Source organism: Anopheles ziemanni, chromosome 2 (assembly GCF_943734765.1).
Source record: "Anopheles ziemanni chromosome 2, idAnoZiCoDA_A2_x.2, whole genome shotgun sequence".
Taxonomy (NCBI): domain Eukaryota; kingdom Metazoa; phylum Arthropoda; class Insecta; order Diptera; family Culicidae; genus Anopheles; species Anopheles ziemanni.
In genome coordinates, this window is record NC_080705.1 from 61,272,294 (window position 1) to 61,344,382 (window position 72,089).

A 72,089-nucleotide genomic window follows, 5' to 3' on the forward strand; every position below is an offset into this window, starting at 1 on the left:
TTGCTCTTCCTGCTTTCTTTCCTTCGGTGTGTTGGGCCCGTGGCGCGGGAATGCTCTGCGCTGCGGAGTCTTTCGCGTTGCCCTTTCCCGAACACACAAGATGGCAAGAGCAAGCTCGCTTCACTTTGCCTCTTCTTTCACTCTTGGGCTTGGTTTCCCCCGTTCGCCGGTACTTTCTTTTCACTTCCTTTCGGCGGCCCCGGGAATCAACCACCTCCCGTGCTTTTCCTCCCCGCGAAGATGTTTCACTCTCGAACTTGTTTTTCCCTCACCACCACCTTCTCCTGCCTCGGCTGTGCTCGATTGCTTCAGCGCCGGACACGTCTCCAGCTTTCCTGCTGCTGGCTGCTGGCGGTGTCTACTGCGATTCTCACGAACACCAATGTTTGCCTACCTAGTGCCGTTTTTCCTTGCGACAAATTTCCTGCACTTTTCCGCGAGTGTTATGGCACGGCATCATCAAAATCGATGGGTTTATTGGCGCTGAAATGAGGGAAACGGGAGTGATCATTTTGTTTGAAATAAGTTACTGCAGTTTACGGAAGCTGCCGGGATGTCATTTTACTAAGAGGGTTTTGTAAATAAATAAAATATTGTTCATCTAGACCTATCGAAAGCTATTTAGTATCTCAGGCAATCTATGTTATGGCATCTGCAAACGAATTAAATTTACGAATATTTTCAATAAATATGATCGAGATAACATAATACATTTGTTTATTCTTTGAGGGCATAGCATCCTAGCTTGAATGCTTTCATTCAACAAAATCCATTAATATATCTTGTTTGAAAAATGTATGTAAACAAAATGTATGTTTCTTCTAAGGAACGCGAGTTGGCAGAATCTCTATTCACGAAAAGGTAATACAAATTAAGTGGGAGGATAACTTTAATTGTCATTTGTAACTTTCACACAAGAATCAAATACATGGACTTTGAAATGCAGGCAGGAATATTGTGAAACAAAATAACAGGTTTCTGGTGTTCAAATATTGTTAAACAGTTTTTGGATCATGAATGTTTCTCTTGTTTTTTAGACTCTCGCGTACTCAACGCCATTTATGTACATCAGCGTACGCTCTGTTGTGTTCGTGAAAACGGTCACAGTGCGCTTGCTGGTGTGCGTGTAGCAAACTTCCTCCTCGACGTTCAACACGATTGTCTCCAAAACGAGAACAGACTTCGATGGGCTTCCTTAGTTTCGGGGAAAAGAAAACCGTGGCACGAACCTTGGATTCGCTTTGCTGACTTTTCATATCTTTTGTGCGAATTAACACTTGCGGCAAACGTGCAGGCACTAACTGACCATCGACGAACTAATAAATCGAACGCAGGCCGTTCACGCATACACAAACTGGATACTTGATGATGGACGAACGGAAAACAAGAAAGAAAAAAACGCAATTCGCTACTGCACTTTCCTATTTCACACGCGTACTGGGACACAGAATAACGGGAATATCGTAATCTCGGGAGCGCTACGTTACGGGAACGATTTCGCGTACATCACGGATGATGTCCAACGACGACGACGACGAGGGCACGGGTTCTCATCTTGAAAGTTCACAATCGACTGAACAGTTAAGATAGATAGCACTTTAAGGTTTACCTTTTACGTAAAGAAACCTTGATTTGCATTTGACGGAATATGTCGGATTCGAATTTGATCCAATTCGATTCGTTGAAGATTCGTTCTGATCCGGACTTGATCCACATCTATTTAATATTCAATCAAGGAAAGGTAAAAAACAATAAACACAGCTTTAATAGAGAACTTCAGTATTGTTTTTGATGGTCCAGGATCCTCATTTGGGAATCTGAGGCCCATACCAGTTTTGATTCGAAAGCTTCGCATTCCTGCGAAAAAACGATTTTCCCACCAAGATCTAGTTTTTCCATCACTAGACACCGACAAACTGACAGCACTGCAAGCCAAAATATTTACCAAAACATAATGTTTGAAACACCTTGGTTACATTATGAAATGTTTGCTGAAATACACAGTTGCTTGATAACTGAAACTTCCTTTGAAGACAAACAACTTTATGCCACAAAGGTGTTTTTCTTAATTCGTAGTTTTTGCAAGAAAAGTGTGTAGGGGAAAGTGGATCAGAAACGTTGGTTGGTATTTAAAGTTGAAAAAGCAAATTTATCAATAACTTGATGATCGCTGAACCGATTTGCATGTGTGTCCCCTCATATAAAAGGTGTTTTCAAGGCACTTCAAGGCAGAGTTGGTAAAGATATCTCTATTGTTTCTAGTTTTTGAGGAAATTAAATCTGCTATTTATCCGATGGATTCACAATGGCGGCTCCAGCATTGACATTTGTGACATTCACACGAACCGGTACCGGTAAATTACTGATTCACTGACCTTTGCGGGAAAAACGCAACTGCTGTTTGAAAAATCAGTTAAACCTGTTTACTTCACAAACTAAACATTTTTTTTAAAAAAGAGGTGAGAATCATCTGCATTATAGCACAAAATAAAATTTTTATGACGTGAAAATAAGGAATTTTTGCAATAAAATTCTTATTAACAATTTCCAATACGTAATTTTGAATACAGTGGATATCCGACTTACGCGGATAATGGGAACCAGAGAAATCCGCGTATCTCGAATTTCCACGTATCTCGAGTATTGCTTGACACATAGCCTATAGTAGGAGTTAAGAGATCGAGTTCTTGTGTACAAGAGTATTCAAACAACATAAATTGCAACGAACGAAATAAAAAGCGTAAGTTATGCAAATGTGTAATTTACATATTTATTCGTGTGGTTGTGGAATTTAAATCGATGTAATAAACCCAATCTACTGTCAAATTTTGAATACCGCGTATCTCCGAATCCGCGTATGTCGAGTACCGCGTATGTGGGATATCTATTGTATATGTATTTAATATTTTTAGCATAAATAGCAGATCATAAACGTAAATCGCAAAGCCAATCGATAAGCCAAAGAAACAGAAAACAGCGCAACGTTGCATGAATAAATATTAATATTTTGTTTTGAAAGTTCATCAATTCACGTAATATTGTTGTTATTTATAATTGATTGAGAATTTTGTAGTGTTTAATTGAATAACAATAAGGTTTAACATATACCCAAATGTGTTTCTTTCCTATGGTTGTCATCATTATTCAAAGGAAAAATGAAATGCAGATTACTTTTTCATATGTACGGCGTTTTAATTAGTGCGAAATTATTTTTATATTTTGTTAAAAGTGTTGTGAAATTTTCAATAAACATAATAATTCACAACTAAAAATAAACTGCCCGGGAATGTGAAGCATTACGAGGATGCGCACGTGCTCGTCAGAGGTTTCGGGCTACCACCTTGACTGCAGAAAAATAACGCAATAACAAACGGGTACGTTTTAAGCTTTTCTTCCTCTCTTTATTGGCAAAAACACATTTTCGAAATGTTTGTGTCACATAAACATATGATTACCGTGGGTGAATTATCAAACGAATCGATCTCCTGCGGTATCCTGGTAGCTTGCTGACTTACGTTCGTTGTCACTTTACTCATTAGTTGATTTTTGTTTCTTTCTTTCTTCCTTTTGTAACCTCGCGGCCGTTTTCACTAATCATTTTCGTCTGCTTAGTCGTGCTTACAATCAACTGATATGTAACTAGTCGTTATAAATAAATTAGCGTTTCCTTTTGCGCAACATGGCGCAACCTAGTACCCTAATGCCATGTGTGTGTGTGTGTGGCTTGCAACGTTTCAGCTCACGTTGGATCCGCTCGCTGCACTTCCTTCCGCTGCTTATATAAATTATACACACGAGTTTAATTAGCTTTTTCCTTTAATCGTTTCATTTAAAATCACGTGACCAGATAGAAGGAGTTGGAGCTGGCTGATTGAGTGAGGGAGATGAAAACAAGCATAAGGTATGCAGACTGGGAAAAAGGGCAACGGGTTTCCATTTCAATTGTGTAAAAAGTTTCCAAAAAAGCTTGGTCAGCTTGGTTTGTGGTGTAAAAGGAAGGCGCCTCGGCGGTAGTCTCTCTTGTTTCATGATCTTCGGATAAAGTGGTTGACGATGGCGTGGACAGAAGGAAGAAGTATCAGCAGGTTAGATTGTTGCAAATTTAAGTTATCTTAACTACGCAATTACGAGCTACAGGGAGGGGAAGAGGGATGGAGCCTTTTGTTTGTTGTCACTTATCCTACATAGAGTGTGTATCCTTACGACTAACGCTGAAATGGAAAAGCGATACGGAAAGGACGATAGTGATGGTGAAGTCCACAGTTGGTAGATTTTGCTCATTGTCCGGATGTCACCAAATGATCGATTCAGGGCATGCGTGGCAGTGACAGAAAGCTGAAGGGCACATTTTGGGGGGTGAGGGGGTTTAGTAGAGATAGTTGTGTGACGGTTCCTCGGGTCGTCCGCAGGGGCCAACGTGCTTCTTCTGCACCAGCGCCCTCGACCGGCAGTTCTCGATGCTGAGGAAGCACTCGTTCGAGTACGTTTTGCCGTCGGTGCCGCACACCGGTTCGAACTCTTGCGGGCAGATTTTGGAGCAACCCTTGAAGCTGAACGCGGCCAGGCAGCGCTTCATCGGCACCAGGAACATGTGGCGGCCGCAGTTCTCCCGCCGCATGTGGCACTCGTTCGGGTAGAGCTTGTTGTCCGAGCCGCACACGTAGTTGGTCGGCTGCTGCTCGCAGTTCGCCTCGCACAGGGCCGTGGTGGCGCAGTTCTTCAGCGACACCGGCACCACCCGAAGGCCGCAGGTCTTCTGCTTCAGCTCGCAGCGCGACTTGTACGTGTTGCCATCCGAGCCGCAGATCGGACCGGTCTGCTCCTCCTCCGGCGTGCAGCTGCTGCAGTCGGTGACGTCCACCTTCGACTTGAGCTGCGTGCAGGGTCCAATGTGTGCCAGCTGTACGCCTCGTCTACAAGTAGAAAACAACAACACCAACATGACGACAAATCGCCACAGAAACACCCACGCAAGATACGATCACGAACGACGGCAACTTTGTTGCCCTTGCGCAGCGGTACACTTACAGGCAGGTCGCTCGGGCCAGCTCGCACTCGTTGTTGTACGTCTTCGAGTCGGTACCGCAGAGCATGTCCTTCTGGTCGCCGAAGAAGCTGGCCCCGTTCTTCGAGTGCTGCTTGCAGACCGGCAGCGACTTGCAGCGGTTCATCTTCTGCTTGCAGCGATCGAGCGATAGTGCCTGGATCTTTTTCTTCTGCCTAGCGATGGCGAAGGCACAAGGAATCCATGCAAAGGAAGATGACAGGGTGACGATTAACATGCGATCGAAAGCATCCCCGCTGCCCCGACGACTCCCCGACCTACCCGCAGTTGAGCATCTTCAGTTCGCAGGTCGACGTGTAGATGTTGCCGTCGCTGCCGCAGATCATCTGCTGGGCGTCCTTCGGGCACTCGGTCGGGCAGTCCTCGATCTTGTTGCTGGCGCTGTGCGAGCTGCCGCCCGCCCGCTCTTGCGACATGCAGTACGAGATGGGCACCTCGAACACGTGCTTGCCGCAGTTGGACGCACGCATCTTGCAGGCGCTGGCGTAAAGCCGACCGTCGGAGCCGCAGGTTGGGCGGGCCACACGCCAGCAGGACTCCCGGCAGTTGCGTGTGCTCTGGCAGTGTTTGCGGCTCGTTCGTACCTGTTCCGGGAGGGCCCGAGAGAGAGATAGAGAGTGTGTGGAATGTGAAGTGGGGACTCCGATGTGAAGGTAATCGCATACTTACCACACCCTGGCCGCACGTGATCAGTTTCATCTGGCACGTCGAGTTGTACACGTTTCCGTCCGAAGCGCACACCGGACCGTCCTGTGGAGCACTATGGATGAAGGGAGAAGGAGAACGAACAAAATTGCACATCAACTTAGACTTAAAATGGTATTGGGATTATTAAGCAAATATTTAGTAATAAATCCTAATATAAGATATTGACAACAATGTACTCGGACTTTAGGGGAAAACAAGAAAAATTGTTAGTTGAATGTTTTTGAAGTGCATTTGAATTCTAATGCTCCCTCTATTTATCTCTCTATTCTCCATTATCCTATCTTGCACGAATGATTTTTACCAGTCTCTTTGACTTCTCTTTTTAACTCGCTAGCTATAACAATAAAAAAAATCAAATAAATTCGTGGTTTGGTATGCTCGTTTACCATCTTTTGGCTTTTTATTTCATTTTTTATGTACCTCTTCATTATGTAGTCAACAAATGTACTAATAACTTGCTGTTTATGAATTAGAAAGATTTTCAAAAACTACGAAGCTATAGTGTGCTAAAAAGAGCGGTCAAAATGACTGCCAAAAGACTTGGGCCCTGGTTAATTTCGTCTAATTTGATTCTCGGAACTGGTTGAACAGAAAAATCAATTTCTGCATTTTCTGTTTTAGATGTAGTGTTGAATTTAAAGAAAAATTCTTTTTGTTAAAGAATATTAATTTGTAATTTAAAAATTAAAATCATATTAAAATCAAAAATTGCGTGACGGTAAAAATAAATGCTGTTTGGATTCTTGTGTTAAAAACAAAACAGTGTGTGCTTCAAAACATTGTATCTGTGAAAAAACTATTTTCCTATAGACCGGAATTTAAATGCTACTCTAGTTTGTTTCTAGATCTAGAGAATAGTTCATGGTTTGAATAGTAAAAAAAACCGAAAATCCATGACATTTTCTATTATCCTCGATTTTACGGTACTGATGTTTGATAAAAAAAATATTTGATGTAATTTTCATGGACCGAGTGTTGGTGTTCTTTTTATATCCAAGTACATGCTTCAATAAACGAAGTTAAACACGGGAATGAGTATCATAGTATTTTTTAAAACCAATTTCACTCTAAATCTCATAAATTAATTTTTTATTTTTTGGTACAGTGTCATTATTGTAAATTGCTAAAATTAAATTTGTTCGGCATGAAAATTGGTATCATTTAAGGCGAAATGTCAAAATAATAAAAAATAATGCAGAATCCGATAAAACTATAGTAGATTTTACAATTAGAATTATTGAATGGAAAGACTACTTAGAATGTGTCTATGGATCACATATATTTGGTAAACTAATCTGTGCACTGTACATTGGAAAATACAGTTAATGGATTCATTTATTGGACAGCTAATAAGATAACGTGTTAGGGTTCGAGATAAAAGGTTTTATAAAACCGAACTTGTTTAAGTAGATGGAAACCATTCTGCTACACTAGTTTAGTAAAATGCCTCGAACAGATGAACCCTTACCTATTGCAATCGACCGGACAGGACTCACGGATGACGCTGCCGTTCGCGCAAGGACCAACGTGGGCGAGTGACACGGCCGCCGTACCGACGCGGCACGCTTGGACACGCAGCATGCACCGGTTCAGGTACGTGCGCCCATCAGTGCCACAGACCAGGTCCTTCTCGGTGGGGCAGCGATGATTGCAGGGCGATCCCTTCGACCGCTCGCAGCCAACCTTATCCTCCGTAACCGCATTCGGGCTCGCCTTGGTGCAGGTCTTCTTCTTCATCTCGCACTGGTTGGCGTAGATGAGTCCGTCGCTGCCGCAGACCGGCTCCTGTGGGGTGCTCTGAAGCGGGCAGGACCGTGGGCAGTGCGTCGAGACGGCCTTACTCTGGCGACTCGTGCCGTCCGCCCCGAGGTGGTCTGTGTCGATCAGCGAGGGCACAGATTCTGCGAAGGGGAGAGAAAAATAACGTAAAAGACATCAGAAAGGATCCATCACGCGGGTTTACTTCTTTTCGTTCGCTATATTGCCAGTGGTCTGGTGTGGGTTACAAAGTTTGCAAAACCCTTGTTGCTGCATTGAGCTGTCAGTCAGGGAAGTGTATCGGCGTGACTTTATTATCCAAGCTCCAAGCTTGGTATGCAAACGATCGGTGTTATATTAAAACCGATTACGATGCATATCTTACGCCATTGAAGATATGTGTCGGATGTCGGACAGTATTGTTCGCGGTAAACGATAAGATACCTTTAAGTACAGAATATCTTCAGACTCAGAATTAAATAGAAGCTTTTTATTAGTTTATGTTCTACAATGTATTTGAGATTTGAATTAGCTTCAATAATTTCATAACACTTAGTCGAATTTTCTTGGACTTTTCTTTAATTGAAAGCTGTTTTAAAACATTAATTACTGGATATATATCAGCCATCTTATTACCCTTCCGCTACATTTTCCCTATGTTTGTCTTTACGACATGCTGCAAAAACACCCGTTATGGAATGTAAGCGTTGACCTTGCGGATCTTTCGATAAAAACAAGCGGTATTTAGGTCATTTTTCAATATATTCCCTGAACCATGCTGGGGCAGAGTTTCGGAAACAAAAAGGTTTCCTATAAATATCCGACATATCGTTGGACCTATAAGACCACAATTTATTATTTAAAAGATCCCTAGACAAATGTGCCCAGGACAAATAGATTTAATCGGAAAACACAAACACTCTGCCAGCGTAAGGCGATAGCAGGAGAGTTGCTTTTTCAAGCTTTATTAAATGATCGATTGTAGAATTCCGTCCAATCCGACGTTTCTTAACGAGTTGGCATTCCCGGTCTTATATTAGTAACATATTACCATGCAGTTTCGGAGACATTAACACTAGAATCCAAATTGGGGATTCTTCCCAACGCAGTTTTCGATTTTAATATCTCGAAAACGGCTGAGTATTTTTACAAAAAAAGGCTTTTCTTAAAATCCAAAGCTATATCTAAAACAAAAATTTCAGATTTTTGTGTTCGACCAGTTCCGAGAACCAACTTGACTATCCCCAGAATGCTTTTTAGGCGTAATTTTGACCCCGACTTGTAAAACGCTATAACTTAACTAATTTGTTAACAAATTTTCAATTCCGTAAACTGTTACTTTTTAGTATATTTATTTTGTTCGAGTTCGTTTCCTGACCGCTTTATTCGCTAGTTCAGAGTTAACTGAACTGTCTTTGGCTGGATCTTTGTTGATCTATAAATCAGAAAATCCTACTTTACCCCCTAAATGTTCGATGAAAAAATCATTTTAAGTTATCAGAGTCTAAAAAATCTGAAACATAGTTTTTGGGGATGCTCCTTCTAAGATATTTTTTTTATATCAACTCGAAACTTTTTCATTTTTTATTATAGATGGACATTGAACAGTTAAACAAAATTACATGTGTAAGTAAAGCAGAATGTTAAAAAAATATGGCTAAAGTATAGACACTGTAGCGTCTGAACTTCAAATGAAAAAAGTGTATGAGAATATATTGGACACCGTGCAAACCTTCAACGGACCTTATAGTAGAAGATAACTGCTTTTTCCATGTGGTTCCTTACTCTTTCTCGGTCTTGACAATCAAAAACTATAAGAAAAAGATTATATCCTCTCCAGCAATATTTGCTTTAACAGATTTTTAGTTTTTCTTTTTCATAGCGTATGCTTAACGAAAAAAAACGAAAAAAAACTGTAGATTTTATCGCAAACCAAAATCCTATCTATTATTGGCGTAGGATCATCATTTGATTGCCTTTAATTTCCTCGATCAGTTCGATAACATCTTATAGGGCAGTTGAAACTTCTGGGCACGAGAGGGACGCTTTGCATTCCATTTTCGGTCCATCCTAGTGACACTTTTCGTAATCTGCAGTATTATTGGTTCTTTATCGTTTGATCTTCATTAGAAAGATTGGTAGGTCGATTTGGTTTTTTCTTCTTTCTTTCAATTTTTTTTCTCAAGGCGCCATTAAGAAGATCGCTGCCAGCAGATACGATCAGGAGCGATAAAAAATTAACAATTTTTTACGAGTTTCTAATCTTCTCCCGAAACCCATTGGGCTTTCCTATTCGACGGGCTAGCGGGGTTGGTTTCTGGAGGAATTATCGTAACCTGCTCTATCCACACATTAGTTTGCAAGGCCGCGACTTTTTACGGTCCAGGACCACCCCGGGGGTAGCAATTATGCAACCGTGAACCCCCGGGGGGCACCTCCACACTCTGTTGGTTGCCCTAGATAACGTTTTTTTCATAAAGCTAGAATTTGTTTCCCGGCGTTCGACAAAGGCAAGAGTCGATTGAAGTTGATCTTAGGGTGAAATGAAAAAAAAAACCCGAGCAACAGTGATCGTCTCCACAGGCAAGAATGCCACCGGTGCTGCCGTAACCCACTTCCATCCGTAATTGGGCTAATTTGGAGTCCGAGCGCACCCATACCCCATGGTATTCCAGCGGTATCAACCGAGAACCACTGGAGCAACCGTTCGTTTGGCCATCAGTGCACGCATTCCGTTTACCAACAGGACTGGCCGATGTTCCTCGCAAAGGTCTGTGTGTTTTTTGGGGATTCATTTTTTCATCCATACTACTTCCGCTCCAACGAAGGTTGCACGACTTCACTGAGTTCAGTATCTATAAGACCCCCTGGATTTTGTTAGTTTTAGGTAAAAAACTAATAAAATTGCCTTTAATAATAATCCAAAAATATGGAATGTACCATGACGTTGCAAAAATCGTGTGATAAAACGTTGAAAAGATAGGCAATTATTGTCCAGTTGCTAATAGACTAGTTGTGGAGTTGCGATCATTGAAAAAAAAAACTCACTGAAAACAATGTTCTTGGCCACGATTATGGGATAAGTATAAATTACGCCGACAAAAGCAACAATTTTGTTATTTTCCCCTGAAAATGATAATATAAAAACAGAAATCAAAGTTTTCCATGTGAAACTCTTCATTTAATTAATTAAGAAAAATGAGAAATTAAGAAGAATTAAGAAGAATCTTAGAATCGAAATGTTATTCAACTCGGGGGTTTCCATTATATTTTTCCCTCATACTACACACAACTTATCAAGATGTTTGGCTTTCATCTAGAGAAAATAATAAAATTCGTAGAATGTAGAAAATTACAGAGCATTGGCGGATCTGAGATCCGACAAAATATCGTACCATAAAGCAATGTCACTAGCCTAACTAATCTAATAATAAAAATAACTCTTACGAACTGATTTACATTTGCTGGCTAATAGCATAGATATGATGATTTAGGGACTGAAGCTTTTTTTTATCATTTGATGGGTGCTATTGTTGAAAGTAGTTTTGAGATTTGTTAAGATTTGGTATAAGGTGATTATATTACATTCTTGGTACAGTAAAGACCAAGGAAAATCAAGGAGAAACTCTTAGTGTAGTCTTAAGGAATTTGATTTGTACTTTTGGTAATTTGATTTTGTAAAGCTGCGCTCAATTAGACCATATTAGACAGCCGAAAATTATATGAAAAAGCTTCTGACCTTTGTATAACAATAATACTTGGCTGGAGTACTGTGTAACCCATCTTGACTAATAATTTATGACATCGACGTAAGACCCTAATCTAATCTAATTGAAGTACTCTTGTACTAATTGCATGCAGTGTGTAGTCATTTAATTGATCATGCGCCAGAAGATAAACTGACGCGGGAAGGGGAAAAAATTCCTCTAAAGATGGTACTATCGGTCTTGGTTGCGCTCCTCGTTTGATGAAAAGTCTTCTCTAGAGGAAGGGGAATGAGTGTGTTTGATTGTTTCATTTCTCATGGTACGTACCTTGTGTACATAAAGCTAAACCATCCACCCGAATGGCAATGGGACGCTATGGGGCGTGTCGTCGCGTGCGAAACAATCGACACGACACCCGATTCCGGGAGGTAGGTTCTAAGTATGCTAATTAGGAGAGAGGCTCGAAGAGTTCGCAACGAGTCCGGAAGGAAATTGGTTGCTGTACGATAACGAGTTCTCAGTACTTCGGAGGCGAAAAGGGGGAAAAGAAGGCTTAACATCTGAAGCATGCCTAGTTTCTCGATTAATTCGAACGATCGTTCGGCGGCTCATGTAAGGCATGGATGGCCTCAAGTACCGACACGCTGCACGTGGGGGTGCTTTCGGTTGCGAACTAGATCCCATTGCACCAGTGATCCCGATTCCATTGCACCCGCCCTCTCTTCCCGCGGCCGTACCCTTCAGGATGCAATCGCGTGCGAAACGCGATCATTATTGTTCACGGCGATCCCTACCCCAAGCGACGATGAAAAAAGCGCGCGCGCGCGCGCCCCATTTTCCATCACCCGCGCGAATTCCGGGATAAAACATTATCCCGCCTACCTGCAGTTGTGCACGGGAACGCTGATGCATTCGACCGTGGTGTCCAAAGGTGGGATATGAGGGGTGGATCGGGTGACCGAACACAACCGGGTAACCGCTAAATTATATTCCTCTACCCATTCCGCGCGAACTGCAAGGTCTCCGGCAACTAGAATGCTGCTGCACGGGAGGTGGTCTTCTCCTTTCGTTTGGAGCACGGCACAGGGAGACGGAATGCCCCCGAAGAGTGTTCCGCTTCGAAGGGCGTTGGCGGGTCGCAATCAAGTCGCAGCCAATCATCCCGACCGATGGGCTGACCCATATTCTTGGGCCCCTTGGTTGTCTAGGACGTTATAGGTTACACTCGACGCCGAAGGTTCGAAATGTGGAGCAAAAACGACCATTGAGCGTCGGATTTTGCAGAGCTGCACGGAAAATGGCACACATCATTTATTGCTATTATATCGCGCGCCAACCTCGCCACGGAGGTTCAGGCAACATGCCGAACCGTGGTACGGCCTTAAGCCACTGGGAATGTGTGATGTATCCAGTATGCCTTTTGTTCCACGTGCTCTAGTTTAGTGTGCACGGATATAGGTATCGATTGCAGAACCGTCAGCTTCCTCTACCGTAAATTATGGTCTCGGATGTTTTTGTGCCCGGTAAAGTATGTCATTTGCGCAACAGACACTCCTCGAGGGTTTGAATGTGGATTAATTCTCGCTTTCGGTGATTGAACATCGTACGATATGTGGGACTGGAATAGTGTTGTAAGTGATGGACCTTCAGGAGCAAGAGGAAATGTGCGTCAGGCAATTTCGGATGAGTGAAGGTGACGATACCTCAATGCCATGTTCGCTGTAGTATGTCTACTAGTAACAGATTGTGGTTATCAAAAGAAATACCGTAATCAATAAAGTCCATGCACTCCGAACTGGAAGATATAAACTCCTCGGGTTGATACCGATCATACATCCACTCGTCGAACACAAATCGCCCTATCGAGCCACTTAGAGCTACTCCCTGGAGTTGCCCCCAAAGGTACTCGTGGACCTTCCTCCATTAGCATACTACATTGTAGCGTCGCGAATAAGGAATCTCTTCGTTAGGCAAACAGCGCCAACGCCTAATGTCTCCATTTGCAGGCGAAGGAATGTTACGGGCTTGGTCGACGATCCCGGGAAGGCGGCACCTGAAGTGCCAAACATGGACCGCAAAGATGCCTGCCGACAAAAACGTGGTAAACGTGGTAACTAGCTGCCGAGCAGTGGGGGAGGGTGTGCATTTGAATGGATCTCCCCGCCATCGTCGGCGAGCGATAGGGACTAACACAATCAATTCAGTGAAACCGTCAGCTGAAAAGGGTTCCGGTTTGGTGTGCGTCCCGGTAACTGTAGGCTCGTTTTCTTTAAGTGCCCCTTAGGGGCGTAGGGGGCAAGCGAGGAACGTAGTGAGAGTGCATTTTCACGCCATGCCAATTTGCCAACCGTGTGCGACTGAATGCTGACAAATGGCGCAATGGTCACCACGACGTGTGCCACCAGATCGGATGGGTTGGTTTTCTTGTTTTCCATTTTCGAACGGACCGGATAGGAATGTGCGGGAGGAGTTCGAGGTCCTGGAGGAGGATCGAATGCAGATCGGACTGGTCGTAACGGTCGTGACTGAGCTATGAGATGTGGTAAAGAAGGGCACAGGAAAGTGGCTGCCTCATGAAAGCGATCCCCCGTGGAAAGCTGTTGACCCTCGGTTAATCCCTTCGGTAAACGATACCCGATGATGCATATCATATGCACCGATTTTTTCGCAGCACTTTCCGTTTGACAAATGGCACAGTATATTAACAGGGATTACCGCCAACAGCGGAGTGCGGGACTCTAATGAAGTCCGCACGCACATACTTTCATCAGATCCCGTACATCAGACGGGTCGCGGGATCTTGTAGTCCGGTACTAACGCTACGGGATTCACCTGCCAGTCGGACAAGATAGATGGCGCACCGGTGGGGAAGGCATAAATCAACACTAAACGCCCGAACGGAGTGAGATGCCACCATAAACGCCAAACGCTTAAAAGCCGTCTTTAGGAAGAGAAAGTGAACCTTTACTGGAGCCCGCGGAAACTGATGATCATGATCGTCACGATCCGGTTGAGGTCAGGCGCTCAGGCGGCCGTGCGCCAGTTTTGAGGAGATCCCCTAACTACTTCCCAGGTTCCATGCATGCCTGTCTCTCTCCCTCATTCTCTCTCGCTTCCTTTCTCGGCTCCACCCTGACCCCTCCGAGGTTAAAACGGTAAGTGAATGATGCAGCAGGTAACGACAACCGGCTGCGGAAATGCGTGTCTAACGGAGCTAATGGAGGGGGGAGGGATCAGAGTGGGGGATGCAGTGTTCGCGAAAATGCGCAATCTGCAGACACACACACGTGCGCACAGACGGACCGAGTGAGGCAAGCAGGTTAGATTAATGAGAAACTCGTCGGTAAACGAAACGATATATGTGAGTGTGTGTGTGAATGTGATGGGAAAGAGAAAATCCATTTCCCGCGCCGAAAATTGAATTCGCTCGACGGAAGCGGAATGGCGACCTGGAGGGCAGGTACCTGGAGATGAGTTCGATTTGTGGCTTAAGCGATTGTCGTTTGGTTTTTCCATTTAAGGTTCTCGCTTCGCTACGATAAGACTTAAACCGTCGCGGCGCATCCCGTACTAAGCGTTATGAGCAGTTTACCCGTCGGTTTTCCACCATCGCTACGAGCGGTAAGAGGATTTCCCCGAGGTGTAACGTTTTGCTGGCCACTGTGGCGGTGTCCTCCTTTTCGGTCCGAACACTGCGGCTCGGAAGCGTAGGTAAATAGCCCCGTTTTTCGGGCCAGAAGCTACTTCATCATGATCATCAGTGATGCGCGTGCGCGTGCGTGAGCATCGTGATCGTGGTGTCCGTGCAGCCGCGGCCGGGTGGAGGAAGTAGAGCGAGCAGGGAATGGCGGTTCTCGCGTTACTCATCATCCGCTCGATTCCAATCCAGATCGCCCCGTCGTAACACTATCATAGAGTCTCGCAGGGGCAAACCGTACTTCTTTCGCGGAGGAAGTTTGAAATCTTTTAATGTGCATTCCGGGAGGGGGTGTTTTTAATGTTTCGAACGCCAAACCACCAAATGGGGGGGAGGATAAACGGGAATCAGCAAAAAAGAAAAGCAGAGCAACGCAGGACGGCATGGCTCGGGCGCACGCACGTGCGACTTTTCCACCTTCGGCCGGGCCCGTACCACCACGGGAAGGAACGATTTGGGGCGGCACGGACCAGAATGTGTTATGGACAGTTTCACTTAACGTCGGCGTGAGAGTTATGTGTTCCGTGAGAAGAGATGGTTTTTTTACACTTAACGGCGTTGAGGTGACGCTTGCTCTAGCCACATTTGAACGAGAGGAGGAAATCTCGAAAGCAAATAAAATGTCACTTCGTTATGGGAAAGTGTGTTGGCAAGATGGATGAATCCGCGAGCTGCAGAAGATTCAATACGAATACATACGGAGGAAATCCTAAAACCCAATGAAACGGCATTGAATTTTGAAATGCAAATAAAGTACTGAATTGTATAGCTTTTCTTAAAAACTAATAAGATGCATTCTATTCGATTTTCAACATCAATGGTGAAGTTTGTTTATTGGCAACACATAATTTTGAATGGAGTTTTCCAACGCAAGAACCAAATCATAATGCATACCATAAGTATGAAACCAGTTACAGAACAAAACGTGGGCAAAGCGCAAAGAAAAGAGGCATTATCCGCTCATCTTTTTCCCGTATGAATGCGATCAAACGAATGCCTCCGGTAATACAGTCTGCATCAACCAGCCCACCTTTTTTGTGAACTCTCTCATTGTGTTGGGGAAAAGGTGGAATGAATGCGAATAAGCAAAAAAAACAACAGAAACAAACGCATTATGTACCAGATTCAGTTAATACCCACATCGGGAAACGAAAGGGATAATGAAGTTGATAAAATGCCCCCACATCAGTGCGTTATTAAACGGCGGTTAAAAGGAATTATGTGTCAGATTAAGAGCCGATTAAACGATTCTTTCCACCCCGCCGGGCAAATAGGCCCATCGGATCCTCATCCTGTATGTGGGAATGGCGATGTATTATTGTTAAGTTTTTTTGTTTATCTGCATTCAGCTTGAATTTTTTAGCTTTTTCTGTTCGTGAAACCCGCATCCTGTTTCGTACAGTTTATGCGTTGGACATTTTTGCACATCCTCCAAAATCAGTTTTCTGCTTGAATTAGAGTTCTTAGCTAGCAGCATTTATCTTCCACACAGTTTCCGCAACGAAAGTGCAAAGATTAAAGGAAGAGAACTGTAAAATGCCAACATGTTTTCTCAAAAAGAGAATGATATCGAAATATGTAAGTTAGCTTTCCAAATTAAAACTAAATCAACTAAAAACGTCAAATTATACAACATAATATTTCCTTCAACTGGCAAATACGAGGCCATAAAAAAGAAGACAGTATGAATCAAAGAGTCAGAAAAACGTGTAAAAAGAACACAAGCCGAAACAAAAACAAACGGTGTAAAGTCAATTAGTTAAAAATTTATCAACATCTTGGAGACACACTGCAAAACAATCAATTCACATGTAGAAGATGTGAAAGGAAAACACAAAGCACGTAAGCAAGACGGGAAAATCAAACAAGCAAAGAAGCGAAACGGTCGAAATCAGAAATGGCAAATTTTGCTGCTCACCGCACAGTTGCATCCTTCCCGGTCGTTAACCTCAATTACATGGTGCAAATTGAAAGAGAATGAAAAATCGGTGAACCCGAATTAAAAATGGGTATCCCAAAGCGGCGAGCGCGTCAATGCAAAAACCGCACCGTCGCCAGCTGCAAAAAACAAAAAACACAGCTCCCGATGGAGTTGACCACGGCTCGAGAGGAACGAACGATCGGAGAGAGCAACAAAAACATGGATGGAGCAAGGAAAAAGAAGAAATAACGCATGGGAGAGAACTTTGACGAGAAGATGCCCTCCGGGATGTTCCCGGAGTTGAGGAAATCCCTTTCCCAACGCAAACATAAAAAAGGAACGCGACTCCAGTCGGGGCCCTTGCCCTTGGCCACCCGATGGCACCTGATACCCTCCGGTTGCGTGGCCCGAGGCTCGTCGCGAGGTTACGTAATTTGTGCGATGTGCGATAATTTATCTTGTTGCCGGTTGTTGCTTTCCACTGCTCCAAGCCGTCGTCGCGTCGCACTTCGGTTCCGCCGATTTCTTCTCATTACTGTCATTGCGGCTTCTTCTTTCGGCTTCCGCGCTGCTCCTGCTGCTGGGAAAGCGAATGCCAAACTCCGTGCGCCCAACCTGTGACTTGGGGTCTTCTTCCTCAAACATGGCCGTCGGAGGAGGTGGCCTCCGCGGGAGGGAGAGAGATCTCTCCCAAAGAACCGCTGTGAGCAAACGACGAACCCAGTGATCAATTTACACAACCGTGGCGCGCTGTGGTCACCCGAAGTTTGCCCCCTGTCGCTCTACCACCGCCTCCTCGTACTCCAGTGATCGCTATCCTCAAACATTGAAGTCCACGGATTCGAAGCGGAGCACCCCAGGTTGAATCCACGAAGCGATCGTGTGGTTTTCCACGCCAAAGTCGCCATACCAGACGGCGGATCGTGCTGGAGGGGTGTCACTCCAAGAGACCTACACTCCACCTCCCCCCACACAGTACCACTCCGCACCTTAACCCGTCGGTGTTCTTTTCCGCCCGTGGCGAAAAACCTCCCGCCCAGCCGAAGGGAAAGCAAATTAGCTAATTGATTTAGCTGCTAATGAAGCCCGAACCGAACCCGGTGGAACTGTCGGAGTCACGAGGTGTCGGTTTCGGTGGTGGTGCAGCTGGCCGTAGAACTTTCCTGCGGAAGCGCGTGCGGAGGGACGGTGGACAAGGGCGGCAGCGGCCCTATGCGCAACACCCTTTCGTGAGGCGCCCTTTTCCGAGACCGCTGGGACGGCTCTGGACGAGTAACAGTACATTTTTGTTCGTGATTCCTTTCAGCCGGCCAGAGCCGGCAAGATAATGATCGGAATCTGTCCGTGTTCGCGGCGTTTGGTAGCGCGTGGCCAGGCAGGGTTTGCGTGCGTGTGCGATTGCGCAACGACGGCGTGTTGGAGCGTAAAATCGGGCAAATGTGTAATCCGATGCGCTTGGGACTTGATGCTTCTGCTTTTTTTTCCCCTCTCGTGTGTGTTTCTTGACGTCGCACATGCGGTTTGCAGGACTGGTTATCACAACACAAAAATTCTACGTACGCACATAGAAGAAACTAATTAAAAGATTGAACAGAATTAAATCAAACCCAATTTAAAAATTGTTCAAATAAGTAGTGTAAATGTTCCTTAGTGATGAATAATTGATATAATTTAAACTACCTACATTCCCGTGACACTTAAATTTAAACAACAAATAAAGGAAAATATAACAAATTTTCCCATCAGTGGACTTCACAGGAATACACAAGCACAAAGTTTATGGAAGTTAAATAGCTCAAATAGGTGGAATTTAAACTGTAGTTTTTTCAACAAATTGGTTTTGTTGAAATCACCATTTTTATCGAAAACTATAAACGATCAAAAATCTTGTTACAAATTATTGAATCATAAGATTCTCTTTTAATCAATGGTTTGAAGGTAAATTCTCCAAAGCAAAAGAAATAAAACGAATCGATAACAATTTTTATCTTCAAAAATAGGAAATCTTGCATTAACAGGAATTGTAAAGATTAAACATTTTAAAATTGTTGGGAGATCTTGATTTAGTGAAAAAAACGAGCAACTTTTTAATATTTTGGATTATCTTGGCGAAGGAAAAACGTTTATATTTTTTTTTCAATTTCCAACGTAATGATAAAGTGTTATGATTTTTGATTTTTGATTTATGTTGATTGATTTCCCGGAATGAACAGCAATTGCATAACAATACATTTGTCAGGAGATGTGACACTAAAATTAATGCAAAATGTACGAAACTTACTGTTACTTCATTTACATATATTTTTTGCATTTCTGCATGTCAAAACGCGCGAGTAAAATCATTGCAGACGTACGTTGGCTGGACCCTTTCCAGTTCCGCTTTCATGTCGGACATAAATCATAATCGATATCGTTCGCACCGATCAACCAACCGGTGGCAGTGACCCTTTCATCGTTCTTTTCAATTTATGTCGCTTGGTTGGATAAAAAGAATGGCGATCGCTGTTTGTCTGGTACAAATTGAATTTCAGGAAGCGTAGCGTTAGCTTTTGTTTCGTTCAATATTTATTACAGCATCCTGCTTTTTCAAGAACCGGAGAAATGGTCAGTGGGAAATGGTTGTAGGCCGTTTGCGTACGATCGCCATCGCGGGTAAGATCGAGCGGACGCCGTGGGACAACAAGACAGATTGTCGTGCAATAAATCATCATCGTCTTCTCTGCATTTCTCACCGTCGTCCGAGTTCGCGCAAGTTCCGTTTTTTCGTGCAGCGGGTTTTTTTTTTTATTCAATTAATGTCGATACACTTTGACCGGCGATCGGTCGTTGCCCGCGCGGTGCAGTTGAATTTAATGAAAATACGAAAATAAAACATATACCGTTGGACGCGCGACAGCGAAAATCAATTTCGTATATGTAAATAATTGCCCTCATAAGCGATTCTGGCGGACGCAATGCGAAAGGTCGGTGATGCGGAAGCGGTTTGCGTCTCAATGGTGGTCATTACCCTGCGGTTATTGCTGTGATCTGATGGGCGCGATTTATTTCGGCCACCAGAGGAGGAATAAGGAAAAAGTACCTAATTTTCTTCCCTCGCGACTCTTGCATTCATACTGTCGAGCTTGTTGTTTGGTTTTCGCGATAAGCGTCCCATCGTATTTGTGCTCGCGGAAAAGGTGAAAATAATGGTCCCCATTCATCGATTCGGTTCACTTACGTTTCTGGAGCAAATCTATATAATTTAACCGAGCCGTTATTTAATTGGCTTAATAAATATTAACCGAAAGGGATGGCAAGTATGTTTACCTGAGAACGAAAACACAAAATTGATCTATCTTTCCTTTGATCTGAAAAAGCGGGCTCTTTTCGACACACTTGGTTCGCTTGGGGCATCCAATTTCCTTGATGTGTGTGCACTCTGATTCGCATGCCCGGCAGCTTTCGTCAACGTATAATTTTCGCAAAACCTACACCACGCGAATGGCGTCGCGGCGATGATCAGGTGAAAATTGAAAATTATAATTAAGGCTTGCAGGAAACTCAGAAAATAATCTTCGAGCATTTCACTCCTCGCTTCAAAGAATAGCAACTGGTGGTTTTCTGATTACATCGAACATGAAGTTTCCAAAATATTAGTATACAATATAAGCTATTCATCTGCAGAGTTCTGTTCCGGTAAGTGTTTATTTTCTACGAACATAAGTTTACCAACTTTAACCTCTTCAAAGTCCTGGCAAGTTGAGAAAATGGCTGAAAATTGGTCACACTGTTTTGTTGCATTTTTTTTTTTTTTAGTTTTTGATCTAGAACCGAAGAAAATATAATATTTTCGTTAAAATGTTGGGATTTGTTTTATTAAATGATGGTCAGTTTGCTTATGTATTATTTGTGATTGAGATCAGCAATAGTTTGTCGATAATAAGCAAAACTTTGCAATTGCATCGATTAGTGTTAAATATATGAATACAAGTTTACAGACATGTTAGAACATGTTTACGAAGCAGGTACACTCGAAATAAACGACACGCAATGAAAGGAGACACAAAACGTGCGACAAAAAACTACTCAAAGGCAAAACAGTACAAATTCCATTATCTTGTCCGAGCCAGGCAAAACTGTGAAGGGGTTAATTTTGTAAATTATCCCAAATTATACTAAATTCTTTGAGAAAATGCTTATCAGTACAATGAATTGTTTTTCAAAAGAACGTTGCCGGAGGTTTTTCAATATAATTTATTTTTATAAAAAACAATTTGCAAGTGTTTTCAAACACGAAAATTAGAGAGATAAATTTCATCGATGGAATGCACGTTGGGTTGCATTTTTCATGCTGTATGTCTAAATTTGTATGCATAATTTGTGCTGTTTTCAGGCAATTTATACGTTTACAAAAAGTCACGTTTTCCTAAACTGACAACAAGCTAACGGAATAAGCGTGGCAAATGCGTGTAACCTTGCAAATTGGATGTTTACCAGCACTTGTTTACCAGCACGAGACATTTGCACTTGTGCTTATGCCCTAAAAAAGGGCTTAAGACTATAAATTCAACAGCTTGCATTTTATTTTATTAGTCCGAGTTGGATGTATCCTACATACTTTATGAATCTTTAGGCAAGATTCATTCATATGAATAATTCTGCTAAGATTCATTCAGATTGATTCAAGAATCTTTCGGGACTCGCATCTTAAAAACTTGAATGAATCTTTTGAACCCTTATGTACCTGCATGAATCTTTCATGATTCATCATTCTTTCATTTGATCAAGGGAGCAAAAATCAAGGACTTTGGGTTTTACTTTTCTGTTCTTTTAACGAAGCAAAGAGGCATTCAGATTCATAAATCTGAATCGAAATCACACAATTCTAGAATACATGGAGCAAATATATGTGACATTTCAGTTGGTATATAAAGCTGGTCGAATTCGCCAGAGATTTAGAATCCGACTGAATCATCCCTCAAATAATCACACCGTAAAGGACACTTTAGTTCGATCCATTATGCTTTAATGGTGGGAAATCATTGTGGTTTAGATTAGATCCACGCGTGAAATAAATCACACCACCTCAGATGATATTCCCGATTCCTTCAGCCGGGCGATAAAATGATTAATTATACGACAAACCATCAACGTTGCCTCGTTCCTCTTGCGGTCGATTGGTAGGTTTGATGATTGCGTCTTCGTCTCGAACACATTTGATGGCTATATCTTAGGTCAGTGCACGGCTTCTCCACCCATGGGAATTTCGACTCAGCTAGCTCGATCCATTTGCAACGTTCCTCACCTTTTACTGCCCAACATTCTATCACCGGCGAAAGTGGTTGGTCTAAGCTTTACCCCGGAGATTCCAATCTATATCTGTCTGATACTCTCGCACCCTTATAAACCCTCGGGAGTATCATGGGATGGCAGCCAATACGAACCTGCAATAAAGAAAAGAACAAGAAACAAATTAATAAATCGTTCTACAACATCGCGGAATTTCGCGGTAAAACAAATGACAATGCTAGCGAACAAATGATCGGCGGTGAAGAGTGCGAAAGAATCGGCAGAAGGGTAGTAAATGTTTTCTCTCGTTGTTTAGCCAACAGACTCTTTATTTGCGAAGGGAAATAAACACCAGAATGTTGAATGGAAAATGGCGTTGCAAAAACCGAAACAGCAAACCAAAGCAAAGGGCAGGAGACCATAACGTTGCAACATAAAACATCATAAAAAGATGATTTTATTTGGGCAGTAAAAAAGTTTTGATAAGAGTTTTTGGCCATCCCCTTCGCGGTCCTTTAACATCTCGTTCGTTTCTGCAGCGTTGCCAATGTGGGGTTCGGTTTGTCGAACTTTTCCCTCCATTCGCGCGCGTGTTATGATTTATGGTGCGTTGTTCTTTAGCGGCCGCTGCCGTATGTTATGTTTTGACGCACGGAAGGAATGGACCCTCGTTTGCGCCATTTTCCTTTGACATGACTGCTGGACTAACAGGCCCGGTGGAGGAAGTAAAGTTTAGACGTGCGCTGACGCCGTTGACCTTTTGCTGGTCGGCTCGCGGAAGCACGCTTTATTTTTAACCAAGCTTAAACCACACATGTTTGGGGTTTTTGGTTGGAAGGGTGTACCAAAACAAGTGCACTCGGGTCTGCCTAACGGATGCGTTTGGTAAACAGTAGCCGGTAGTCGGTGGTTGCCGTAAAAACGATGTACACGGTGAATCAGGTTCCCATTAGTTCCGCGCCTTGCACTGATGCATGGGTCACCAGTCGAAATGTCATCGACGGTAGTGCAGGTACTAGCTGTCATCGTCGCGAGCGTGCTTGTGGTGGCGATTGGGCCAGTTAAGACGGCCACAGTGGCACAGCTAGATCAGTGGCTCAATCCCATAGGACAGTTTCCGAACGAGTTTATGTACGAATTTTGCGCCCAAGACAACCCCTGTGAGCCGAGCTATTTGTGCGACTTCTATGTGTGTGACGAGGAGGAGAAAAACGGAGCCACGAAGGAGGATTGCGAGGACGATGAGGAAGAATGGGATGAATCGTACGATTCGGAGGATTGTGATACTACATCGACAACAAGTACTACAACACCTGCTTCGACAACAAACACTACTACAGCTGAGACGACAACGCTTTCGACAACCTCGACTACTCCAGAATCGACGAGTAGTGCTCCCTCATCGACCACTACTTTTTCGACTACCTCGACTACTCCGGAATCGACGAGTAGTGTTTCCTCATCGACCACTACTCGACGTCCGAAAAAGAAAAGAAAACACGCTGCGAAAAAGAAGAACGATGCCAAGAAACGTGATAATCCTAAGGATAGCGAAGGTTCGACACCGGGAGACCATGTAGAAGAGAAAAATGATTCAAAGGCGAATGAAATATCAGAAACGAAAGGTGATTCAGAAGATAAGAATAAGGACAAAACAAAGCTTGATTCAGAAATGAAGGAGAGTGTTGAAGCAAAGGATGATCTGAAAAAGAAGGATGTCTATGTACGTCTATTGTGTAAATTGGCGAAATACAAGAATCCCTCGAAATGCAGAACGCGATGTAACAGTACGACTACTACGACCTCAACTACGACACCGGTGGCTTCGATCCCAACAACAACGGTGTCAGAGACTTCCACTGCAACTACATCGGTTACTATGGAGACTTCGACAACGAGTTCTACAGTATCATCTTCGACAATAACTTCAACGGTTCCTATGGAGACTTCGACACCAACTTCTACAGTAACATCTTCGACAATAACTTCAACTGCTCCTATGGAGACTTCGACACCGAGTTCAACAGTAACATCTTCGACAGTAACTTCAACGGTTCCTACAGAGATTTCGACATTAACTTCAACATCAACTTCAACAGTAACTTCAACTGTTCCTATGGAGACTTCAATACCGACTTCAACAGAATCAACTTCGACTCCAAGTACTACAGTTATTCCAGAGACTTCCACACCAACCCCAACGGTTACGACAGAGAATTCGACACCAACTGCAACGAACACATCGGAGGCAACTCCATCGTCTACTACTTCAACGACGACTTCCTGCCCTTCAACAACGACCCGACCGTACGATACCGGCAAGAAGTACTGGCGACCGGCAAACGCTCGACAGCTGACCCGTTTCCTTCACAGTGGACGTGCCCCGGAAGAGGTCTACCGGTTGCTTGAGAATCACCTGCCGCCACTGTCTCGGGTAGGCCGGAGATTGGCACCCGGTGCGTCGAAACGCGAGCTTGCGGTATCGTCCGAACGTAATGCCGCCCGGAAGTACCAACTACAGAAGGATCTGGAGTGTCAGAGACGTCCCTGGCTACGGCGGTGTAAACCCGGAGTTCGAGCTGCGGCATCTAATGTGCTCTAGGGTGCTAGGCGGGAGTAGGCTAGTGGGGACGCTTTCCCGTCCGAGTGCCATCGGGAGTCTTAGGCTATTAAGTGGAGCCCTTGCAGTCTTGCAGATTGCCCTTTTAGTCGTAGGTAATACTATCGGTTAGACATGTAATAAAGATTAAACAATTGATGTACAAATGACGATTGCTGAGTTGTTGTGAAACCTTCTATCAACATCCGCTCGAGTCATTAGTCGGTAACGCAGGAGGAGGAGGATCAATCTACCCAAGCAAAATGATACTTTATTTCTCCAAGTCGTCGAACACTGGGTCGACCTGTAGTTTTTCCTAAGGTTTGAACATCTTCAACCCAGAGACGGCAGTCTGAGCTCGATGTTATTAGCATAAATGACGCCAACGGTAGACTTGATAGGCGCTACCGGAGCCTCTTACTGATTCGTTCCGTAAGGAATAGGTCCACAGGCACTCGGTGAATCGATGCTCGATCTTAGTCGCCGGAGGCTGGCCTTTTTGCTAATGAAGGTGTCTTACGATGGCGATAACGATTACCGGTTAGAACTTTCTTTGCGTAGCGCGCAGGATATGGATGCCTCGGCGGAGCGGTTCTTTGGCCCCGCGGCGACACGATCGATGACCGTGATACCCTACCCCATTAGCGAGGATTGCCCGAGCTGGAGAAGCTCCTGGTGGTTGAGGATGTAAGATTTATTGACTGATGAGATTGAGCTTAGATTTTTTTCACCCAATTCCGAGAACAAACAAAAATGCGCGAGGTAACTGAGGATGAGAGACACTTTATGCGATGGTTGGGGGGGGTTTACCCAGGGCAGGGAAGAGGAATTAACGAACAGCGTACCACCAACGATGCCGGTTGCGTCGATCGGCATCATCAGTGGAGGAAATCCAACGGGACCTTCGGCGAGACCTCTTGCGATATAGCAAACAGTGCAGAACGGAACCTTCGGTCCGTCCGACTCGGATGCTGGAGGTACTTGGAAGTTAGCGTGGCTATCTTTTGCCAGTCTGGAATGTTGTTTGAAGTGAATCAATATTTTCGGACAAATTAGTCGACGCACCTACGGGCTGCGGGGAACAGTTATTAGCTCCCGGACCGTTTCCCGGGAACTGCGAGGGAATAGAAAGCCTTTCTAATGACTGTTGTTCTATGGTTGAAGTTATTCTTGTTTTTTTTTATTACATGATCGGGATGAAGCTGTTACAGGCCTTTTGACCTTTTGCTTCCAACTTCCAGCTTTCAACGGTTCGCGCCGTTCTTCTTCCATTCCCCAAGTGCATCCAAATTGTGCGGGACCACAATGTAACACTCGAGGTGTGAAAGTGCAGACCGGTCCCATTAGGTCGTAAAGCTTTCTGGCTGGAAGAAGTTTCTGCGGTGAAACCCCGTTTCGACAGACCAACCACCCAGTGATTCTTCTCGGGGTTCGGCTGGGGTTATAAATGTTTCACCATCCCGGCCGAAGATTTATCTCTCGCCGAGGTTTAATTGCAAGCTGTGTCATAAATTAGAGCAACGGTGCATCTCGAACCGGTTCCGGATGGATGGGTGGCGTCGGAGCTTTGTGTCTGGGCGTCCTCTAGTCCAAGCAACATTAAACTTATCCGAGCTGCTTCGACACATTCCCAGCCCACCTCCATGGTTGTTCCATTCCGACCGACGCCAATCCATCCGCTGTCAACAATTTGTACCGTGCACGATACCATCGATGAGAGCCTCCCTTATTCAAGAGGTGGATGAGGTGTTTCGGGGGAGCAAACGATTTGTTAGGTCGGTCGGTCACCGACACATCCGGCACTTCCGGGGCGTTACGCGTCGCCTGTGCTGGGAGCTTCAATTCAATTCCAGCACCAAGCGGGTTCATTGCAGTGGAAAGATGATGATAATTAATTTAGAACGCTGGCTGCGCTTGCTTCTTGGACTGGAGGATGTTACCGGAAGTCGAAGGATCTCCAATTTCAAGCACCAACCGCGAACATAGTCGGTGTACGTAATCGTATAGACGAATACTCTCCAATAGATCCCTCCGAATGAAAAGTTAGCTTTGCCCGTTGTCTATATTGCGTATCGTGAAATAACAATTTGCAATTTTTCTGCTTATGCTATGGTTTGAGTAAAATGCAAATATATTTGATTGTTCTTTGTACAGTTACACATTGATTTTGTTATGTTTGTAATTGATGATGTCTGATTGTTCAATAGAACGTTCCAAGATCTTTAAAAAGAGAGGTACTATTTTGTGCTCCGTCATTATTTTGAGAATTAGTTCGAAAAGTGTTTACAAACATACTAGCAGTAAGTGGAAGATCTTTGCAATAATCTATTAATCAAAAAAGGAAACATTGCATCGGAAATTCGGGATCACAGTGTTCTAGTTCAAACACGTGGATCATATTCAAATAAACATACGTTTCATTCATGCCTCGATTCAATTAGTATTCAGACATTGCAGTAGGCTAAAGGGATTGATGGGCCGACGGTATTTTTTTTACCACATAGGTTTAAAACTACCACTCTACTTTATTAGGTTACGATAAGTGAATTCTTTTAATCGTTTTCCCAATGACCTAGAAATCGAAGAAGAAAATGAATTTATAAAATCCAAAATGTCAAAGCTACCTATTCCACCTTTTGTTTCCACGTCAAAACTCAGCATCCCTTCGTGACGGGACTTTGATCCCGATTATGCATTCTATTAGCGTTAGCGTTAACCGAAATCTCCCATATATGGTGCAGCGGTTATCAAAATGCATTATCGCTGCACAAAGTCCCGTTTCCGTTACCGTTTGAGCAGCGGCACGGATTTCAGCTTACCTTCTCCGTTTGATATGCACCGCTGGATTGAAAACTACCAAAAATGGTGCCCCAATCGTATCGCTGGTGGATGGTTTTAGGCGCCAGAGGAATGGTTTCTCTGGTCGGAGGTGCGACGATAGTATGACCAGACCGTCATTGCCACCGTCGTTCCATTAGCATCCAACCGCAGTTCTACGCTCCGAAGCTGTTGAGCCGTGGTTGCTGGTTGTGTTCCCGTTTTTGTCTTACGTCATGCTAATTAATGACGGAAAAACGCCTCCAATCGGGAATATTCTAACCCGCTTTTCAATTTTCAAACATCTATTAACGTTACCGGTGTTATTTTGTTTGCATTCTTAGCTGACGTTCTACCTTTGGCCCGTTGCAGATCGTAATGTTTTTCATTCTCCGTTCTCAAGCTACCGACTCTTTTGGCTTTGAGAGCTCTTTGATCGCACAAGAGGCTTCTTCTGCTAAGGATTTTACACCATGTGGAACGGTCAACCGGTATGGATCATCCGATGAAAGGCGATCAAGAAAGTCGATTTCGAACGGCTGACTGAACGCATCTCATACCTTAGTAACGCTCGTAGGATTTAAACAAATGAAAATGTTAATTTATGATAATTTCTGCCTGAAAATCGTCCGCTTTTCTTTTTCTTTTTCATTCTCTTATCAATTGTTCAACCCATAGGATCACGTTCTATCTTTTCATGGCCTTCTTTTAAGCTTCATCTGGATTAATAGAAAGAAAAATTATCGATCAACCATTCTTAACCCCACCTATTCGCGATCCACTGAGCTGCTATTCAGTGGCCTCATCGGACAGTCTCGCTGTGCGCGTTAGATAGAGTTGTGTCAAGCGATATCGCCTTAATTGATTCTGGCTCCCTTTTATTGGGCGATTTTTGTGTTTGGGATCACCAGAACATTTACAAGCGAAACGAAAGAATGCGGCGTATCGGTTATAGATTTGAATTTTCGTCAGCTTTGCGCTGGCTGTTTATCGGACTAACAAATTTTTCGATCAAGAAATTGATTGGAATGAATTCAAATGACACATTTATTTATTTTCGTTACCAAACATTATCAACTTAAACATTTTCGTATTGGTTTCATTGATTGAAGCTGATACCTTTCATAATCTACTCACTTGTATGCATGTTGTTGCATGTTTTTGGTGACGTGCAATATCAATTTATGAAAAATGTAAATTTACCAATTGTCCTGCAAAAGTTTAAAAGTATAATCGACTTTAAATTTTAGAAAGCTAAACCGTTGAATATCCATTGGATTTATGTTTGTATACTAAAATTATAAAATTTAAATGTTCAAGCTTCATTTTGTTAGGCAGCTGTATAACTATTTTTCGACGAGCAATAAACAGTAAAACAACAGATAAAATTGAGGAAAACATTATGAAAATTGATAAAAACATTAAAAATTTCTAAAAACTACTCTACTTCACTACATCTTCCAAAAACTAAACTAGAACCGAGTAAATTGTATCCTGAGGGAACAAATTTCGCTTGTAAGCTATTGTATATTAAACTGCTACGGTGTGCAAAAATTCGCGGTGGCGAAGGAGAAGAATGAAGGAAAAGCCAACGGAAAAATAATATGGTGGCAACAGAGAATGCAAAACTGTTTGGGTCAAAATCGAACCGTTAATATTGATTTTAAAGATTCTTTTTCGTTCCACACGTTCGATTTCCATCGATTCCGATGCAAATCCACAGCCATCCGGAGCCACCGTTTGCCCACCGATCGTCAGATCGTTATGGCCGACCGGATCAGCCTCCGCACGCCTGGGACATTCAATTGCGAAGAAGAACACGAACCGTCTCAAAAAGGTGGGGAAGCCACCGAAGCCACCGAAGCCTAATCAATCCCCGGCGAGGGAGAATGTGGCCAGAATTTTCGCAGACTCTGTCACACCGCGGTCGCGTAGGCAGGCTTTTCTTTTTCGGATTTTCCTCTTCGTACCCCCTAACTATCCTCCCCCCCCCTCCCCTCCCTCATTGGTTCCACGCGGTTTGCTCACCGAATGCCGACGCTGTGTTTACAGTTATAATTGCCCGTGGAGCATTCATCTGGCGCTACCTTAAGATTCTTCGTTGGCTTCTTTCTGGTGCAGTGTATATTTTTTTATGGGTTAAAAGGTTTCCCGCGAACAACCGCGCAGAAGATGATTCCGCCTTCGCAGAGGTTCTTCTCTTTCTCCTATCTCTCGTTGTCCCGCATTCGTTCGAGCGATCGTGTCGTGGTTTTTGCTTTCTTCTAACCAGAACCCGTCGAACGCGCGATGAGTCCACGGCCAAATCGTTCATTTCCCGCGTCGGATTTTGAAGAACGAGCGTGTTGCATGTTTGCCTCGCTTGTTCCATGCGCACCATTTGGTGGCAATTATGGCTCTACATTATAAGGATCGTTTACGGAAGCGTTGCAGGCCACACGATCCAGCATCGGATTGTGATCCACCCTCGGCGCTCTCGATCTCGTCTTTCGAGCTGGCCAGAATAAACACACACACACACAGCTCCAAGATGCTTCGCACCGAGCACCGGCAATGTACAGTTGCTACCACACTGTTTGCCGGTCACGGTACCGTTCGTTCTAGCCGGCCTTGTCCTCCGGGTGCTGGAACAAAGTCATCAAACAACAATTATTCGGCCGGCAGATCTTCCCCGCGGTACCGTTGTTGCATCTTCGTCTGCAATTTAGGAACTTTGGAAACGTCGCTTCCAATCGGCTCTTCCGAGGGGCCGTTTCGCCACCGTATGGCGGAATGCTGGAATGACATAATTGACAATGGATGTGGCTTTGGCTCGTTCGTCCGTTCGCAGGGTCAAATTGAGCCATGCTCATCAGCATCAAGCGCAAGACTTCAAATTCCATCGTTTGCGTATTTCACTGATTGCATTCTGGCAATTAAAGCGCTTCGAGGAACGACACTTCAGAACGGTTCGACAATCAAGAGCCGTTATGTAACTGGAAACTATTGATTATGTCAACAAGTCAACAATCTACTGAATTTAAATACTTTTCAATTTAATCCTTCCAGTTCAAGTAAGCTGTAGAAAATCGTAAGAAGTAAGTACTTCTGAAGATTGACCTTTCATGAAAATTAACGTCAAAGGCTACATGTTTCCTAGATCATGATTGACAACGTGCCTGTCGTTGCGGCTTTTGTTGCAATTTGGGGTTCCGTAGCACAGCCCGTGGCCAGACCAAGGCTTCCAAATGATTTTTTCAACCATCCATAAGTGACAAAATGGTCGAAATCTAAAAAAGGCTGAGTTCTACAGACAAGAAATATCTCCGAACATCAAACAAGTTCAAAGATGGAAGTGCCAACATATAATCAAACGTAGTTGGTTGACTGTTTTGGCCTAGACGGTTTCAAAATAAATGATTACACTGTCAAATTTCTCCTGAACATCAAAAATACTCTTGATGATGCTTTGAAAAGAAAATCGTAAAGATTTGATCATTTAAAAAACTGCAAACACTACCATTCATTTTCATTCACCATTCATTTATTGACGAAAAATCAAAATATTGATCACCAAAACCGACCATTTCATTGGTTTCTTTTTTTACCCTATTTGTTGTTCAATAAAAGTTTGAAAAAGTGTTTTGTAGTAATAAAAAAACAATACATTCAAGAGCAATATCGAATCTTTTAAACATGATATGAAAATATATTATGACAAAAATTGAATATATTATGAAAGCATTTGTTTCGCGAAAGCTATTAAAAAGTGAAGACTGCGGAAATGCAATCGTCTCCACATGTTCAAATGAGAACTGAACTACCTTTCGCGTGGTGTTACTATGCGACGATGCGGTGGTGCAAAATTGCACATCAAAATGTGGCCAAAAATGCGTGTGCATTCGGTATCGTTGAAACTAGCGTCGGTGTGGCATGATTCCTTCCAGCCGGTTGCGTAGAATACCAGGGCGACCGCAAATACCTCGCAGGGTTTCGCATTTTCCGGTTAATCGTTTCGATTTCACCGAAGCAGCGCACATAATTTTGAAGAAGTTTAATTAATTTCGCTCACGCGCGCCCACGCCGAGCCCAGGATAAATTCGGAATGGCGGAAGGTTGGAATGCGCTCGGCGTTTCGGCATCGCTATGCCAGGCTGGTGCGTTATGCCACCCACGAATGGCGTGGGCGGGTTGCAGTTGGGTGGTCCATAAACAGAACTTTTACTACCGCACGGATTTCTACGCTCGCACGCCTAACCGTGGACTCTCTTTAGGTTCACTTTTCAGTCATTTGGAGCTGGTAATGGAGCCCTGGATTTCTTTTCCCACCCAGTTTTGCATGCGTTCGAAGGGAATGTAAGACAGAACTTCTTCATAACGGCCGCAAATTCTGGTGCCAGTAGGACTTACTTCCGCGTGGGAATGCATGTGCGTTCACTGAAATTGATCTGAACGTTGGGTAAGTTTCACAGAGTAAACCCATCGAATAGACTCTGGCCGGTTCGGGTAGAGGCCACGTCCTGCTCAATACACCCATCGCTGCAAGGGTTGACTTTTCAGAATTGCACTTACACCAGCCGTACTTTGGCAATCTAAAGTTACTCGGAAGACAATTAAAAGTTTGCCCAGCGGAAAAACGATTTTCGACTCGGTTCGTTAAAGAGCTAGCAAGGGATGAGGGGGCACGCTTGGACTATCTTCGGCCGGGGTTGGGATGGACCAGTTGAACAAATGGATTTTAAATCGTTTCCAAAGCGAGTTAAAGTAAAGAATGGTTAATAGATTTTTATCGCTGACATTTATTTTGCATAGTTTGTGACTCCTAAGGGGTTTTTGCGACTTGACTATCTTGAAACTGTTCTTGAAACTGTTATTACACTGTTTTTGTCACTCGACTTGTTTTTACTTTTAACTTCTTTTGCACTTAGTTATTTTACTTTTAACTTGTTTTCACTTTTAGAAATTTTTAAGCTACTTTTAATTCGTTTTTCAAGATCATTTGCGTTTTTTTGTGAAGTTTTTCTTTGTACTTTAAGGTTTTTTTTAATTCAATCGCAATCACTTTGAAATCGTAATTTCTGTACTTTAATGCTACGCAAAGCGTTTTGCGGTGGCACCATGTGCCATTTATTTTCAACCATACGAATTTCGGACGTGCATAAAACAGCATTTTCACTTTTCACCTTCAACCGACGCGGAAAACGAAGTAAAAATAAAGCAGCTCCAATTCGAAGTGAATGGACGCAATCTATGCAGCTCCCGATCTCGATCGCCGTTCCCAATTTGGAACGTTAAAGTTGTTTTTTCCTCCTTATTTTAACCCCCTTCTCTCGTCGACTCGTTTTCAATTAGTCCACCCATCCCCTCCCCCGGGGAGGGGTGGGAGACTCGGCTCGACAGCAGGCCGGAAAAGGTTCAGTGAACGGACACGAAGGGGGGTTGAGCGCATCGCCGGCGGCGTTGACCTCCGCCTGATCGGGGCCGACTTTTCGCCCGCCGGACAGATCTTTAATTAAATTCATTCAATCTTCGTCTGGCGCTTTTATTTTTATCAAACCCTCCTTCTGCTGCTCTAACGCTTCTTGCGTGGTCGGTTCGCTGGCGTTCTGCTTCCTTCCACCCGGGCGTAAGGCCATCATTCTGGAAAGCGTGGTAAAAGGAGATGAAAAGTACTCCCTGCTCCATCGCTCCCTTCGCATGCCTTCCACGATCGATCAGCTGTGATGCTGGCGAACCAAATGTTGCACCTTCCAAAGATCGAACCACAAATCGGACCATGCGTTGGCCCATGCCCGGCTTTTCCTCCCCTCCTCCCCTCCCGCTTGTCGTTCACATCGGAATCCGACGGGGTCGATGATTGGGTACACAAAAAAAGTTGGGCGCTTGACGCAACACCCACCCTCCGAAGCAGGTTCGGTTCTGGTTCGGTTTCTCACTTTCGATCCGTGGTTACTTCGCACTTCCCAATCATTTCTGGTGGTATCTTCTTCGGGTTGATTAGAAACAATAGACTCTGTGAGAAGGAACGGATCCCTCAGGGTTGGAACGGAAAGGCCAAAAGTGGCTCCTCGATGGTAGTGAGAAAACGATGAAGAACTCCGATTCACCCATGAAAACAGTGAAGCCACAGACGGTGACGATAGTCTCGATCCTCGATTGCAGCTTAATTGCCCCCATCCAGAAGGGGTAGTGTAATAATAGTAGCTTAAACACTCGCGTAAGAATAAAACAAGACATCACGATGCGACTCCTACCGTGGCCCGTTTCGACATCTTGGGAGCGTTTGCTTCCCACAAACCTTCGAGGCCGATGCGTTGGTAAATGTTTGTTCAAAGATCAATTTAACAGCAGCTTTAATTACTACCCAACATCTGTAGGTGTATGTGTGTACTGGGAGAGATTCTTCTCTCTTTAATGTTCCTTTCTTCAAAGATTGGATATCATTTTTATGATTTGTTTTACCGCAACACACGGTACTTAAGAACGGATACTTGCACCGACTTTGTGTGTCCTCCTCGGGAACATTCCCAGCTCTTTTCTTTCCTTAACCTCCGTTCTTAAGCTTCTTAGTGCGTACTTCTTCGGATGCAAGAAGTTAATTAGCGTTTCACGCTCGTTGTCATTTGCCCGTCGGGTAAGAATTCTTGCACATTCGCGCGTGTTTACCTACTGGGAGATTTGTTTTCGTTCCAGGCGACCAGCTCCGGCCGGGCGACTGGATCACCGATTAGGGGCCCCGTCTGCCAGCGTCCGCGCGGTGCACAACGGGGCTGGCAACAGACATTGCGTTTTACAGATAACAGCAACACCGTCGCCCATTTGCTTCGCTAAGTGGTGTTAACAGGGCTGCGTGAGGGTTCTGCTGTGCTGCAATTGCTCAAATTGCGCCGATTTCCCGTGCGTGGACGGACGAGGTCTACGAGGTGGAAACCCGGCAGGGCAGCCAATTCAAAGGTACGCTTTACGCGGGACGCTCGTTTGGCAAATTCATGGCTCCATATAATTTACACCTCAAAAGAACCCGTCTCACTTCCCCCGAGTCCCTAAAACCCGTTCGCTCACCGTGGTTACGAACTGGTTCTCATGGTTGGGACGTTTTGGGACGTCGTCTAGGTTCGACTGGAAATGGCGGTGTTTCTGGCGCTGGTCAAGGTTGTTTAATAATTTTCACTTGAGTTGTTTTGTGAAAGTGTTGTGCAGGGGGTTGTCTCCCTCGTTCCGGTAATTTTTATGGCTCGCTTGCATGTCACGGAAAGCGACGCAAGGTAACTGAACCCATTCCGGGTTGGCATTCTTTCGCTGAGAACGCTGGGGACTTCTCATGGCGGGCTTTGGGTTCGCAGTGAGCGGAAGCAACCGGAAAGCTGGCCTAGCTCGGCAGGAGGCTTCCCGAAGATGGCTAGAGAAGGTTTGCCAACGAAAAAAAAAAGGCAAACATGAGTTACGTGAAGGAGCGCACCGGGAGTGCGCAGAATTTCTGGTCTGTATTTTATCCGGTGCGTGCATGCCATGCGTTGTTGTTCGCTTTCCCTATATGGACAGCTTGACCTTCGCGATGCACCGCCCTGTGGTTCATGTTTGCACGCACGCATAAAACTTGATGGTCACACGGAACGTAAGGATTTTTCGCTTTACGCTAAGAGCAACGCTCGTAGGGTTCGCTTTCTCCAATATCCCGGCGAGTTTGCCATCGATTGGTGATTAAATATTCCAATGACGTTAATTTTTTATCGATCGGTCTGAAAGAACTTTAGTAATACTTGTGTTGTATTTTACGAGCGAAAGTGTAAAGTGGGAACTTTACTGGGATGAAACAAAAAAAATTGAACCTCAAAAAAACCATTCCAAACTTTTCTCAACAGGCATCTCTTCAACGTGGGAAGTTTATTTGTAGGTTAATCGAATTATAATCGAACCTATCAATCAATGCAGCAGGCGCCGATGAAGTTTTGACCCGGGATCGAAATGCCGGAGCCGTTGGATGCACCGTGAACGATGGGTTCGATAAAATGGAGCATTGTTTAAATTAATTTTTCCCAAACAGAGGCTCCCACCAACGCCGGTCACGGTTAAGTTCTTATGGGAAGAATCGATTTCGGTAAGCTTGCTTCAAAGCACCAGGTAGAGGTCCGACCGAGACTCGAACTTGCTCGGAAAAGTAGGTCAAATCCGGGTTGCTGGAAGTAGATCATCATCACGCAACTGTTTCCACCCCTGTCAGTTCAACCGAATGACCTTTAGCTGGCATCATGTTGGGTGGTTTAGTGGTTCATTTTATGTTTTAATCAAGCAGACTGGTGTAGGGTAACGTGAAGTTGGATTCAATATCTTACGGTGGATGGATGGTTTCGATCGAAAGTATAAACAGACACGCTCAACGTAGATGAGATTGGTCATGGTGCAGGGGTTTCTCTCTTACCAACTGTTGAAGTCTTTTGATTCCATTTTTAAATTCTTTTATTATAAAGATCTTTATCCATGGCTTTAAATTTATTTTCAAAAGTTCGATAGCAATCGTTAAGCTCGTTTTGTAACTTACATGAATCTGTAGTTCACTTTGCCTTCTTTTGCCTTTTGCCTCCAGATTCTACCCACCCAGTTGGGAAGAAACTTGCGTCAGACGAGACAAGAATCGGAAGTACCAATAACGAGCGTATCTCATTGCAAACAGGGAACCGATACGTCAGAGAAGAAACCACCGCGATCTATTTTCTCCCCAGAAAGTGGCGAACAAATTGCGCCGATGAGCTGTTGCTCTAAAATAGCTAAACACGGCAGTTGGGGGGAAACATTCTTTTCTATAAAGTGCGGCTCCAAGAAAAAGAGTTCTGCAAATAGCGCGCAAAACGGGGGCTCGTTTCGTTTGTTCTTTTGCCGCCGGTTACGGGGAGGTAGAAGTTTTTGTTGCATCTCGCACTGTTTGTTATATACTTTTAACCCAACTAACACGTGTTTCCAATTATCTCGTTATTCTGAGCACGAACCAGCCCCGCCCGGGCCTCCAAGCCCCAAGTAAACGGGCCTCTAGATGGTTCGCATTACGGGGTGATTTATGTTTCCCTTCTTCGCAGTCGTTTGTCGGGGAATTTTTTTTAGTAATTTATTTAGTAAGAGTGAGCAAAGGGTGAGGAATCACTTAAGTCACTCAACAATAACGATCTACACTGATCCATATCCAATCACAAAAATTTGCCAGTTGGGTAGAGGGTCGGAAAATAACCATCCTTTGCGCCATTATGCCAACATATTGATTGTCTGCTTGCGTCACTTAGGTGAGTCTTCGAAGTACATCACGGAGAGAAGCTCTTTAATCTTTCTTGTAATGAGGTTAATTTTTAATAAAACCATTTCAGTTCGGACGGTGTATAAAACAGCGGCAAAGATCATTAAATTGATTCCCAGGATCGACTCCGAAGGACTGCAGAAGGATCTCGTTCGACATATCGTTTCTTCGTCCCATCTTCGCGATAACCCTTCCCAGACCATCGCATGCGGAACTTGGGTGTGTGATCGGGAAGGAATCAGCCTGACCGGATCTCGGTTGGCCTGGGCAAATGATCGGGTTTGTGCCCCGTAACCCAATTAGGGGGTTCGCGAGTGAGCTAATGAGAAACTACCGATCACCGAAGCACCTCTGCTGCATACTCAGAGTTTGCCCGTGCAAAAACAGGTCCCCACTGGGCTTGGGGAGGCGATCGGAAAAGGGAAGCTGATCGTTGCGATCTCGCTGAATGAAACACCAAGGAATATTGAGTGAGGATTGAGGCACGATAGAGTCCTAAGGCTTCCACCGAAAAGATAGTCTGGAACACACGGCATTGGCTCGGCGCATTCCTATAAATCAAAACACATTTGCATCAGAACACTGACCGGTGATGATGTCGGTGGTATCTTCTTTCTGCGGCAGCTCTAAATGGACTATTCCTGCTCGTCCAGCACAACCCACTCGTGCAACGAACAGCACGGTCTCATCTAGAGCGTTCGGCTACACGCCGCATAAAGCTTATACGGAGGTTTAGGGAACGGACGCCGGATAGAATGGATCCGCAGTTGATCGATGATCAGGTGTCGTTGTGGTAGCCACTCCTTGCACTCACCGTCAAATATCATTAGTCTTAGATCTTAGATTGCGAAGCTGCCAGTAGCGAAGCTTACTAAGGGCACGACGGAAAAACTGTCCATTCCAACAGGCCAGCTGATTCCCATCGGAACCGGCGCGGCACACACCAAAAGGGATAAAAATTGGCAAACCAGACACGGAATTAGTCTAATGATTAATTGGCGCACGAAGCACCGGGCAAGCGGCGAACACTTTAACAAGCTGCTCGCATCTGCACACCGCTGACCGGGCTAACTGTGCGCCCGGCAACGGTTGTTACAGGGAAACAGGGCTGATGATAGGCTTAACTCTTCTGGCCCGGGGATTCTCGAGTGGCAGTGGACTATTTTTAGATTTGGCACGGAACACGGGACTCGCCTGGTCGATACTTTTTGCTCAGGAAACCTCTGAAGATTCACGCTCCATCGCTTGGCTCGGCATTCTCCTAGCCGACCTGTCATTGGAGCAAGCGTCGTAATGGATCTGCCAAATGTCGGTGAATGTGCTTCCGATATTGCTTCCCGCGGCAGAGAACGGGATCCGCTGCGATTAACAGATGATTTCACGTTAAGCTTTTCTTTTAATTGTGTACGGAGATGCACAAGAAGCTGGTACATTCTGGAGTTAAGTAGGCTTCGGTTGTAGTCGGTAACAAATTGATGACCCTCTACTTCCGTACGTTCATTTTTCCTACCTTTCCCGTCAGTTAGAGACAAAAAGAAAGTGCGAGAGAAGGCGAGAGTACAAGAAGCTGTAGTGTCTGTTTATAGCTTCCGTGATTAGCAAAGCACATGACGGGTAGTGGAGGATAATCTCTTTTAAGTTTTTGCACGTGTCTTGTGCTTCTCACATTTTAGAGAAGATACTTTAGAACCGTGTATTTTCCCGTTTTTCTTTTTTTCTATTCATTGCTTTCTGGGCTTGCAGGGATTCCCGGTCTAGAGTTATCTAAAAAGACACTACAAAGAAACCAATATAACAACCGGCTGCCTAACGGAACGTGGTCCCAAGAAATCAATTTTACTTTCACACGCCATTTGAGTGTGTTTCCTCTGCTTTCCGCACCTACGGTCCTTGGCAAAGCCTCCATTATCGAGTCAAATCCCTTCGATTTCCCACCGGAAAGCTGCACTTCGGTGCAGGACGTAGAACGTAGAAATTGAAAAGAAATGTACTGGCCGCAGAAATAGCGGAAAAGCGAAGTCCACCATCATGGAAACCGGAGATAAGGATCATTAAATAAATTAACTTTCGCTCCACCTCGCGTCACGAGACTTTTTTGTTTTTCCATTTTTCATCGCACTTGGAAGGTTCGTAACTGCCCGGTTGGCGTTGGGATTCCTGATTCCCTGATCCTTGTTCTGTATGCTGCTCTAATGCCGTTTCGCAGCTATTATTACTGTTAGGTAGCAGCGTGTAACCAATTGAAGGCTTTTTCTTGTCTGCTTGCAGTGTGAGTAGGACATCAGAAAAAAATAAAAAGAGAAAACTGCTAGGGATGATATAACTGCTAAATAACTGGGGTTCAGCAAGGGAACGAATGAAGGGACAACGGCTAATTGTTTCACAGGAAGGACAATTAGAGTAAACTGTAAAACTATTAACTGCGAGAAGTCACAAGCGAGAGAAACGAGAACCTATAAATTTCTTATTAATTATACTTGAACAGGTATTTCGAGCATGTTTGAATATACTTCTTATCATTGATGTTGTTGACAAACTGAAATGCTGTTTGAATGGTACGTCCACACCTTTGTTGGGGTGATCAGAGATATTTGGTGTGACGAAATGAAGTACATAAATAATCTGTTTACCAATGTGTTCTACTTTTCAGAACCAAGGACTTGTTTTTTGGTTGACGAAAAACTATTCATAGACTAATGTACATTTAAGCTCGTTCCACCCCTTCAATCACATCTCCTAGAGAAAGAAACCTGTTCTGCTGAAATTTTGTTCCCACACCGCAAACAGGCTTAGCAGCGCGAACCGGGTTTCGATCTTCCGTGACGGCTCGATCCGCCCGGCACGGATCCCGTTACGCACGCGTGCAAGATACTCGTTGACGGCTTTATTACGGTCGGGCACACGCAATTAAAAGGGCATATCCATGCCCCCCGGCCGACGTTGAGGGAGGCGCGGCTCCTACTTGAACGTGCCGACGTGTCAATCTTGTGCGCACTAATCCCTGCTATAACCGGCAGGTCGCTTTGGTCTAGCGAAGGAGCTTAAACAAATTGAATGCTGGAGCGAGAGAGAAAGAAGAAGGAAAGAAGACCGACAATTTTTGAACACCTGGATTCTGACATGGTCTGAATCCTGAAGTCCACTGTTTATATCTCGCAATGTCCGAATATTGTGAATTTTGAAAAGGAAACTAGATGTTTGCCAGAAATATCAAGCCCCATTTAAAGCTACAGGCTACATCAGAGTAACCTAAAATTGGGTCTTCAAAGGATTGCATGATATTAAATAAGTCATAAACTCTTGGTCTGGTGACACAAAATGCATTGTACCACTTTGATTGGGCTGCCCCAAGAGGTCAACGAGACCGTCCAGCACGACGCTTCCCGATGATCTAAGAAATGCACCACAGAAATTGCACACGTTGCTCCATCCGAACGGATCACGGTATTATGACTTTTGAACCCTCGTTCTTCGGTTGAAGTTAGTTTTGCAAAGCGACGCCAGTGAAGCACTTCTTGTTGCAGCGCTCCTGTTTGATATTCTCTCGCCGTGCCGGTGGTGGACAGATCGCGGCACGTCGGCACGATCGCCGGTCCAGTAATCACCAGCTACTCCTGCATTCCTGTCACTCGCCTGAATCCAAACTGTCACCGACAGATGGCGCCGAAGGGGAGCAACATGAAAACGCTCTTGTCCCCGGTGGAGCAGATTGATGGTTGCATTGCAAGGGTTGGAGGTAGATGATAAACGGTGGTGTGGCCTGGAGACGGAACGCCAAGTGGAGCGTCATATAAAGGAAGGTACAGTGGAGCACAAAGTGGTGAAAGAAATTACCGACATTCATTTGTCACTTTACGGAGTTCGTGAAGTGAAATAACTTCATGTTCTGGTTACGGTTACTGAGCCTGATTCCATGCGGCTTTAGTGAGTTGTGTGCCTTTGGACGTACGAGTGTGTTTTTTCTGTATGTTGCAATCAGCACATACTTCGCCCTTTCTACCCCCTTTATGGAACACCAACTAGAAGCACAACCGGTACGATGGAGTGCTAAAGGTACTGACCGCTTGCCCACTTCCCGGGCAAAGATGCAACCGAGACACTTTTCTCCATAGACCACGTACAGTGTTGAGCTGAAGCTCTGAACCAGATTCGTTCGAGGGACACGGTCCGTCGCGCCAAGGAACAGTGACCGAAGACAGTAACCTCGGTGACATTTATTTACTTTTTCCCCCCCGCTTCCATGCTTCTTCAGAAATCAACAGCAGAGACGACGATGAGGATGTTTAAGGTCAACAAAAGGCGGCGGAGCCTGCTTTAGGGCCGTTTGGCCGCATAGGGAAACAACCAGCTCGGCATTTCAACATATTTGTCGTCGTCGGACCGTTGGCCGTTGTTGTTTGTGCTCAATATTTTATCTTTCTTCTGTCGCCCGTAGAAGAAAGAAACAGGCGAATAATGTGATGCTCTCGATGTTAACCATGATGTCGTTGTTGTTTGGGGTTCAGATTAAATCTGTCATTTTCACCTTATTCTTTCCTGTGCTCGGTGCAATGCAATGAACTGGCGACGAGCTGGATGTCACTTGCATTCCTGATTCACTTCAGGTTTAGGGCAAACCGAGCAACTTGGGTTATATTAAGCTGTGATTTCTTGGCCAGTGATTGAAATATGGCATAGCCATACTGCTCAAACGAACTTTGCTCTGTGATGCTTATTCATGATAATTGTTAGATACTTTTTCAACGAGAAGTTCAAGCTACAGTTGAATTTTAGCAGATAATAAACATCCATCATAACATTTTACCCTTAAAGCGAATGCAAAGAGAATTGGAAATAATTTTCTAAAGTTGACTGTATCTCGGATTCCATTCTCACCCATTTTCTTGTACAATGCATTTATACATTCTAACCCTGTTTTATGCTTATTTTCATTTTTTTAAAATCAAAACACAGCCAACTTATAATGGTATCGGCTAATATTATAAGTATTATGAATCAAATAAATCTAGGTCAAGGTCATGCACCTGAAATACGTTCCGTAAGGATGTTGAACCACTGTTCTCTTGCGAAGTTGCTAAACGTTTATCGATTCCATCAAGTACAAGGCTCACTTACCGTTTATTCCCCTTTATTGAAACTCTAACTTCCACTGGCATTGCTCTTTGCCCTTATCAGTGTTCAAATGAGACTCGTTTACGATCACCAGTAAAGGAAGGCATGGAATTTGACGCGTTCCGATGAAACTTACCTGAAAAGATAAATAAAGAGTGAAGAAATTGGTAAGAAAACGTTCGATACGAGAGCTCGGAAAAGGTGGACAGAGGGCAAACACTTCAAGATGGCAAGGATAGATTGAGCGATAGATAATGTCTACGGTGGAGGAGATGGGAAGGGGTAGAATGGCAGCGATCAGCGAACAGTAAACCTTTGCCGACCGAGTGATAAATACGACACCGACGATGCATTATGAGGCAATCAGCTTCAATTTAATCGTTGACCGCCCGTCATCCGTTCCTTTTCTACTTCTTGCTTCTTTTACCTTCGTTTCCCAACGTCTTTAAAAGTGGTTTTCCTGGCGAGAAGATGGCTATCGATACGCTATTGCTCGATTGATTTGCTATCTTCCCGGTGCAGATTTCTTCAAACGATGCAGTCTAACCTAATGGCAGGTTTGCTTTTCCTTCTTCACCATGGGGGATGATATTCGGGATAGATGCCGAAGAAACTGCATTTCCCTACGAACAGTAAGATGGATTGGCACATTTTATGTCCCGTACGGTGTGAGATTGGGAAAGGAAAATCTTTTCACATCATGAACCAATGATGTACAAAGGTCAAATCGGAAGTCCTGTTTCTACGATCACTGTTTCTTCAAATTACGAAAACAATAATTAGAAAAATGTTCCGCAAATCAACCACAACCACATTATTGATTTATATCATTCGAACTGAAGAATTGGATTTGTTAGATCGAGTTTCCATCGTGGTTTTTCCTCCTTTTTGCTGATCCAATCCAGGGCAAAAATGGCGTTTTGCGGACGCAGCTGATCGCACGGATTGATAATAAATAGTGGGTGAAAAATAGATAATTACCGAATGAACAATCTTGAAGCTACCATCGACAAGGGAGTAAAATCCCAAAACGAAAATTGTACACATGACCTACCACCCGAAGGGCTAGATAAAAAAAGAACCGTTTCAAATGCTCTGAAATTGAAGACAATTGCATAACGATCGCGAGGGGGAGGCGGAATGGTTTCCAGCGTGTTAAATCATACGGAGGTTTTCTTCACCAACTCTGTACTGTGTCGGGAAATTCAGCCTTCAGTTCCAGACAATGATGACACAATATCCGTAACCGTTGATCCACTTTCAGGAGGATTCATGTTTTTGCTTTTCTCTCTTTCTCTTATTGTTTTACACTTGGCCTAGTTTGATAAAAACAAAGAAAGGGCACGGGATGATTGCTGCAGAAACGAAGAAGAGGTGGAAGCGCCACGATCAGCCACCGTGAAAAGGGAAGTTCCCAAGCTGATGAATATGCAGATGGGCGCCCGGATATATGTGTCACTTTTATGTCATGTCGTACGTCGGCTGATGGATGCTTATTTCTGTCTTATGATGCGTCGCATAAAGCGGTGTCTAATTGATAGGTTTACGAGAGAAAAAAAGAAAAAAAGAGTATAATCTTGAATTCCTACCACAAACAAACTCCACCGACATCGGCATTTTCATCTTCCCCGGGAAAGTGTACCATTAAGCCACGTTGCTTATCGTGTGCTATTGAACGACTCATTAACTTTACACTGAGCTAATAACATGAATTAAGCGTGCTGGTGCGCGTGTATGTACCCTGTTTTTTTGTCCCTGTGTATGTGTTTTGTTCGCCCGGGTGTTGTGTGAATTGCTTTTGCTTGTTCTCTGCCATTTTTTTTTCATCTGTTTTTCATTGGTGTTTTCCTTTCTAGCGCATGTTGTTCCCGCGATTCATTCCCGTGGTGGGTGGGATTTTCTTCCCAAACGCTCGGCCTCTTTCTGAGCAGTTTTCCATTTTTCCTTTTCCCCATTGTTTCTGAGGCGGTCATTATGGCTTCGGCTTTGCAACATCACTCCGCTTGCTTCGCGATCGGAACCGCGAAAATCCGCACTGACTGTGGCGTACTGGTTTTTCCCACCATTGCTGGCCTTTTTTTTCCTCTTTTTCCCGGCACGGAAAACCAGTAGCAGAAAGCTGAACATTTGACACCTCTTGCGGGGGCTCGGCGAGGCCCCGACGCTTTACACCCGCCGAGGGCGATGGCACAATTCCATTTACCCTGTGCGCGCGTTGAGTGATTTTCTGAGTGTGTGATGTGTTTTTCTTCGCGCCCGGTTCCGGTTCCGGTATCTTACCAGTCGTCACGGTGGCGGAGTACCTTGATGATTGTGTGTTTTTGTGTTTTTTTTTTCAATTTTCTCCAAATGAACGCCTCTTCGTCGGCGCCAGGCCAGTTTTCTTTCCCGCCGCATTGCTAATTGAGCGACAAGATTTTCCCGAACCGTTGCTAATCAGACTTCAAATAAGTGCTTCTAATGGCTGTGAACCGAAGCAAGTATGTCCATCGGCGCGTTTTGTGGGTCCAGTTCGGATTTCTTTCTCCTTCGGGGTTGTTTTCTGTTCGCCATACGACACGAGTGAAACCGTCGCGTTAATCTAAGAGATGCCGCCACGAAACGGTGACGTTCTTACCGTTTTCCTTAGTGCTCTTCGGTGGGTGGCAAGAAATGATGAAAATCACCACAACACCCGGCACGTTCGCCTCGGGTTTCTCTTCCAGCAAACAACAGATAAACAAACCGGGAAAGTTCCCCGATGGTGGCGAATGGAAATTGAAAAGAAGGTCTTCCGAGGTTCCTCTTCTTTCCGAATCGGATCACTTCCTATAACCATTTCCACCGTATTGTGCTCGTTTGTGTCTTGTTTGCTTGCTCTATTTGCATAGCTGATTAGCCGTCGATTAGGGTGACCAGTTTAACTTGGTCGGATTTAACGCGCCCCATTCGCGCCACCGCCCGATCGATTGGTTTGGGGCGGTTTAAAACCCCCCTCCCCAAGGCTCGATAATCGAATGCGCAACGACCTATTTCATGTTGGTGTGCAATGGAAAATCGAAGGGTAAACAAAAAAATCCGTCACAATTTTTCCTCCTTTCCATTCGGAGAGCAGGGAAAAAATCGAATGCAGGCTCATTGTTATTAGCAGTCCCTTATCGCTATGGGGGTGTGTTGCACATTGTAACAGGCGTTGTTGACTGCATTTTCCGCGGGCCAGAGCTCGCGTTCGGAATGCGCGTTACATCGCGCCTCGTTGTTGCATCCGAGCGGCCGACCGTGGCCTTAATCTGCCGGGCTTGGTGTTCGGAACCATTTTCACGCTTCGTCAGAGCGCCTCGGATAACCATGTAACCATGGATTGTGTAATACGTTGGATTAGCCGTGATGATGATTGCCAAAAAATGAAAGCACCATAACCGGCGGTACGAAGTCTGCCAATCGCATGCTGCTGGGAGGATTTGAAGTGCCTGAGTGTGTGTGTTTTTTGTCTTTTTCGGTTTTCCTTCCGATATCTCTCACGCTCCGAAGAGGAAAATAGAGGAATCTCCTCACACCGAATCGTAGGAATTTGGCAAAGCTGGTCAGTATCAGTCGGTGCTTGTCGATGTGGTTGCTCCTTCCCTCATCCCGTGTGCTGGTGTGTAATTTTCCACCGAACATGTTACTACTTTTTGAGCCGACGTGCACATTAAGGTCAGCCAACGCTTGCAAAAAGCAAATTGGATGAATACTGCCCCGGCAGATAGCGCCTCTTTATCGCGTAGCTTCCGGCTGTGTTGTATTGCCTCGGTTAAAACTCGATTTTCCAAAAGGTTTTTTAAAAGGGGGAGGAAAATTGATCATTTAATGCAAATGGATTTTCGCCAATTGTGGAGCGTATGTTGTTGCAAGCTCAATATCTACTTAAGAAAAACACCATCGTTTGATTGTGCATTGTTACAAAACTAATAATCAATAAAATCAAGTGACTTGAAAATGTGCAAAATTTAAGACGAAATCATCTAAAAAAACATGATTTACCATCGATTTCAAGATAAATCAACATTTTTATGGTGTTATTTGTTATTTGTATAGAAATGAGTATTACAGCTATTAGTTTTGAAATGATATCAATTAAATATCAATTTTCGAAATGCCATTTCTTTTTAATGAATAGCATCCCGTTTGCATCACGTTTGGTATAAAGAGGTGCGAGAGAGCTAGAAACATTTTAAAATAATTATAAAAAAAATAAATTAAATGTTGAAAACAGATGAAAATAGCTGAAATATATTGTGTACATCTTTAATCAACGGAATATGACTGTAAGGTAATAAAGTTAAAATAGCGATGAGCGTTACAAATGGTGTGCATTGGATGTGAAACTGCAGCAGTGACATCTTCATTGACAGCTGAGAAAATTGGCAAAATAACCTTTTTACTAAGCAGGTAAATTCTTTAGAAAATGTTTTTAGAGGAGAAAGCTACGACAAGTTGTTTTTGCTACCCAGGAAGATATGACACATTGACAGCGTCACGTGAAGTGGTTTCTGGTCTGTTGGAGTTCTCCATTGCACCATGTGCTACCGTCAGTGACGTGACGACGAAATAGCAGCAAAACTTGAAGCGTTTTCATCGGGTCTACAGTTCACACCGTTCCAAAAAGTGGACAGTCGTAAAGGTTAACGAAACAACATGGCCCCTTTTTTACTGCGTGTGGTCGCGACCGGGCCGGTGTAACCCGCACGCACCAGTAAACCACAACAGCTGGCACTGCGAGTGCGGATTCTTGGCCCAAATGTGTCCGTACACAGTGAAGCCGGCGCACACGTCGCCGTTCGTACGAAGTCAACCGGAGGAAGTCAACACACAAGGGCTCAAACTGGCATAGACTGCCTCGAAAAAATTTCCGCTGGATGAGTTTCAGGCTTTAAGTTAAAACCCTTTCCTGTCCAATGCTACCCCGTACCGCGCGACCGTTTGTCCCTGGCGCTCGTAGCAGCCCATGCAGATTCGGTGGAGCTTTTGGGGGGTTTTGGTTTGGAGTTTCTGGTTTGCGCGTGTGCAGAAGCACAACGTGATGAATATTCAAGCGGTTCGACACTTTCGGTATAAACACAGTGAAGTGCGCGTGAGAAGGAAGACGCAACTAAATGCGGAGGAAGGCTGCAGGCCTTACCGGAACCCGATCCAGGTTTATGTCGGCCGGCATTGTTTTCAAGCACGCGCGTACAGTACCCGTTTTGTCCACGTTACAAAAACTAACTCACAGGTGTACGAGAATCGCGGTTGGTGTTACTCTGCATAGCTGCAGAGGTAGAGCTGACCGAAAATCGGGTTAAGTGGAAACTTTCCCGCCGTAAGTTGGTCCAAGTGGTTCGAAGTTCCTCAACTTATCCGAAGAACGTCAAAAGTGCTGAGGTGATACCTTCCGGTTTTTTGTGGTCAGATTTTGTGAGCCAGTGTAAACCTCAATACCCACTAGGCAAACAGATGTCTCAAAGGAAACAAAAAGAAACAACGACTTTACCGTGTGTGAACATCTTGACTGCCCTTTAGTCCCCGCTCTCAATTGGGAGAAATTTCGAATTCTTGGGGACGTTATGGTCTATGGAAAAGTTTTTCGTTGGCTCCAAGTCGAAACAACTGGAATTGTGAGATCAATTCCTTGTAGGTTTAAACAGCCGCTGTGCGCTTTGTTCCCATCGAGATAATTAGGGCGGTGTAGCGGCTGTGGAGCCTAAAGTTCTACTTGATCGTGTCGTTGCCTTATGTCTAGCCCAAGATCAAGGAACTATTACCAAGGCAAAGATCGTCGCTTATTCGATTCCGTTTTTCCGCCTACTCCAAACGGTGAGCTTTCCAGCTGCGAACGCACGCCTTGCCTGGCAACTAGAATCGACCTCCGACGGATAGATCAACGGATGCGAATCTCGTCGTCATCGAATCGCGGGGCTTGTAATTATATCGCTCCGACGAATCTCCGCCGAGAATCGGACGGTTAGCGCCATCGCGGGCGAGCCGTAGCAGATGAAACGAAAGAAAACCCGGGACGGAAAGGAAATAGAATCAACGTTGGTCGTCGCTTATCGTGTCATCTTATCGGGCGGTTGAGAAGTGGTGTGTTTTTTTCATTAATATTTTTTCATTGCTACACCTCGGATATAATTTATACGTGCCAGAAAGGTCTCTCAATGGGGGCGAACGCGGGACAATCGTCCGACATGCGGTTCTACCGGATTCCAAGGGTTACGTGGGGAGGGCGGAGCTGCGGAACCGGAGCAGCTGGAGCAGTCTCCGGGCCCTTTTGACACCGGAGTCATTGCACCGGTAGCGAAAGGAGAGGCCCATGTTCCTGCCTCGGTCTCCGGTGAGTTAGAGACATTCGTTGTGCGGAACGTTCTGTCAAAGAGATGGCCCTCCCTTTGGCACGCCGGAGGAAGGAAGTGGACAAGAACTGGGCATGGATTTATGAACAAGCAAAATAAAAATAAAACAAACACAGCCGACATGCGGACATAACCAAGCTATGCTTTTCTGTCACGCAGACGGAAATGCCACCGGCGGGGAGGCAAAGAATCACGTAAACGAGAGATTTTAAATAGTTCTCGCTCAATGGACGGCTTTCCAAGAGCTGCCGAAGGAGCACGGAAAGTGGTGCCATTTTCCGGTTGTTTCTGTATTTCTCACGATGCTGATCTTGTCGTAACCGTTTTTTTTTATATCTTTATTTTAATACTCTTCAGTGGAGTGGAAAAGATGCCAACAGATGGAAGGATTGATTATACTTACATGCTGGAACAAAATGTCTATAAATTTATTATTAATTATGTTAATATATCTTTCAAATTAAAGAAGTCTGATGACTGTCTTCGAACTTTTTTGAATGTAACATGAACTAGCATCTTGAATTGAATTAAAAGCAATTGATTCCATTTTTATGGAATTTATCCCCGAATTGACTATTTATCGTAATGTTTTTGATCTTGTCTTTACGTGTTGTCATTATAATTTATCGAACTGGTTGATGATGAATTGCGATGCCCGGTACCCTGTCCAACTAGCAATAGAAATTGCATCGCAGTAACTCCCACGCCACGTTGATTTGTCTTCCCTCCGTTTGCAAGTGCTCTAATGGAGGCGCCGTGGCACCTCCGAACATGTGTCCTAACAACTCGCAATAAAAGTTAACGAGCGCGTAAATTTACGGCAGTCACTGATGCGGCTATTGGAGTTGGTGGCGAACCAGAAAGAGAAGGAAGTAAAAAATGGCCAACGGACTGGACGGGTGGGGGGGGCGGTGCTGTGTGGATCAACAATAAAAATCAAACGCATCCATCGAGCGCTATCTGGTCATTTTTCTGCCATCTCCGCGACCGTGGCTTCCGCTCTGGCGCTTTTCGCGCGGTCGCTGATCGGCCGTAAATCATCGTCGTGTGCGTTTGATCGCCCGTGTCGTCTCCTGCTGAAGAGTCTGGCCTGGGGCTGAGGACTTCTGGGAGGTTGAACCCTGGGGAGGATCGTGGGCATTACAGCACGCTGGGATCGCATGAACATGCGAAAATCATGTTGAATATCCTGGGCGATGGACGAGGTAAATTTTCACGCACTCCGCGCGAACAAGCTAGCGGCGAAGATCCAGTTCTATTATTAAACCGGTTGGCGCTAAACGACCATACTTAGAACGGTGGAAGGTTTCTTGCCGAGGGAGTTTTTGATTTGTTCCTACCTCCTAACATTCGCTCGACTGTAAGATGCCCCTAATTGAATTATTAATCTCTGTAGATGTACATATCTTTATCGAGTGGAGATCATCCACTTCGGTGACGTTTGCGAAATTTATCGAACCCGGATTTCAACGGGTTTCCTGGAAGCAGCAATGCCACGATCATGCTGGTCAAGAATGGAAAAATTGAATATAGCCTCAAGGAATACCCTGGTACTTGAAGTACCTAGGCCAGACCGCACGAGTAATGAAGATATATTTGTTGCAAAACGTACTTCTCGCGCAATAAAGACGAAAGTCCGCATTGATTCACAGGGGCTCCACATAGACATATCGGTTCTATCGGGAGGGATTTCGCGAGGCGTCAGAAAATAGATCATCGTCTCACGGTGTTTCACATCCATTAAAGAGAGACCTGAGGAGTTTCAGAAGAACTAACCGAAAATGCTGCAGGATAGATACCTCGGAAGCCAATGAAGGAATTCTGAAGAGAGGTTTGCAGCCCATTTGCTAGCCCGTTTTTCCACGCCCTGAATGGAACAGCTCTCGATGGATCTTCTTGGTGCGGGGTAGCAGCTGAGTATTCTTCCACCTTTCACGCAGGTCATATGATCCTGCAGCGGATTGGCGTTGACCGGACCTAGATCTGGACCGCTACACCGAAGGGCAGCCTGGAGCAAAGGAGGATCGATCTGTGATTCTGCGAAAAGGGGGCGCGTACCTAGACGATGCATGGTCGTACGTACGCGCAAGTATGTACGAGTACGTTCTAGGTCCGGTTTTAGTCCGAAGATCCTGGAGCGACACAGTACTGTGTTGCCCGATACGGCTGCTGGAGGAGTTCAGAGACCTCCGGGAGCTCTAGGGGAACACTCGTGTTCTGTGTTCCAACAAGGTAATGGGAACGAATCTCGCACGCTCGAACGTAATCGGGTGGCGTAACCAGCGGCACCGATCTTCGACCTTCCACACTCCTCGTACCGCCGCCATTCCCTCATTTCATTTTCTATTCCCTTCTTCCATCCTGCGCTGTCGTTTTCAATGGCGTTTATCGGACCCGAACACAGTAGAAATGAACCTTTGTATTGCGGCTATCCAGCATGCAGAGTGATTTCAAAAATTCAAACGAAAGGGGGGATTGGAACCGGGATGGCGCGTCGAGAGGGTTAATTGATATCCATTCCCCTTGTACCACGGAATCCTTTTTCCCCAAATTGAATCGGTTCTTTCCCGTTGCCTTGTCATCGATATGAGAAGCGCTTCATTGCTGCTGGACCGCTGTACCGAGAAATGCTGAACGAAACCGAACTGCTTTCTTTGGTCGAGAGTCGTTCGAGTCAAATGAGCGATGAGCCGGACTCGGGATGCGATGCTCGTTGAGGAGGACGCGTTAATCGAGCTTGATTAACGTCCCGTCTGCCTTGCCAAGTGTTGAAAACCGGCACTTCAGCTGCGCTCGAATTGTCATTGTACCTTTGATTTGTTGTGTGTTGTTGATTGCTCTTCTCCAAACTGAATCACCAGACGCGTGCCGACATATGTATTTTTTTTTTTGTTTTTCGAGGCGTGATTCTCTAGCACTTGTCTGATGACTGAACTGATTTAGAATAACCGGAGAAGGAAGACATTTGTTTTTGCAATGACATTACGGTACCGCATCAGATGTGCAAAACGGTGCGAAACGGAGGAATAATGACTTTCTTTGCATTCTGAGCTACTATTTCGGAATGGTCTTTCAACGGTATTGTAATGATTTAATTTAGTCAGTACCGTTATGTATCTTTATAATGAGGATGTTTTTTTTAAAAGCTCAATACTTTCCGATTGAAAACGTTGAACTATTTAATTTATAAACTAATCTTTTAAGTTAAATTTAACAGAATGATTAAGTTTAATTTTGTCCCGGTTGACAAAAATTCAAATTTTTTGCAGCTGTCATGTAGTTACAGCAAGTTTTTCCATGGTAGATTGCTGGGACTCTTGCTGGAACTACATGATAGCAGCAAAAATTAAATTTCTGTCAACCTGTTTTTGTTTCTGTTTTTCTATTATTAACACGTTAATTGCCATTTTGAGAGCAATGTCTTGTACAATATTTTTTGATAAAATTCATTTATAAAACTTATTAAACTAACGGTGTTGTGAAACCAAGCAAAGACAAAGCTACTCAAAGAACATTTTTTTGTAATTTCTATAAAGTTTTTACGTTCCATTTTTATTTACTTCAAGGGCTTTTACTTTTTAAAACTATAAGATATTTTTCATATCAAATATTGACTATTTAGTTTTCTTATCAATTATGTGAACAGCTTAAATTCCTATTTTATTTTACTCTTTTTTTCTAATGACACATCTTTGTAATGATGCAAAGATGATGGTAATGATATCATCTACAGAACTACTTTGAAATGTTGGCTGTCATCAAATCGGTTCAGGGGTTTTCGTCTGATTCAGAAAAAAAATCTCGTGTTGAGCTTTAAGTAACAGACATTTTGTAGAACAGTTCATTTAGTTAGTTTTAACAGAAAAGTTCATTTGGTTGAGTGTCTTCAGAAAAAAAAACAATTATATAAAGTTAATAAACCCAAAACCCGTTTCATAATCTGCTTGATGTCTTCGTTGCTACAATTGAACTGCCTTCGTTGCTTTATCCCGATGGGAGATAATGGATCAATTACGAATCCTCAAGGAGACCGAACCCTTCATTTTCCTCTTCAAAACAACGCACATGAAGTTTTATGAGGCCCCGTTTTCCTCAAGGGAGCAATACGTTTTGTCCAGGACTTACCGGACGCTAAGATCCAAGGACAAAATTCCTTTCTTATTGCTCGTTTGCGAGTTCGTTTGCTTCCCGCAGGGAAACGTTACGATTAAGTTTTATTTGATTTGCCCGTTGGCACGATCTACTAGCGTTTAAGCGATAAAGGTTGACCGCCGAAGCCAAAGGACGGCTTACTCTAACCTCAACGCGATGGTGAAAGGTCAACAAGTTGGATGATAATCTGGGGAGTTTTATTTTTTTGTACCTTTCCGTTTTTTTCTCCATCCTCTTCGCAAAGAGATTCTTTGACCGAGGATAGTTTGGCTTGTTTGTAATTGAAACTACTGAGAGCTGGAGCCCGCAATGACGCCATCCCCTCGGAGCACGTCAGATGGAAATGAATTCCAGCGCAAATATGTTTATGCTGCCAAAACATTAAAGCGAACCGCCCGGGTCGAGGCAAGAAGCGAAAACCATTTATCCCGATTCGCGGTGTTTGTGCAACGGGCAACCATTAGGAAAACAGTGCGGATCGGAGGACCCTGGTTGGGCCGGCGTCTGGCCGATCCCGTCCCGGCCGGATTCAGGCGAGTCAGTCAAAAACGTTACCTTCTCGTGACGTCTCCCGTGGCGACCCACGAAAGAACCGGAGAGATAAACCGTCGGTCGTTCGCAAAACCGTCCGCCAAGGGAACCGTGAAATGGAAAGTGAAATTCACTGAAATGTGCAACACACCAGTACGAGTATTTAGTGGGGAGGGTGGGAAAAAGGAAGAAAAATAAGAGGCTAAAGGGAAACACAAAATGCCGGTGCTTTCTCCCGCGATTTTCCGCACGACCGTGGCGCGTTTTGAATGTGTTTGTATTTTTTTGCGTGTGTTTTCTTCTCCTCCCTGGAACGGTCGTATCCGGTCGCTTATCCGGGCAGATCTGGGCGAAATGAGGATGCGCCTCCGCCAACCCAGCCCAGCGGATGGATTTTATATTCGCTCGCATTATGTGTTGCCGGCTTGTGGACGGTTCTTCTTCGCTTCATTAATGGACGACGAACCGATGTGCGGGAAAAATAATCATCAAAATATATCCGTCCGCGGGGTGGGAAGAGAGGAAATAAGGAAAAAAAACCGCTTGGGAGAAAAGGGAAAGCGTACCACCGAGCGGCAGGTAAAGGTATCCGCTCGGGAGACACCGGTTGATGAACGAACGAAAAATGCGAAACTGTTGCAGAGATTGAACCAAAGCTGCCGGCAAGAAGAGAACTAAAACCCGAACCGAAAAGAAAAGCGTACAAAAACATCCCTACCGGCAGAATATGTTCCGGCGTGGAGTTCGAGTGAAAAATGAAAAATGAAGCGGGCGATTCGGTTCATGGCACGTCCGGTATGGTGGTGGTTTCGCGGAGGAGGGAGGAAATTTCAAATAAACACACTCGCGTATGCCACCCGGCAACACACGAGCATGTCGGACATGGAAAATCGTCGTCAGCCGGATCCGTTCTCAGAGGGCGCCCGCCAAAATCCATGCATAATTGTGCATCCCGAGAAGGATCTCCGACCGTTTGCAAAAAAGAGCCAGGATGCGCTCGGTGGCGGAAAAGTCGTCGGGAAAACGCACCGGGGTTGGTTGCTGTGAAGTGGCGAAATGTTGTAGGAATACGAAATTGCGATTGCGAATGGAAATTGGTTTGCCGAAAAACTCCTTGAGCGCTGCGCGGCGAACCGGTGAGGGAAGGGTCCTTCAAGTGGAGTTTGCAGTGTGTGTGTGTATGCTTGATTCGCTGGGTTTTATTCGGGAAAAGTTTTTAATTACTGACAAGGATGTGGATGACCTCAATTAATTGAACGCCCTGGCGTGTGGACTAAAAAATCCCGTAAAAGGGGAAAATGATTTAATGAAAGGAAGTAATAACTTAACGGACTATCTTGAAACATTCTTCATGTGAATCAGCTGAACGAGTTCTGGATTAGTTTGGCAAATGGTAATTGTCTTTGTTGGAGAGACTTTTATCTGCCATCCTTTATGTTAATGTGCTTCAGAAACGGGTGGACCAATACTTCAACTCACTCGTTGAAGTGCTCACAAATTTGGTGTTGTTTTAAAACATACCTTTTGCATAGCTGGCCTCCAGCGCAAGCAGCACCGCTATCAGCGTCACTAGTTTCCACATGATGTGTTGTATTTCACTTGAAGTCCCGATAATTCACTAAACTGGTTCACTTTGTTGTCGGTTCTTCTTGCTTTCTTTTGATTTGTTTCAATATGCCCAATCCGTTCACTTTTTAACAACTGTTGTGATTTGATTTCTGTGTTTTCACTTTTCTTTTCAAAAAGCCTAAAAGATTTAAAAATAAATTAAAACAATGGGCACCGATGTATTTAATGTGAAGCCTTAACGTATTTATATATTTAAAATAATTTTTCCGGAAGTCTCTTCATACTTTTTTATACGGTTATATTAATCACTCAGATGTGCTATTCAAAGTCGCTTCAAATCGCTTCAAATGTTTGTGTTTCATTGTTTCTCTTATTACTAACGAATCGACATCCATAGTTTTTTATGGTTTTTTTTCTGCTATGTTATTTTACGTTTATAAAATTTTCTTTGAATATTGTAGTTTATTTAATTTTTTGTTCTTCTAAAATAGTTCGTGAACATTTGCAAAAAGAGCAAAAGAAAAACTTCCCCATAAGATAAAAAATAACAACCGAAAACACTTTTGATAATTCGAAAAGATATGCAAATAAATAAAACAATCCAACTAAACGGATGGCGTTTGTCATGCAAGCTGTGGCGACAAATTCTTGCTGATTAACACGACACGGCAGTTCCCTCCGCCCGCTCCGGACGCTTCACTTGCAGCATTGCGTGGTGTGCACTCCTCTGCACTTCCTGGCCGGCTTAATTAATCCATTGGTTTCTGCGGGTTTTCGGTTCCGCGCCGACGATAACGATTACGATTTCGTGCGGTTGATCAACGGCAAACATTGCGATCATCCACTGAGATCAAGGCGAGCGGGGCGAAACGGGGAAAGAATCCATAACAACCGTTCCACACTTCCTTTCGCGCAAACCTGTCTCTAAAAGGGTATTTTGATTGTTTGTTTTTTTTTTTAACGTTTTGCTTTGCATAATTATAAACCCCCCGAGAGTCATTCGTTTCCTTCCACTTGGCACTGAAAAAATATTCTCCGGGACGATCGCTCCGACAGCATACTACAGTCCATTCACTTCTACCGTACCTACACTGCGTCATCACTTCTTAATTTTAATGGACGATACACGCGAAAATAAATGCACTTTTTTTAATGTTTTTGTTAGTTGTTTGTATGTGAGACTGTTTCTTCAAAATTTTCAAGAAAATGAATGTTGGTAACGATGAAATCAAACAAATGTTATTAAAACAAGGAAAACATACACCCAGAAGAAATATAAAGCATTTTATCGTTTTTTCACGACCAATTTTCGATAAGCACAAGTTCGCCAAACAGTCACGCAATTGCAATAAAATTTAAATTACACAATGAATTTTCATTTTCCTGAGTAACTTCCGTTGAAAGGTCGTAAAAGAACGATTTTAAAGATAATCATGCAAATAAATTGCGATGCACTGGGTGAGAGAAAAGTAAACCAAGCCAATCGGTACTAATTTGAATAAAGAAGTCGTTCGTTCTGCATGGACGTTTTGTATTGCAAAGTTCATTCAAGCACCGCAAACGGTAACGGTAAGAGTCCGAACGTACAAACATTAAGCAACACCACAATTAGCTAACGGAGGAGGTAAGTGCACCCATGCACTGGGTGGAAATTTTGCACGAAAACGATCACGAAAAATCACACCCCAGCAGCGTACGATCGTACGGCACACACATGAAAATACACACCGACAGGCACTTGGCACACGAGATAACCGGGCAGACTTATGCGGGGAGGCTCGCGCGCAGTCAAAGCACGGCTGAACAGAGCAACGGCAAAACGGCAACGACTCGCCCGGACGCCGCCGATGGAGTTCAAGAAACTGGTCCAAGTCCAAGGAGAAATAAATCGAGAATGAATTTTCAATGCCAAGGCTTACGGAATTTATAGAGAAAGCCCGATAGGACGCACCGGCGCGAACTGGCAGCGAGCGAGCGACCGAAACTCCGCCCGCCCAGCTTCCTCTCCCCCGACGACCACAACGACGACGACGCGGTCGCCCGACTTCTCGCCTTCGCGGATCTACACTTTTCCTCCGGCGCGATCGGCGGTCCGCGAGCGGCGAACCCTTTTTGTTTGCTTTTCCGTCTTTCTTTTCCGTTGGCCGCCCGGGGGGGGGGTACGCTGGATGGGGTTGGGGAAGGACAGGTTGTTGCACAGCCTCTGATGGACGCTCTTTCTCTCTCCGGTGGAGAAAACGCGCGTTTCCTAAGGGTTGGCAATCTCTCGCCGACTCGGGAGGGGGATGATGCTCTCAGATTTTTCTTCCCATCACGCTCTCGCGCCATCTGCCGAGTGCGTGTCTATGCTCCCGCGGTGCATTTTCCTCATTTTCGTACCCCAGTACTCGCGGTTCCGATCCTCGACGGTGGAGCACAACCGGACAAAAGACGAGCGAACGATCATAGTTGGGGCTCCCGTGGGATGATGAGCGAGAGAGAGAGAACGACAATCTCCATCGCCGTCGTCATCCCCTTCTTCAACAGAGCGAGCATAAGAAGAAAGCATCAGAAACGCGAAGGAGATGAACGGTGGAGAAATGTGAGCGAACTCTCGCGGAGAGCGAACAATGAGCAGAGGATACAAGTCGACAACCCGAGAGAAAGTGCATTCACATCTGAGTTTGGAAGTGAAGAGCATAAAGCGTTTGGGATGAGCGAGTGCAGCTGTGATTGGAAATGCAACGCACCGGCATCGAACCGATTCGGCGAATGTTGACTCAGATTGCATTCTTTGCTCTAGTCGGTAGATGCACTTTTGCACACTGGGCTAGCGGGGGTACATAAGGTGTGAAATTTGTATGTCAAAATAAAACATAAAATTTTGATTTACTCACCATTTACTTGGAATTGTGTATAACATTCGATTACTATCATCAATTTCATAAATTTTGTCATTGTTTACATTGAACTAGCCTTCGGTTGAATTTAACTTTTTACATTGTAATTTGAACAATTTACCGTATTTTTCTGTGTGTAATGACGAAAAAAATTATTCAATGTTTTTGAAAAAACTTTTTTTTTCTAATTTTCACCAGTTTTAACAATTTTATTCCTGTTTTAACCTTCACGCTTTAATCGTAGATCTGCTTGAAGGTGATCCAAAATGCTTCTTTGCCGCAAGATTAACGCGATTCACTTTTGCATTATTGTTTTTGTTAACTTGAAACTGGATTAATACGAAATTTTCTTTGTTGAAGGCACGTTGCTTATATTGCGCGATTTTGAAGACGAATACCAAAACCATTAAAAAATCAATCACTTGTCATGTATCGTCTGTCATACAAAAAGTTGTCAAAAAAGTCTCGAAACGTCCAAATGTAAATTGACCGGTAATCCATAAAGCAAGAATCGAAAAGTTACTACCCGTGTATCGACCCCCTAAATCTGACTCTGGTCTTTTGAACTAAAAGGGGGTCATCATACACGGAAAAATACGATAACTGTTTTAGCAATCGTAAAAGGATGAGTGGAGTATCATTTTTGTGAGTATAATTTTACCTTATTTTTGTAAGCTCATATGTTAATTGGGTTTGTGCATTTCATTTATAAAATCGTGAGCTCGTTCTCTTTGAAAAATTTGTACTTCTTTTACCAGCCAAAATGTACGAATTTTGACTACGTAAATCATTATTGCTCCATACTAACTCACACAATATTCACTTACTTTATAGAGTTACACATATAGTTTATTGTAGATTGATGATGAGTTGATCTAAATTTTTATGTTTGTTTGACACCGTACTGGTGTCTCTAATATTCAGAATGTTTTTGTTTTAATTTTATTGAACATCAAATCATAATAGAAATCCAAAGAAAATCCAAATCAGGAAACTTTTGCTGCAGCCATCGCATGACCTCCTATTGGACATGAGATCGTTTTTCATATGAACTTTTTTCGTTTATCGTTCATGCATCGACAGTTGAGGAAAAATTGTATTCGATTGTATCGGGAAAACAACCATAATAAAAAAGGACTTGCGCTCTTGCGTTTGCGTGGATTTAAATAACTAACTCTAACACTTAACTGACCTGAGGCCGTGGTGATTTGACAGCGGACCGTTAATCGAACACTTAAGAAGTCACCAAAGGTGCAACGAAGGAAGTACAAAACCATCCAGGAGCTCGTGTAGAGTTCATTACAGTCTTGGAGGGAGCACTAGATGATTTATGAAATTCCGGTTCCATTTCCGAACTACGAAGACCAGCTTATACCAGCCGACTGAAGCAGAAGTCGGTGATCATGTTCGAGCAGTCGTACCGGCATTGCCCCCCAAAATCCAGGCCATCGCGATTGACTCCCCTTGGGGTTCAGTTACAACCGATCCGTGCACCGTTCGTATTCAGCTCGTTCTATCTTCACATTACCGACGGTATCGTCACTGCATCTAACGCAAAGCAAACAAACAAATAAACGAATGTAAACACACGGCGGGGACAACAACAGGAATAAGCCCGGCAGCGACGAGCAACTTTCTCTCCTGTCATATTATGTTGGTTTATATGCGCACCCAACGTTGGCGAGCGTTATGTTGCGCATAACGATCGGGCGATGATCAGCGGATTGATAACCATATTCGGTGGCTTTGGAGGGAGAACGCGCGGGATCGCGGGACCAGACGGCTTGAAACTAATTGCATTTCTCAATGGAAGCGCGTCGGTGATTTAAATCATATTTGTGCTTGCCCGTACACAATTGGAACTTTCCCGGGAAAAGGCAAGCAGAAACAGCAAATCGAATGATCTCCAAATGGTAAGAGATTATTAGACTTGGCAGCATTTGAAGAGAAAAAGGGAGTGCAGGAACGAGTCGTGAATGCAGCATGTTAATCGTAATTTTGCTTTAAAAGGATGTTGGTGTTCGCAGTTATCTAGGCAACATGTGATTAACTTATGGTGTATAAGCAAAATATTTTCGAATTTCTAATAATTAAATAAACGATTTGGTTATATATTGTATATGTCCATGTCACTTGCTTTTTATGCTGCAAACATATTTTTTCTAATTATACGAATAAACCATTTTAATAAATGTACCTTAAATCGTAAAGAAATTTAATTTGTTTTTTTTTTGTGTAACAGCAAATTATGTAGATTTAGGGCATCATACATAAAAAGCAATATTTGCTATTTTGTTAGATTTAATTAAAGTGAAATCAAAGAAATAGGCAAGACACATCACCGAACGTTCTAGTACGTCTCGATCGGAAAAAACGAGCGCCTCGAGGGTTCGGAGCGGAGATCGTTGATCCGTCTGGATCGGGCATACTACTTGACCACTTTCGCAGTCGTTAGTTCAATGCACCGTCGAATCGTTCGACAGCTGATCTTCCGCCGGTCCGTGGGCGACCATTTAGGGAGTCGGCTGTTCCCGTCCGCAGGGCTGATGCACACAAGTTTGCTGTGACGCCGCCGAAGGGAAATCTTTTCCACACTCCCGAGTCCAGAGTTTCACTTTCCTTTGGGAATGCGGGTTCCGTATGGGTGCTGCGGTTTCTGCGCTTCCACTCTGGATACCGCTGGGCTGTAGAAATCTGCAACACAGGGTGGAGCGAGAACTCTTTATGATTAAATGATTTTATAGGCGATAGTGTCACTCAACTTAGGAGAATCTTCCGCAGTTAATCAATATAAGAAAAACCTAATACTCTCGTTAGACTTGGATGATGCTTTGGTAAAATACTTTGCTGACGCACTTGAGACACCCTGTAGTGCAATGTTCAACGTACGTGCACTTCTGTCGGACGGGAGCAAAGTAAATAAATGAACCGAATGCATAAAACACATGTGGGCAGAACGCATTGCGCGTTATGTTCACAGCTCGAGTGGGAGAAAGTACCGGACATGTCCAGACGCTTGTTCGGTAGGAAGTGGTGTTCAAAGTTGACCAAACCAAATGAAATCAAAGATATTTTAAAATAATGCCAATTGTGGTAATTTTTGTTGAGTTTTCTAATAAATGTTGTACGAGTTTTAAATTATCGTTCATCAATCTTTTAGTGCTTTCTTTTTCTAAATATTTGGATTTAAAAATTTCAATGTAATTTTATAACATACCTCTTAAAAATGTGATACTTTCAATCAGATCAGAGCTTGGATTTGGGGATGAGCCAATTGTATCACTTTTCTCTTTCATTATCGTTTCCTTGTGAAATTTGTTAAAATCCCCCTCATCGCGCTGAACATTCGACATTGGACATCTGGCAATAATTGAAGTCATACGATGTTTGCGATGAAACTCTCACCGTTCCACGTCGTTGCTCTTAAACTGTTAAGCTCATTTCATGGGAAAATTCTGAGCGATACGATCAGTTCCTCAGAACACCGCGTATTTCATTCACTTTCTTTCATACGTCAATTCGGAGAAAGTGTTCGCATCTCCATCAAAGTCGACTGGAGTCTGCCGGCCAACAACTTCTTGGCGACAAACGATGCCTTGTTTACTGTTTTCTTGGTAAACTCCGAGAGGAGGTGGTGAAAATGAAACGTCCCCAAATATCTTGTGCAAGTGAGAGTGCATTGACCTTCCGATGCACAAAAAGATAAACGCGCGAAAACTTCAGTTTGAGTTGAAAGTTAATAACACAATTTGGATGGGAAAAATTTGCTCCAATAAATGGAAAAAAAAGATTGGTGAAAGGAAGATTTTTTGCTGTTGTTGTCAATGTTTACGGTAAGCTGCTAGAAAACAAAAGAAACGGGAGGTTTGAAATGAACCGACTTTTTGTTCAAGATTTGATCAAATGCCCAGTCTTAAGCTATAATCCATATATTAAGTTGTCCAATTTTAGTTAGATGTTCGTTGCTTAGGTAATGTTTAACGTCACTTATTTTTCTTTTATTAAAATCTTAGCTTCAAAAATAAGAAAGATACAACCTAACTAGAGATTTATTGCAAGGTTCCATGAGTATCAATAACAGTAAAGGAGTTAACAAAGTGTATACTCGTAATATTCGATTTTTATGAATAGAATTAGTAAGATTGTTGTTTTACGTAATTGCTATCAATTTAACCCTTTGCGTTGGTGTACTTTAATCCTATGCCATGATTGTTATGTAAAGCTTTACTAACACTTAGCTCGTTTTCTTTGTCACTTTCTCGTCATTTTGTTTTCATTCTGATTCACGAACGTTTGCCACATTGTTTATCAGGTATTTTCCCTTTTACACACTGATTGTAGCTAATCATTGGAATGAACAGGAAATTTATACTGTTTCAGCGTCTAGGCAAACTCAGCCGACTATAATAAATAAGGGAACCGTGGCCAAATTCCTGACAGTCAGAGTGAGAAAGAGAACCTTTCCACATTAATTTCCCCAATTTCCCTTTATGTTTTGCTGCATTTTGTTTTCTCCCAAATTGGCCTGCGAGATTTGACCATTTTTTGTAGCTCTCTGTTGCTTGCGTTTATGATGTATTTTATCGCTGCTCGACATTCGATTAGGTTTTGTTTTTATTTTATTTGAATGAAATGGACAGCCGCACACCCCAAAACAAAAAAAACAAAAATGGTTGCACGAGCGGCTCACGGAAAGCAGACGCCATTAAAAAATCGATTTATTTTCACTGTCACGCTCGGGGTCGGGGGAAAGATGATGAAACGGTGCGATCGCTTTTTGATCGGTCTGACCAGGATTGCCAGGTGGGCTACCGGTGGGCTCGTTTTAGAGCATGCCCCTCCAGGGGGAAAGATTAATCGAGCCCGCAAGGTGTCGAAACGTCAATTAAGATTAACCCGACGATAAATGAATTAATTGATCCGCGCGGACGCTTTCCTCAAATAGATAAGCAGCAGCACAGTCCGACCGTAAGAGATTGGGCATCTTCCTTTGGGTCGATGGCTCTTTTTGGTTAGGAAAGTTGGGATAAGCGATCGGCCGGAAGCACGCTCCGCTATGGTTTGATAAGCGAAAGGAACGAAAAACAAAACATGTATCCATTCGGGGATAGATTTGAGAGGAAGTTTATTGTTGGAAAATAGTTATTGCCCCGAACGAAATGGTGGTTCGCTCTGGAATGAATTGACCCACATCATAATTGGTCTTTTATGTGCCGGTTTGTATGCAAATGTTGATGCCAATTTGTATGTGGATTGGGTACTTTATTTTAATCCTAATGCGATAAACAATGGCCTGCTCCTTTCGTTTACAATATTTATTTTTAAGAGTAGCGTAAAATGTTACCTCTTTTTAAAACCGTAGAAAACGAAAACGATTGTTTTACAACACGATTTGGCCAGAGTTTGCGGATAGTGATAGTGTCACCGGACTGAATGCGGGACTGGAAAACTGGAGAGGACAATAATATATCTTAATTTCCGGTGGTGGCTTCACAAAAAATGACACATTCAGGAACCCTTTTTTTGCGTTCGCCATCTTTCACTTCTGCATGCTGATTATGTTGTCTTTCGTTGTGATGCGGATAAAAATACGATTTGGTGTAAATTAGATTTAATTAGGTTGATTTATAAAATCCTCAAATTTCCAGTTATTCCCAGAGCGTCTCAAGTCCAGCAAAAAAGGGTAAAGAAAGGCTCCTTGGGTGCTTTTCATCTCGTGGTACATGGGAACTTCGGGATGGAATAATAATTACTACCGACCAACGAGTCCCGCGATCAGGTAAAGGTTATGCCCGCAATGATTGGCCCAAGCGATTTATTACTGAGCATGACTCCTTGGCGAGTCTTCATTTGGCCGATGCATCGCGCCAACAGTCGAAAGGCCGTGGCCCCTCATCATGGGGTTCGCCCCTCGCAGCTCGGGATGATCAGATTCACTTTCTGGCCTTCTGGACACGCTGAACTTTGTTGAAAAGGCAAACCCATCGCACGCCATTTCACCTCGGGCGACCACATTTTACTTTCACTTCGTCACGCACGGCTGGCTTTCCGCGGGAGCACGTGTGGGACGGGCTGGCTGACTGCTGGCGGTGAAGCGGTAGCGTTTCCCTTTCGATGGGTCAAAATTGATTCCCCGCCCGGTCGCCCAATTAGATGGAACCCGCTGGAAGTCATCGGCAGGAATGGACTGGGATCGCGCATCCTCTTGTGAAAATGGAGCTCCGGGGATGTTTCAAAAGTCGATGGAAAAATGTAGTTTAGATAAAGAGTCTTTTGAAAGTGGTATGAAATTGTAAAAATCTTTGAACAGTTGATAGTGTAGCGTATGACGCTTATTCCAGCATTGCACAAATATTATGAACGAAGATCAATATAAAACATTCTATAGAAAAAGAACTCCATCATATGTTAGTATTCTGGTTTGAATGTGTGTATTGAGCCTTCCGTATCGGACAAAACATCCAAACGAACTTCAGGTTCATACGAGCAAAACACTGATTTAAAAAAACTTTAAAAACAATATCTAACAATTTAAAAAAATATATTTTCAAAAAAATCTATAATAGTTAATGTTTATTGATATGAAGCATCTTCAGTTTTGGCAAATAACGTGTGGGTTCTCAACGAATGATGATCGTAGACGAAGGAGACAATATTTAAACAAGATTTAGAACAAGAAACTTCTAGCACTGGAGGTGTTGAAGGTAGGAATTACAAAATGATGGCTTGGAACTGGTCATATTTAGACTAGATTTTGAATAACTTTTGTTGTTGTGTCTTTATTTTTTACTTAAATTTGTGAATTGGTCATAACTATTGAGCGTCTAATCAGACAAACAATGCCGTTACTACCGTATGCTAAAAAAGTCAGCTTGAAGGAAAGGAAAATTCTCAGAATAGTTTGATGATAATGAACTTAGTGGATCAGCAAAAAAGAATGCCCTGCAGATTTCCAGATAAAGAAATAATGGTTAAAAAAGTATTGTCTTCTTCTTTTCCAAACATGATTCAAAATTTTCCAAACATGATATGGTGTGAATTTCAATTTCAAGTTTATCAATGTTGATGGAAAAAGTTGAATGGTGTATTTAGTTTATGTGTTCAGGGACTTTGACTAGGTATCTGTACTAGAACACTCATTTCGCATATGTAAGCAATTAGATAAAAATTAAAAAATGTTGATGATATCTTGAGAATTCTTCACATGATTGAAATTGTAAGGTGCAAACATTGCGATCCCCTGGTATTCCTGGCAGTCAGCACAGTTGTTGTAAAGTCAAAAGCATAAGGAAACGAACGATACGTACTTTCTTCGCGTAAGCGTATTCGCTTTCGTTCGAGGCTCGTGAGTCGCTGGAAAGTACCGCGCCAAACTACACCTGGAAGGGCCCTGGAAAGGGCTTTATTGTTTATCTAATGCAATCAACGTTCCCTGGCACGGGGGAGGTCATATTCGGTCGCGTCACGACGGACATCACATCATGACGACGGCGGTCTCAGGGTCTGCCCGTGCTGTGTCGTCAGCTCCGTTCAAAGTGAAGCCCATCAAAAGGGAGCTTTGTCGGCGCGGAAAGTCTCCAGCCGACCGTTGTGAGATGCATTTTCTCCGTCCGCAATGTCTATAGTTCACTTAATTGCCTATTTGGTCACGTATGTTGTCGCGTACGAAACAAAACTCCCGTCCCCTCGCACCTCCCTGGGCGAGATGTGCCGATTGGCTGCGAGCGAGAAAACGGAAACGAGTGAAGAAGCCCAGCGGGGACAGCGCCAATAACGCCGATCCTCGGGGATTACACTTTTCCCAAATCCATCCCGAAGGCGAAATCGAAAGGAACTAATGCAGCGCTAACGAAAGGGAAATCTAACCGAGAGCACCTTTCGCAAGCAAAGCAGACGAGATTTTTCTTCGTTGGAGCTAACATTAAAAGTAAAATAAAAATGTGAAGGTTTAATGTTTTTCTTGTCTCACATACTCTAACATAACTCTAAAATGACCTAAGCTCAGCAGTCCTTTACGGATGTTTTTCTTTAATTTTTAATCCTCATAGTGTCTCACATTTTCTACACACAACACCTGCGCGACACTTCTCCCTCGCGTTCCCGATTTTCCCTGCCACCTTTAGCATCTCATTAGGCCCCGGCAAGTGTGTATGTCGACGTTTAACACCTCGCACGCGTCTGGAAGGTACCATCGGGGTTCGCGCGAGAGTGTTAAACCGTGTCGTCTTACACTGATTGCTGCCGGCAGCCACGTTTATGGTTGCTGGTGACTCTCGAATGCATCGGTCCGTCGCACATCGAACCCGTTGACCCATTTGCGCGCCACCATCGTCTTCTGAATCTGCCGGTTTTCCCCGCTTAATGCTAGCGCTGCATGGATCCGAGCTCCCCGAAGGGACCCAAAAGCATACATTTCCGAATGGCTGAGGTGGTTCCTCTTTTTCGCGTTATAGTGCATTTTTGTTTCCGTTTGCTTAAAAGTGTATTGGAATGGGTGTTTTTTCATCTTTTTACCACCATTTGCACCGCGAGCAGCGGCGAAACAATGCATCAAGCAAACAATCGCCGTTTGAACCGAAGCGGAAACGGGTAAGTTTTTGCGAGAAACATCCGACCGGGTTTGTCAAACTTTTCCCTCCTATCGGCAAATCTAGTTCAATTGTGTTCAAATTGTGTTGGTCAAAATGAAAGTTAAAATATTCTTCGAGATTCATTTGGATTTTACCTTTCACTTTCATCTATTATTGTTTGCCTTCTGCTTTCTTTTGCATTTATTACTTGTGAACTAAAAAATCAATTGATTATTTTAGAAGTATAAAATATATAGAAGTATAAATTTTTTGTCTAACATAAATATTTGCATCAGTTTATATTTATTACCATTTTTGGTTCTTTCTTCTTAAATTTTATGTGAATCTAGGCTGTTTAAATCTTTTTTTTTCTCCTTAAGTAGAAATTGTAATGCAAGCTTTCGTACGTAAAACTCATTTCACAGTGCAAGCTTGTAATGCATCTCCCAGTGATTGCATTTCATCCGGAGCTGCTTCCAGCTGGCGGAAGCCATTTCTCCGGTAGCTTGTGTCCGGGAGGACCAGTTTTGGTGATAACTTTGTCACTCGTTAGGCACCGCGCGCTTGCGAAAGGCTTGCAGTCGACGCCCATTTGCCAACACACTTATTAAGACATATTTGTCAAGCGCAAATGTAGCCCTTTTTCATGTGCGTTCCCAACGGGGAAAGTGCATCAATCATTCTGTCACAGTAGACGCAAGGAACTTGTTCGTTAATTTGTCCGGTAAATCATCTACGTAAATAAACTTACTGGTACTTTCCTCACCTTTGTCTTACTTGGTAAATGGAAACTATTTTTAATTATTAAAACTTGATTTCGAAACAAATCTCAATGAAATTAACCATATATTCATCAGATAGAATCGGCTTTGAGGTTCAGTTTGAGTGATTTGGACCTCACCACTGTTTACTTTGTGTAATAAATCCAAAACACATCATTAAAATTGGTGAATACTTAATAACATATATTTTATATTGAGCCGTTAACCACAGAGTATCCTAAATCAATTTCACTGAATGAATTGAAATTGGGCAAGTTGGTAACCTATTCCCATTGAAATTACTGGTACATCAGTCCAAATCCTCCGGAGGAACGATCGCACGGTTGTGAATCGGCGTAAAGTCATCATGCGCCATCGGGTAGTTGCTCGCCGGAGCATAGCTTCTGGTCGCCAACGTCGTAGACGTCGAGGGCGCTGCCGACGGCACAGGGTCACCACTTCCGGACGGTCGTTCCCGTGGTCTTTCCTCGACTGGCTGTGCCCGAGGTCCCAGCAACATTGCGCTCACCAGCTGAGCGCCACGGCTCAGACAGAGCCCCACCGTCATCAGAATCGCTCCGACGAACTGACGTTGTGCGCGCAGAATCAGCTTCAGCCATTCCGGACGTTCGCGACGACGCCGAGGTCGACCCTCCGAGTGCTGCTGGCTGCGGTGGCTCCGATGATGATGCCGTGACGAGGACGACCGATGGTGAGTGCCGGACGATGACGTGGCATCCCCGCCACCAGCCGTGGCGTCATCCCGTGGCTCGAGTGACGTTTTCGACCTTGAGCCACTACTGCGCTCCGGGCTTTCGTCCCGGCTGCTGCTCCGGTGATGTCTCCGGTAGCCCATGGGACAAGCGTACAGCGAACCTGTGAGGGTGTGTACACCACCCTAATTACACCGCACTTCACTAAACTACTACCAACCAACGCCCTCGATGTACTTGCTCGTCAGCTTCTGAGGTGACGTTTCACGTTCCACTGACGTTAGCGCTGAACGACGACTGAGACAGACATGGCGCGATCGCGTCCATACGACCACGGTGTGCGAATGAGTGTCCTCTCCCACGGTGGAATGGGTTGGTGGACGTTTTTTACCCCCCGCAGTTAGTGCGAACTAAAACCACCACCAATGATTAGCTCACGTCAACTCGGCGTTGATTCTATCAGGTTTTTCTTTCCGCGAGCCGTTTGTTTTTGTTCTCGGCGCTCGCGGCCATCTTGCACCTGTAGTCGTGTGTTGGCGACCGCGAACCACTCGAATGGGTTGAAAATCCGGTCGAAAGCTCACCTTTGATCGCGAGCTTCTTTAATTCAGACCTCAACGCGATGACCATGAAATTCTCGAACGCCGAACGAAACGAAAGGTTCAGTTTCGATCAGTGTGCGGCTTCATATTGCGAAGTTGCAGCGCGCGCTTGGCAGACCAGAAGACTAGGAGGGCAAAACAAACGGACCGGTTGGTCGATTGGGCCACGCCACGGGAAGGTCACGCAGTGATCTTGAGCGGACGGATGGGCGATTTTACTTTCGTATGTAAGCCACCGGAGCGGCCGTACCGTGAAATCGAACTCGCTTCCACGAAATCGCACTCCGATAGCGATAGGGAATACAGACTGTTTTAATTTCTACAGGATGTCGGTTTGATTTCGGACATCAAATTAATACGCGACGGCGAAGGAGAAAGTACGAAGATATTTGCGTTTCCGATCCTTTCTGGTTTTCCTGGCGGTATTTTTTTGGCAAATGTGACAGGGTAAAGCCACATAACTGTTTCCGGTCGGGTGTTAACACGGGAACGACACGATAATGCCCACCGGAAGTATAAAATTGGACCGATAAAGCACATCCTCTCATCGGTGATTGGAATTGTATCGTCAAAGTAATCGTTGAGCATATTGAGGGCAATAAAAGGTGATCTTTGATCAGGTTGAATTATTTGCGTTCCTTGATCAAATTTCAATCGGAGGGAAATTTTATTTATTTTATTTATTTCCCATAGAGGAGATTGTGTTCCACAGATCGGTTGCTTTAAAAAGACGCTTCGGCGCAAGCCAAGTCCTTCCTAGGGTTACTTTCTCTTTCATTTGCGGACGATTATTTGCATAAAAACCTTTGTCAGCCGCGCGATAATCGGACCCGTGGGTTTTCGGATTATGTTGTGGGACGATTCCTTCGTTTCCTTTGGGGTTTCCCGCCCGGGCGGGCATGTCGGTCATTGGACCAAAGGAAGTAGGCGCGTCTTGAAAGCAAAAACTAAAAAAAAGGCGCATAAAAAGCCCGCTCATACATGGTTAAACTTAGGGCGCAAACAAACCGAAAGTGGACCGTGGAATCGGCATTAAAATCAGCGATCAGCGCAAACAAAAACAAAAACATATCATTATCATTTTCCCGATGCACGTTTGCCGTTTTGGCGAGTTTGATCCGTCCGTGGCCCGGTAGGATGGGGATTCTGCGGAAATGGGTTTGCGGTGGCCGGTTTGCTTCTAATGTGCGATTGTGGGACTGCGGTTTCCCCTTTTTTTCGCGATTGGTTTGGCCTGAACACAAACGGAACGAAAGTCACGCGATCGATTCTGAGGCTTTACACTTCTGAGGCAAACCCCCCCCGGGGGCAGCCGTTTTCCCGCGCCGTTCCACAAGCGGAAAGCAAAAATGAAAAATGGAAAACTGTCTCTCGGGCGGAGTGACCAAAGCCGGTGGCAATTGAAGCCTGTGACAGTTTGTTTGTTTTGGAGGGGAAATGATAAATGGGTCAGCGATGGCGTGGCCACTAATAATGGCCTTTCAAATGCGCTTGGATGGTTGATGCTGGATGAACTGGACAATTTGATAATTATAGCGCTTCAAAGAGCGAAGCCAAATCGTAGCTCTGACAAAGAAATGGAATGGGAGTGAAAAAAAATATTTTCCCTTAAATTCACACAAAACTTAATGATCCTGTTAATCCCTGGATAACTTATTTTTTAACAAATGAAGTCTTTTATGAGAAATAATAAATTTGATCTGATAAATAAAATCGGTTAACTGAAGTGGAAAACACGAAACAAATAAAGCTATTAATAGCAACTTTAATATGATACACATTTTCAATTTCTTAATTTATGTTGAACACGTGTTAAACAATGCTTATTCACAGTTCAGTTATTCAATCCAATTTATTTTTCTTTACCGTTTGCTTGTTACATTGTCCTCTCGCAGCTGGTCCACAACTGTGCAACAATTTCACTTTCAATTTTTCCGAATCTCACCTTGCTTCAGCGGGTATGTATTTTTTTCATTCACGACATCTGCCAAGACTGTGTCATTTCCGCTAATGGCATCGATTAAACAGGGCCACCCTTTTCTCTTCGCTGCCTGCCAGCAGATGGGAAGTGGGAAGCTTCAATTCCAACCCACCCAACGTCTTATGATAATTAGAGCGCGTGCTTTGGCTCGTGTGGTGTTAGTTGAACGGAAGAAAAAAAATCTCGCCCAGGCTCCCCAGGATGGCAAACAGTTTCCGTGTAATTTAATGCACACTGCTACCGGGAAAAACGAACGCCACTTTTTTGCATTGTACGCGCACGGCGCAGTGCATTTCTTCGAGCACACCAATTTGCATACATTACCGTTCGTGTGAGCCAAGCGAGGAAGGAAGGAAGGGGGCACTTTTCATCGGTAGGGTGACGTTGATGTTTTCTTACTTTTTATAGCGCTTTTCATTCGCAGCGATCTCGCCAACCGGGCTGTGCTCCCGTTGCTCAACGGCGTGCGAAATGGCACCGAAACGGTAGTGGCTGTTGTGGCCTGTAGGGCAAAAGACAAACCCTCGCCTCGGTCGCTTGAGTGTGTCCTTACAACGCCGGGTTTCGGAGTGCCGGCCGGAAGCATGGGCTGGACGCCACGCTAAGTGGCTGCAAATTAGAGATCATTGTGCAAATGGTGGTGGCACGAGGCCTAGCGGGGTGGGACGGCTAGAGCGGGATGTTTTCCATGTGACAATCGGATGGGAGCGAGCGTTGGGAGGCCCGATTCCCCATTTCCCAGTGGCCCTGGTTTGATCGTTGCAGAGGAAATTGCCTGCCATCAATCGATTATGAAAATGTCGACCCAACAACTTGCGGGGATGAGGCTGATCGCAACAATTTTTAGAATGTTTTCCTACAGACGAAGCATGTTTCATCCGGGCGGTCGAGCTGGGGGATCGTGCGTTGATTGAGCTATTATAGGAAGGAGTGAACACTTGTGGAGTGAATATGTATGTGATGCTTAGTTTGCATATCTTTAGTTACACGGTGTAAACAAGATTGAAATATTGATCGAGTAGGAGACTTAATTGATTTTTCTATTGCAAAAAAGACAATTGAGAAACAAAAAACTAAAGAATATTTTCAATTAAATAAATGAAAAAAACAAAGTCAATAAAGTCTTTCAATTAAATAAACCCGGAGTCTCCCCAATGGAAACTATTGTCTAGTGCAGGGGTCGGCATACATTTCCTAAAAGGGCCAGATGATTAAAACGAATCTGAAAACGCGGGCCGGATGCCTTAAACGATGATTTAATGTTTTCAAAGTAGTACCCTTTTGATTGGAGTGTTAACATTCTAAATAGTAAAGTTATATAAAAAGTGATAAAAGACAATATATTTTCGTTGAATTTTGATTTTTTAACAGGAATACCTTCAATAATTTTAACCTTCAGTTTTGTGAAGAAATTAGACTTGATTACATTATCAACAAATTCGGTAAAAATTTAGTTGGATGTTTTGTATGAAGCACTAAAATTTTCTTACGGGCCGGATGAAATCAGTTGGCGGGCCGGACTTTGCCGACCCCTGGTCTAATGTAATACATTAACGATGGTAGAAACGTTGAAAACGTACTGATTGACGATTGGCCATGTGAAGTTTTCATGCGTGTTTTTTCCAAAGTTTAAATTTTAATATTTTACTCAGATTGACAGAATAAAAGATGCGAAACACGATGTGAAATTTTGAAATTGCACAAAACATAAGTTGCAATTCATAATTTTCAAAAGAGCAGGGTATAGCAACTGAAAATTATTTGCCTAAGATAACACCTTCAATGCAACAACATAAATTCAAATACTATATTTGAAAAAAAAAACGTTTAAAGTCGCATAACAGCACCAAATATAAGAACCTTTCTTAAAATAAAAAAGAATCTAAAGAAGGATAATTTGCATTATAATAATTGCATCAAAAGTATGTATGAACTTGCATGTTTCTGCGTGCTGTGTTTTTGTATGAGAAATAACAAACCAGTGGAAGTAGTTGAATACTCAATGAAAAAATCGGCCAGTCATTTTTCTCCTTAAGTCTGTAATAAATTGATTGTCTGTAATAAAAT

The 72,089-nt window shown here is 43.9% G+C and overlaps 1 protein-coding gene across 1 annotated transcript; it reads right to left on the minus strand.

Moving 5' to 3' along the window:
- Positions 1-4,366: 4,366 nt before the first annotated feature.
- LOC131281152 (agrin) lies at positions 4,367-54,529 on the minus strand. Its single transcript, XM_058310412.1, has 6 exons — positions 54,469-54,529; positions 7,242-7,674; positions 5,735-5,825; positions 5,327-5,649; positions 5,029-5,220; positions 4,367-4,913 (listed from the first exon to the last, which is right to left on the minus strand). Exons 1-6 carry the CDS (start codon positions 54,527-54,529, stop codon positions 4,367-4,369), a joined length of 1,647 nt encoding a protein of 548 aa, XP_058166395.1.
- Between the last annotated feature and the right edge of the window lie 17,560 nt (positions 54,530-72,089).

Coding starts and splice junctions, on each gene's coding strand:
- LOC131281152 (XM_058310412.1), bottom strand. CDS start 54,529: ATGTGGAAACTAGTGACGCTGATAGCGGTGCTGCTTGCGCTGGAGGCC. Junction 7,675..54,468: donor GGAGGCCAGCTATGCAAAAG/GTATGTTTTAAA, acceptor TCCCCTTCGCAG/AATCTGTGCCCTCGCTGATC. Junction 5,650..5,734: donor TCACGTGCGGCCAGGGTGTG/GTAAGTATGCGA, acceptor CTCCCGGAACAG/GTACGAACGAGCCGCAAACA.